Here is a 72,089-nt window from a genome sequence, read left to right as displayed (position 1 = left end):
GCATATGGTAAAAGGAAGCAGTAACAATTCATTTCAAACAGTGTCATCGTGATAATTCAATTAGTTCTTTTAATTAGTTTTAAATGGGTTACATTTATGTCACAGCGACGCTGGGATCCCGGCATCTGAAAATCCCAATGGTTGGCATGGTGACCAACAGGGACTATTCCCAGACTTGGCTATCCACGACACCCATAGAGTGGGACCACAACCTGAGGCGAGCGCAGCGAGCCTGTAAGGGGCTTTGTTCCGCTCGCCCCCTGCTGGCAATCCGACAGCCAGGATCCCGCTGGCGGTATTGTAACCGTTGTTCTCCTGATCACTGGTCACACATACCCAATGCGTTTTAAATACGTAGGCACAGAAGACACAAAGGCTAAGAGTAGAAGTGATGATCATTATAAGAGTCTCTTGCAAGGAGAGTCAGATTAATCATGGCAGAACTATACTGTAAGTGTACTTCAGATAGTGAAATGTATTATATTGCATATCTGCAGTTGGTAACAATATCATTGTTATTCATAATCATGTGACTTTCATCCTCAAATTTGCACATCTTATCAGCTATTTTACAAAGGAGAATTATTGTGAATTAATAATATATTTACCTAGATTTTAATGGTGCCCTATGGGAGATTTAGGGCAGGAAGCTGCAGAAGTGCAGGGGTAGTGGCACCCTAAATCATGTTATTATGCTGCTTGCGACATGGCCCATGATGAGGCAATCCACAAGTTTTATCTGGGTCCCAACTATCAATTCAATGGAAAAGTGGACAGGATACTGGTTGTCTCCCCCAAATTGAGGAGTTTCCATGGACGTTCCAGAAGAGTAGTCAAGTATATAAGTAATAATATGCTAAATAGCTTTCACTTTTAAAAATGAATAGTACTGTAGCTCTCTGCTTCCCCCCTGTGTGTCTCTCTCTCTCTCTCTCTCTCTCTCTCCCTCTGTGCTAGTTGTTGGCAGAGTGCTGCGGTGTTGGATAGGGATGTTAGTCCACACAGCGGCACTTAACCAGGATGATTGGTTTATTATTCAGATATCAGCGATAACAGCTTGTAGTATATAGAAGATGTTCTGCAGCAGCTGGAACTCACAGTATACATGTCAAGCAGTACAGCAGTAACACAGCGTCTCAGTACACACAGGATACAGCTGCATACACACAGGGTGCGGCTGCGGGGTAGACAAGGTCACACACTGAGGAGAGCAGAAGCTGCACGTCAGTCACAGTTGTCTCTCCCAAGAAGAACTCTCTCAGACTGTGCGCTAAGCACCTCCTCCTGCACTGAGCTGACACTAGGAGGGAAAACACTAGTGAAGCAGTGCTGGGAACTGAGACAGACCACAGAGTGATCTCTTGTCTAACAGCCCCCTCGCTCAAGGCTGGCTCCGGTTACATACATTTGCATAACACTTTAACAAAAACATTTCTCACTAAAGTTTTCCTGTAACCGAAAACACATTAATAAGCAAACAGTAAAACAAATCAACATTTCTCAAAAGTATTTCAGTCCACATTTTGTCATGAACATATTCAGCAAGTGTGATGACAGTCCCTTTGTCAACATATTAGCAGCATTGCTCTCGCTTGCTATGTAATCCATAATGACAGACTTATTTTCCACTAACTCATGGATAAAGTGATGTCTAATGGCAATTTGTTTGGACCGTCCATAATTGCTCCCTTGTTATCACACGCAATGTTGATAGTCTCACTGTGGTAAAGAAGGCTAAGCTCACATATACTCTCCTTCATCCATATAGCTTCTTTTGCAATTTCTGTAAGTATCATGTACTCTGCCTCAGTGGTGCATAGAGCAACAGTGGGTTGCTTTCTGCTCGCCCAGCTGACGGCTGCGCCTGCCAAAACAAGTATTCTGTATAGGAACGACGGTCATCCTCATCTGATTCCCAATCGGCATCACAGAAAACTTCCAAAGTCGTACCTTTAATGAACTTGCACCTTTTAATTACCTTAAAGTTCTTTTGACTGCAATACAGTATTGCCTCCTAGGGTTAATTGCAAATTGGCTTGCCCGGCTCACTGCATGTGTGATGTTGGGGTGAGTCCCAATACTTGCATACATTAAGCTACCAACAGCATTTTGATAAGGAACCTCTCTCATTTCCTTTATCTCCTCCTGGCTGGTTGGTGACATGGCCTTTACCATCTTTATGCTTTTGTCAATAGGAGTGCTCACTGGTTTTGCATCAGACATTCCATACTTGCGAAGTGTTGCTTCAATATATGTCTGTTGATCAATTGTAACAGTTCCATCTTTCTGGTTTTGTATAATCCGCATGCCTAACAAATGATTTGCAGGGCCTAAATCCTTCAGCTTGAATCTTTGTTTCAGCTGCTGTTTTACATCAGTAATGTGCTCTTCTTGTTCTGCAAGCAATAGGTCATACAGATACACAACTATGATGAATCGCTTTTCTTTTTTAGTTTTGTGATATTATTATTTATTTATTAACTGTTTCTTATATAGCACAGCAAATTCCATTGTGCTTTACAATTGGAAATAACAATGATATAACAAAACTGGGTTCTAACAAACAGTCATAGAGGTAGGAAGGCCCTGCTCACAAGCTTACAATCTATAGGGAAACAGGCATGGGGAGGTGAGTTTTCAGGGAACGTTTGAAGGTTTGGAGACTAGAAGAGAGTCTTATTGTGCATGGTAGGGCATTCCACAGAGTGGGTGCAGCCCGAAGAAAGTCCTGCAATCGTGAGTGGGAGCAAGTAATGAGTGTGGATGAGAGATGCAGATCTTGTGAAGAGCGAACAGATCGGGTTGAAAGATATTTTGAGATAAGCGAAGTGATGTACGTTGGTGTAGTTTGGATAATGACCTTGTGTGTGTGAGTAAAAGTATTTTATATTGAATACAGTAGAATACAGGTAACCAATGGAGGGACTGACAGAGTGGATCTGCAGACGATGAACATCTAGTGTGGAAGATTAGCCTCACAGCTGCATTCAGAATGGATTGTAGTGATAAGAGTCTCGTTTTGGGAAGACCAGTTAGGAGACTATTGCAATAATCAATGCGGGAGAGCATGGATTATAGTTTTAGCAGTGTCTTGTGTAACGTATGGTTGTCTTTTGGATATGTTTTTAGATACATGTAACATGATTTTGAGACAGACTGAATGTGGGGAACAAATGACAGATCAGTGTCAAGGATGACACTTAGGCAGCAAGCTTTTGGGGTAGGGTTGAGTGTCGAGTTTTCAACAGTGATAGAGATATTAGGTTGGTACCTACTATTGGCCGGTGGAAATATAATTAACTCTATTTTTTATATATTAAGTTTGAGGTTCGAGATGTCATCCAAGATGAAATGGCAGAAAGGCATTCAGTGACACAGCCCAGTACAGATAGAGACAAATCAGGGGAGGATAGGTAGATTTGAGTATCATCTGCATACAGATGATACTGAAATCCAAAAGAGCTGATTAGGTTACCAAGAGATGAGGTATAGATCAGTGACGTGTGGTGGGGTGAGGCAGGTGAGGCAGAGCCTTTCCTGTCATACTTACGTTTGTATCAGAGTTTTGATTGTATAAAGTATATGAAAAATATGAAGAATATGTTTGAAATATCTTCTTTGCATTATTCTAATCATTGTTATAGCCAAAACTCTGGAGTAAAAAGTTTATGGCAGGGGAGGCAGTGCCTCACCTGTGTATCTTTTCTGCCCATGTATGATCAAAACTCACCAAATTTCCAAGAGTTTATACTGCTGCACCTGTGTATAATGCCCAGATGTACCCTTTGGCTCATATTTTGTGTGTAAATTTGGCTCTGGTGCTAGCTAGTGCCTATTTAGCCTTTTAGCTCACCGCACGTCCCTGGTATAGATTGAGAAAAGCAGAGGACTTAAGGCTGAGACTTGCAGTACTCCAACTGAAAGAGGTAGCGAAGAGGAGGTAGATTCAGAGAAGCGAACACTGAAGGAACAATTAAATAGGTAGAAATGGAACCAAGAAAGAGCTGTGTCTTTAAGACCTAGGGATTGTAGTGTTTGTATGAGAAGAGTGGTCAACAGTGTCAAAGGCAGCAGATAGATCTAGAAGAATAAGAAGTGAGTAATGGCCTTTAGACTTCGTAGTGACCAATTCATTAGCCACTTTAGTCATTGCTGTGTCTGTGGAGTGTTGGGAATGGAAGCCTGACTGAAGTGGGTCCAATAAGTTGTGTGAGTTAAGAAAGTGTGTGAGTCGAGTGTAGGCAAGTCTCTCAAGTAGCTTAGAGAGACAAGGGAGCTGAGAGATAAGGTGGTAGTTTGTGAGAGAGTTAGGGTCAGAATTGTTTTTTCAAAATGGGAGTAATCACTGCATGCTTGAACAATGAAGAAAAATACCAGTAGAGATAGAGAGATTACAGATGTTAGTTAAGGTAGGGATGAGGACCGGAGACGGAGCTTTACTTATTTGTGAGGGTAAAGAATCAAGGGGAGAGGTAGAGAAGCAGGATGAGAAGAGTGTTGATACTTCATCTTCACTTGTGGGATCAAATGAGGAGAGATAGCCAGAGGGTTCAGGTAAAGAACTGAGCAGGTCACTGGCTGACAAAGAGCATACAATTTCATCTCGGATCTTAACAATCTTCTCCTTGAAGTAGGAAGCGAGATCTTGTGCCTTGATAGTGGCTGGTGGGGTAGGTGTGGGAGGATTCAGAAGTTATTTAAATGTATTAAAGAGTGTTATAGATGGGTTAATTCGAGGAGACCCAGATGGGTGGATTCCCAGAAAAGTACTTCAACAAATAACTTGAATATATAAATATGAATTTATTGTATACTTAGCTAAGGTTATTGATCAATTCAGCAGATGTTGGCTACAGCAATCACATCAGCATACTCAGGAGCCTCACCCTCTTCGTCTAGAGGCTGAGTTACATTCAGATCATCCTGGCACTTCTGCAGTCAATGTTCATCCTGGCTGTCTAGGCAGCTTTAATATTGAAAATTTCTATCTTATTTAGGCTGGAGAACTCCTGAGTAAGCTTATTTCATATGTACAAATTTCATATTATGAAATATACATTAATGCTAAGAAACAGTAGGGGGCACTGTTGCCTCAATTTTGAGTGTTAGAAATAACATAATATATACATCAATTAACATGTATTATATAGATTAACACACTAGGTGAAACGCCATTGTCTCCAAATGAAGATGCAAACATTCCAATGTAGACACATGTCCAACTCCAAACACTTGTCTTGTTTTGGTCTCATCTAACCAGACAATGGACATTGGCCCTCATTCCGAGTTGTTCGCTCGTTCTTTTTCATCGCATCGCAGTGAAAATCCGCTTAGTACGCATGCGCAAAGTTCGCACTGCGACTGCGCCAAGTAACTTTACTATGAAGAAAGTATTTTTACTCACGGCTTTTTCTTCGCTCCGGCGAACGTAATGTGATTGACAGGAAATGGGTGTTACTGGGCGGAAACACGGCGTTTTAGGGGCGTGTGGCTGAAAACGCTACCGTTTCCGGAAAAAACGCAGGAGTGGCTGGAGAAACGGTGGAAGTGCCTGGGCGAACGCTGGGTGTGTTTGTGACGTCAACCAGGAACGACAAGCACTGAACTGATCGCACAGGCAGAGTAAGTCTGGAGCTACTCTGAAACTGCGAAGTAGTTTGTAATAGCAATATTGCGAATACATCGGTCGCAATTTTAAGAAGCTAAGATTCACTCCCAGTAGGTGGCGGCTTAGCGTGAGCAACTCTGCTAAATTCGCCTTGCGACCGACCAACTCGGAATGAGGGCCATTGCCCTTACTTGTAAAATATACCCCTGTTAGGAATACTGACACACACAGAACATATCAGTTTGTAATAAATATATATATCCCTTGTATTATATATATATATATATATATATATATATATATATTTATTTATTTCCCACCCTTCTTGTCCTATTAGAAACACCATATTATTTTCAGAACAAACACCAACCACCTTTCTAAAGACATAAAATAAAGCACTATAATAATCAAATGATGTTAAAAACATGAATTGTATATAGTCTGTATGCAACCTGACATGTAATGGGTAACTTGTACTATCTTCAGTATGTTTACTCATTCTGTTCTTTGTATTTGGTGCTAAAAAAAAACAACACATGAGAGCATGGGATTGATAATAGCGAAACTTATATTTTTGTATCACTCCTTACAAAGAGTCATTTGGGGTTAGAGGCTTGAGCAGAGATGAGTGTTTGGAAATATGTTTGTTTAGCAGTGTCCAGGGCATTTTGATAAGAGTGGTAGACAGTCTTATATGTGAGGAAGTCGCTTGAAATACAAGATTTATGCCACTGACATTCAAGTTTACGTGTGAGTTTTTGTAGATGTCTTGTTAATTTAGAGTGCCATGGTTGACATCTAGGCCTACGTGGAGTGTGATGGGTAGCTGGAGCCACTTCATCAAGGGATATTTCTAGAGTCTGGTTCAGGTGTGATACAGCCATCTCAGGAGAGGTGAATGCAGAAATAGGTGAAAGCAGTTGTTGGAATGGGGTGGAATGTTCTTGAAGATTAATTGTGTTAATATTTCTGCGGTTTTGAGGTGGATCAGAGGACTTCAGCAACACAGAGTTTGAATTAATGGAGGAGAGCATGCAATTGATAAGGTTGTGATCTGAGAGGGGGAAAGGAGTGTTAGTGAGTTCAGAAACAGAGCATAGTCTAGGTGAATACTAGATTAAGGCAGTGGCCCTCCTGATAAGTAGAGTAGTCAGTCCATTGGGAAGAGAGGAGGTTAGAGAGAGTAGTTGAGCAGCAGATTTTGGACAATCAGTAGCAATAATGAAATCACCCATGATGATGGTGGACATGTCAGATGATAGGAAGTGAGGGAGCCAAGTAGAAAAATCTTCCAGAAATTTTTGGGATGCCCATGTGGGCGATAGATAACTGCAAAATGCAGAGAGAAAGGAGAGTAAACCCTGATGGAATGTACTTCAAATTATGTAAATGTGAGTGATGGAACCTGTGGTAGAACAGTGTATGCGAAAGATTGGAAAAGTAATAATCCAACCCCACCTCCTTTAGTGTTACCAGGCCTGGAGGTGTGTGTGAAGTGGAGACCACCATGTGACAGTGCTGCAGGGAAGGCCGTGTCTGATTGTGTGAGCCATGTTTCTGTTATAGCCAGCAGATTTAAGTTGTTAGATATGAAGAGGTCATGGATGGATGTTAATTTGTTACAAACAGAGCATGCATTCCATAAGGCAAATTTTAGTGATCTGGAGGGTGGTGGAAGACGTGATGTTTATGAGGTTAGCTGGATTTCTTTGTTGCTGTGAATCAGGTGAATGTAAGCGATGCAAGTGGTTGGGTCCTGGATTTGGTGAAATGTCACCTGCAATCAGAAGCAGAAAAGAGAGATAAATGTGAGTGTCAGAGGTTTGTGAACGTTTTTTATGGTGAGAGGTTGTAGATGTTATTTTCAATGAATATAGGGAAGTAAAAAGCTCATGAGTGTTAAGAGGGGAGTGAATAATTGAGGGGGCAATATGTACAGAGGGGTGAGTTGCTGGGAGACTGAATGATGTAATTGCCTTTATGAATACTCCATGAAGTGCAATGCAGAAAATCTTAACCCTTTTAAACAACCCTTCTAAGACAACCCTGTTCAGCCAGGCTGTGCAGCCTAGCATCTTTCCTTAAGAATGGTAAGTATCCATGTGTGTCTGATAATTGCAATCAAGGCCTAATACCCCACTCCCAGTTATAGAGCATGCAATAAAACTCAACTAAAACAAACACTAAGATAGGAGTTTACCAACTTTTTAAAAGATGAAGTAAAGTATCATCCTAGAATACAATATAACTTATGATATAAAAATTGACAGTGTAGATGACCTAATATAATAAAATATCACTGCAGCATGTATTTTTTAAGTAGACCCAAACTGCAAATGATGAGTGTAGATTACCTAATATAATAAAATATCATGGCAGCATGTATTTTCTAAGCAGACACAAACTGAAAATGATGAGTGTAGATTATCTAATATAATAAAATATCACTGCAGCATGTATTTTCTAAGCAGACCCAAACTGCAAATGATGAGTGTAGATTACCTGCAAAGAAAGCAGAGCAATTGTCACATTCCAGCAAAGCCCTTAAATATATGGTGCAGATACAGCCACTATGTAAGTCCTGGGTTAGTCTATATCATAATATTTTCTTAACCCTTTTAAACAACTCTTCTAAGACAACCCTTTTCAGCCTAGCATATAAGCAGTGATCAGTCCCTGACCTAACAAAGTTCACCTCTAGCAGCACAGCATCCAGCTTTACATACCAACAACTACCACTTTGCTTTAGGCCGTACAACGATTTTCTTGTCATAATGTTCAGGTGGTTCCATATAAATCTCCTCAATTAAATCTCCATTTAGAAGCAAAGTCTAACTGGCATAACAATAAATCATGAAGTGTAGCAATGGCAATAACTAACCTCAAGGTGCTGTACCTTGTGACAGGAGAAAAGCTCTCTGTAGTCTATCCTGGATTTTTGTGTGTATCCTTTAGCACCAAGGCAGGCTTTATAATGAGCAATAATTCCATCTGCATTCAGCTTTTTGCAAAAGACCCACTTGTTCTTGATTGTCTTATGGTTATTCGACCTGTCAACTACAGTCCATATACTGTTATTATCCAGTGCTGACATTTCTGTACTATTGCTATCTTCCATTCTTTCCAGTTGCTACTTGATTTTGCTTCCTGTATATTTTGGGGTTCACAGTAAGCTATGTTTGCACATTCCTCACTGTTTCTTTTGGATGGAACACCTTTATTTCTTCTCATGGAACTTCTATTTCCTTATTGGGTATCCGCATTAACACTTTCAGGTTCAGACTCGCTTTCTGCTGCCTGTACATCCAGTGATACATATTGTTGCTGTGATTCTTGTTCCACTGTTCCAATGATTGGTGCTGTCTCATGGAACACCACATCTCTAGACTTTAGAAGACGTTTGTTTGTAATGTCCCAAAGCCTGCATCCTTTGCTTTCTTCACAGTATGCTAGCATAATACATTCCACTGACTTTGGATCTAATTTCCGTCTTTTCTCCTTAGGTATATGTACATAAGCTTTACAGCCGAAGACACAGAGATGATTGAGAGCGGGCTTATTCCTGGACCACGCCTCCAGTGGCGATTTACCTTTTACAACTACTGTGGGCGCACAGTTTTTAATATATACTGCAGTAGACACTGCTCCCGCCCAAAAGCTTTTCTCCAGGCCTGCGTCACTCAACATAGTCTGTGATTTCTCAACAATTGTACGATTTGCACGCTCAGTCACACTGTTTTGTTCTGTCATGTAAGCAATTGTTAGTTGATGCTATTGTTATGATTCCAGCACTCTGGTCAGAGGAGATCTTATGGCAAGGACCGGAGCACTGGAACGGAATGCTGGGGAAGGAAGCAGGACAGGAAAATAGCCCCTGGCGCCCTAACTCTGTTGTCTCACCCGTGTTGTCAGAACTCCTCTGCGAGACTATGGTTTCTTGAGCCCTTGGCAGCCGCGTTTGAAGGGCGGATTATGTCTGCCCAACTTCGATGCCCCCCCGGTCTTAATGAGAGACAAAGGGAAACCCGAGACAGGGTGATAACAAGAGGCCCTCTAACTAAGCAACCAGGCCAGGGGCTAAGCAAACTCAAAACTATAATATGTGCGGAGAAACCGCCAGGGAAAAGGACAACCAAAATATCCACTTGTCCAATTCTCCTACCCGGCACCGCCGAGTACCAGAGAGGACTTGTGGAAGCAAAACCCTCCGCAAATGCTCCAAACACAAAATATAAAAGGTAAAGCGGCTGAGCCGCAACACACGGCAGAGCCGCAACTCACGAACACCACTGGATATAAAACGGTGATCAGTCAGGACTCCGGGGAACCAAACGACCTCTTGGGATGAGATGACAACTCCCGAATACCGGACTTCTGAGGACTGGAATGACCGGATACAGCAGGACTGGAAACAGACTCTCAGCAAACAAAGGCAGCATGCAGGAAGCTATTACCGGCGTCTGTGAGAAGCCCTGGGAGTGTATTTAACAAGGAGTCCTCCAATCAGCTGCTAAAGGCTGATTAGAATAAATGCCGTGCAGCTGCCTTGCTGCACGGCCAGAGAGCAGGTGAATATCTAATTTCTTAAAGCCTAGCAACGGGGAACGCGGTCCGCCAGTGGCGTGCCCGTTGCTAGGGTCCGTGCGGCTCAGCGCGCCCGGCGTCTAGCGTTGCTAGGGAGCCGGCGGCTGTACGTGCATGGCGTCTCTAGTTGTTAGGCGCCGGGCCGCGCAGACCATCAAGCGGACCCCGGCGCCTAACAGCTATATGCCATATTTTTTCAGGAATGTGCTAAAACTCTGTTGTCATACTCTCCACCATTGTCAGATCGCAAGACTTTTAATTTCAGACCCGTCTGAGTCTCCAACAGGTTCTTGTATTCCACAATTTTATTGACAACTTCACTTTTAGATTTCATGAAATACACGTGTCATCCTTGTGGCATCATCAATAAATGTTATAAAATACCTGTAGCCACTCATTGATTCCATCTCCATCGGACCACATACATCAGTATGCACTAGGGCTAGTGATAGTTCCACTTTACTAGATAACTTAGGAAATGGGGTGCGAGTCTACTTTCCTTTTATACAACTCTCACACACAAGTCTCCCAGTATTACTCAAAGTGATTCCAGTTGCCATTCCATCGAGTAGTTTCTGGATATCATCATATCCCAGATGACCTAGGTGCCTGTGCCACAGCTCCATTGACTGGTTTGAATCAGAGGCCGCCATTGCAGAACACTGCTCAGTGTCTAGGACATACAGTTGGTTGCACTGGGTTACTGAAGCAATTACAGTCCCTTTCTCATTTTTTCACCATAGATTTATCCTTTGCAAACTGGACTCTGTAACCCTTTTTCTCCAGGACGCTTATAACAATGAGATTGATTCCCAATTCTGGCACAAACAAGATGTCTTGGATGTCTGTAATAACTGTTTCACCTTTAATTCTTAGACACACTGTAATTGTCCCAAATTTTGAAGCAGTAAGGACTTTGTTTCCAATCCCTTTTACTGTAATGGGTTCACATGCTGTCAGTGAATTGAACCATTCCTGATTGTAACTGAAATGCCTAGTGGCTCCTGAGTCCATGTACCTGCAATCCTTCTTGTGACTATATGCTATATTCAATGATTACTTATTTGGTTTGTCATGCTTCTTCTGCGTACCACTGCAATTTCTCAGTCTGCAATCTGAGGCCTTGTGCCCCACCTTGTGACATATAAAGCACTTGAACCTGAACTTTCTGGACTTATTACCTTTTGTGAATAAGGCAGAACCCTCAGCATGTGTCTCGACAGGAATACGTTCTTGGAACTGCAGCAGCTTGGCTCTTACAATTTCTGTTGGCAGCTTGGTATCGTTAGACTCCAAAGCTACTGCCAGGAAATCGAATTCTGGTGTCCGATTTTGTAACATCGCCATCGCCCCTTCCTCGTCATTCAACTGTGCCCCCACAGATGCCAACTGCTGAGCTATTGACAGTATTTTATCAATATAATCGTTCATGTCTTTACAGGCACTTAACTTTGTCCCGTACAGCATACGCCTCAAGTTTATTCTTCTCATCAGACCTTTGTCCTCATACATTTGCAGAGCTGCCCACATGTCTTTGGCTGACACTTTCCCACTGATAATGGAGTAGACGTGTTGTTCCAAGGCCAAGCCTATTGTCACAATGGCTCTATCCACTTCAACTGGGCTTGGGTCTGCTCCTGGCTCAATTGTGACTTTCCACAACTTATGCCGCTTAAGCTGCATACACATGGAGAATTTTCACGTTGTGTAAATCTCTGAGCCTTTTAGCTTTACAAAGTTCATGCTGTTCCCTGTACTGTACATTCTTCTCTATATTTAATAAAAGTACTACTTCTTTAATCAGCTGCACTTTTATTTGTTATGTACTACTGTTTTAGAATGCCTTTCTGACTTGGGGTCCTGGGCCCATAACCTGTTGGCAGAATGTTGCGGTATCAGATAGGGATGTTAGTCCACACAACGGCACTTAACCAGGATGGACAAAAAGTCCATTGAGTTCAACCTGTATTATATAATTTATATGCTGTAACCTTGGATATTTCTATCAGTTATGAATTTATCTAAACCATTTTTAAACTTATTTAGTGAGTCCACCATTACTACCTCCTCTGGTAGACAATTCCAAATCCTTACTGCTCTTACCGTGAAGAACTCCATTGTGTATGATTTTTTTCCCTTCTAACCTCAGGGGGTGTCCTCGTGTCCTGTTTAGCATTTTTTGATAAACAGATCGTCTGATAAGTCCTTGTATTGTCCCTTAATGTATTTATAAATATTAATAATGTCCCCTATCAGCTGCCACTTTTCCAGTGTAAACATATCTGACCTTGTATGTCTTTCCTCATAATTCAGTGCCTCTAACCCCTTAACAAGTTTGGTGGCTCGCCTCCGAACCCTTTCGAGTTCCAAGATATCTTTTTTATAGTGCGGTGCCCAGAACTGTACACAATATTCCAGGTGCGGCCGTACCAATGATTTATACAGTGGCAGGATTACACTCTCATTCCTTGTCTCCATTCCCCATTTTATGCATGCTAACACCTTATTTGCTTTTGTTGCTGCATTTTGACATTGCGTACTGCTACTATTATCCATGAGCACACCCAAATCCTTTTCAAATACCATTATCCCTACATTTTCCCCATTTAATTTATAGGCTGCCTGATTGTTCTGAGTCCCAAAGTGCATAACTTTACATTTTTTGATATTGAACCTCATTCTCCATTTGTCTGCCCAGACCTCCAGACTGGATAAATCATTTCGTAGAGACTCAACATCCATATCTGAATTAATTACTTGACATAGTTTAGTATCGTCTGCGAAAATTGACTCTATGCTTTCTAGGCCCACTCCTAGGTCATTAATGAATATGTTAAACAGCAATGGCCCGAGTACTGAATCCTGCGGTATTGCAGTGAGTACTGAGGCCCATTCAGAGCACATCCCATTAATCACCACTCGCTGTTTTCTGTTGTACAGCCAATTACTTACCCAAGTACAAATAGTGTTTCCAACGCCAAGCTCTCTCAATTTGAAGATTAGTCTCTTATGTGGGACTTTGTCAAAGGCCTTAGCAAAGTCCAAAAAGACCACATCCACTGCTTTACCCTAATCAATATTATCACTCACTTTCTCGTAGAAGCTTATTAAGTTAGTTTGACATGACTTGTCCTACACAAAACCATGTTGGTTCCTATTAATAACCTTGGAGGTATCTTAGTAGTCTAGTATACTATCCCTTAATATACCTTCCAGTATTTTCCCCACTACAGATGTCAAACTTACTGGTCTATAGTTGCCGGGAGGAGTTTTAATTCCCTTTTCTCTAACGTCCTAGTGGATGCTGGGGACTCCGAAAGGACCATGGGGGATAGCGGCTCCGCAGGAGACTGGGCACAAAGTAAAAGCTTTAGGACTAGCTGGTGTGCACTGGCTCCTCCCCCTATGACCCTCCTCCAAGCCTCAGTTAAGATTTTGTGCCCGAACGAGAAGGGTGCAATCTAGGTGGCTCTCCTGAGCTGCTTAGAGTAAAAGTTTAAATAGGTTTTTTTATTTTCAGTGAGACCTGCTGGCAACAGGCTCACTGCATCGAGGGACTAAGGGGAGAAGAAGCAAACTCACCTGCGTGCAGAGTGGATTGGGCTTCTTAGGCTACTGGACATTAGCTCCAGAGGGACGATCACAGGCCCAGCCATGGATGGGTCCCGGAGCCGCACCGCCGGCCCCCTTACAGAGCCAGAAGAGTGAAGAGGTCCGGAAAATCGGCGGCAGAAGACGATCCTGTCTTCAATAAGGTAGCGCACAGCACCGCAGCTGTGCGCCATTTCTCTCAGCACACTTCACACTCCGGTCACTGAGGGTGCAGGGCGCTGGGGGGGGGCGCCCTGGGACGCAATGTAAATACCTTAAATGGCTAAAAATACATCACATATAGCTCCTGGGCTATATGGATGTATTTAACCCCTGCCAGTTTTCCACAAAAAAGCGGGAGAAAGGCCGCCGAAAAAGGGGCGGAGCCTATCTCCTCAGCACACAAGCGCCATTTTTTCCTCACAGCTCTGTTGGAGGAAGGCTCCCTGACTCTCCCCTGCAGTCCTGCACAACAGAAACAGGGTAAAACAAGAGAGGGGGGGCACTAAATTGGCATATTAATATATACAGCAGCTATATTAGGGAAAAACACTTATATAAGGTTATCCCTGTATATATATAGCGCTCTGGTGTGTGCTGGCAAACTCTCCCTCTGTCTCCCCAAAGGGCTAGTGGGGTCCTGTCCTCTATCAGAGCATTCCCTGTGTGTGTGCTGTGTGTCGGTACGCTGTCTCGACATGTATGAGGAGGAAAATGGTGTGGAGGCGGAGCAATTGCCTGTGTTAGTGATGTCACCCCCTAGGGAGTCGACACCTGACTGGATGGTCTTATGGAAAGAATTACGTGATAGTGTCGGCACTTTACAAAAGACTGTTGACGACATGAGACAGCCGGCAAATCAGTTAATACCTGTACAGGCGTCTCAAACACCGTCAGGGGCTATAAAACGCCCGTTACCTCAGGTCGATACAGACACTGACACGGACACTGACTCCAGTGTCGACGGTGAGGAAACAAACGTATTTTCCAGTAGGGCCACACGTTACATGATCACGGCAATGAAGGAGGTTTTGAACATTTCTGATACTACAAGTACCACAAAAAAGGGTATTATGTGGGGTGTGAAAAAACTACCCGTAGTTTTTCCTGAATCAGATGAATTAAATGAGGTGTGTGATGAAGCGTGGGTTTCCCCCGATAAAAAACTGCTCATTTCTAAAAAATTATTGGCATTATACCCTTTCCCACCAGAGGTTAGGGCGCGTTGGGAAACACCCCCTAGCGTAGATAAGGCGCTCACACGCTTATCAAAACAAGTGGCGTTACCGTCCCCTGATACGGCCGCCCTCAAGGAACCAGCTGATAGGAAGCTGGAAAATATCCTTAATAGTATATACACACATACTGGTATTATACTGCGACCAGCAATCGCCTCAGCCTGGATGTGCAGTGCTGGGGTGGCTTGGTCGGATTCCCTGACGGAAAATATTGATACCCTGGACAGGGACAATATATTATTGACTATAGAGCATTTAAAGGATGCATTTCTATATATGCGAGATGCACAGAGGGATATTTGCACTCTGGCATCAAGAGTAAGTGCGATGTCCATTTCTGCCAGAAGAGGATTATGGACGCGACAGTGGTCAGGGGATGCGGATTCCAAACGGCATATGGAAGTATTGCCGTATAAAGGGGAGGAGTTATTTGGGGTCTATCGGACCTGGTGGCCACGGCAACGGCTGGAAAATCCACCTTTTTACCCCAAGTCACCTCGCAGCAGAAAAAGATACCGTCTTTTCAGGCTCAGTCCTTTCGTCCCCATAAGGGCAAGCGGGCAAAAGGCCACTCATATCTGCCCCGGGGCAGAGGAAGGGGAAAAAGACTGCAGCAAACAGCCTCTTCCCACGAACAGAAGCCCTCCCCCGCTTCTGCCAAGTCCTCAGCATGACGCTGGGGCCTTACAAGCGGACTCAGGCACGGTGGGGGCCCGTCTCAAGAATTTCAGCGCGCAGTGGGCACACTCGCAAGTGGACCCCTGGATCCTGCAGGTAGTATCTCAGGGTTACAAATTGGAATTCGAGACGTCTCCCCCTCGCCGGTTCCTGAAGTCTGCTTTACCAACGTCTCCCCCCGACAGGGAGGCGGTATTGGAAGCCATTCACAAGCTGTAATCCCAGCAGGTGATAATCAAGGTACCCCTCCTACAACAGGGAAAGGGGTATTATTCCACGCTGTTTGTGGTACCGAAGCCGGATGGCTCGGTGAGACCCATTTTAAATCTGAAATCCTTGAACACTTACATAAAAAGGTTCAAGTTCAAGATGGAGTCACTCAGAGCAGTGATAGCGAACCTGGAAGAAGGGGACTATATGGTGTCTCTGGACATCAAGGATGCTTACCTCCATGTCCCAATTTGCCCTTCTCACCAAGGGTACCTCAGGTTTGTGGTACAGAACTGTCACTATCAGTTTCAGACGCTGCCGTTTGGATTGTCCACGGCACCCCGGGTCTTTACCAAGGTAATGGCCGAAATGATGATTCTTCTTCGAAGAAAAGGCGTCTTAATTATCCCTTACTTGGACGATCTCCTGATAAGGGCAAGGTCCAGAGAACAGTTAGAGGTCGGAGTAGCACTATCTCAAGTAGTACTACGACAGCACGGATGGATTCTAAATATTCCAAAATCACAGCTGATTCCGACGACACGTCTGCTGTTCCTAGGGATGATTCTGGACACAGTACAGAAAAAGGTGTTTCTCCCAGAGGAGAAAGCCAAGGAGTTATCCGACCTAGTCAGGAACCTCCTAAGACCAGGCCAAGTGTCAGTACATCAATGCACAAGGGTCCTGGGAAAGATGGTGGCTTCTTACGAAGCGATTCCATTCGGCAGATTCCACACAAGAACTTTTCAGTGGGATCTGCTGGACAAATGGTCCGGATCGCATCTTCAAATGCATCAGCGGATAACCCTGTCTCCAAGGACAAGGGTGTCTCTCCTGTGGTGGTTACAGAGTGCTCATCTCCTAGAGGGCCGCAGATTCGGCATTCAGGATTGGGTCCTGGTGACCACGGATGCCAGCCTGAGAGGCTGGGGAGCAGTCACACAGGGAAGAAATTTCCAGGGCTTGTAGTCAAGCATGGAAACGTCACTTCACATAAATATCCTGGAACTAAGGGCCATTTACAATGCCCTAAGTCAGGCAAGACCTCTGCTTCAGGGTCAGCCGGTGTTGATCCAGTCGGACAACATCACGGCAGTCGCCCACGTAAACAGACAGGGCGGCACAAGAAGCAGGAGGGCAATGATGGAAGTGGCAAGGATTCTTCGCTGGGCGGAGAATCATGTGATAGCACTGTCAGCAGTGTTCATTCCAGGAGTGGACAACTGGGAAGCAGACTTCCTCAGCAGACACGATCTTCACCCGGGGGAGTGGGGACTTCACCCAGAAGTCTTCCACATGATTGTGAACCGTTGGGAAAAACCAAAGGTGGACATGATGGCGTCCCGCCTCAACAAAAAACTGGACAGATATTGCGCCAGGTCAAGGGACCCTCAGGCAATAGCTGTGGACGCTCTGGACGCTCTGGTAACACCGTGGGTGTACCAGTCAGTGTATGTGTTCCCTCCTCTTCCTCTCATACCAAAAGTACTGAGAATCATAAGAAGGGGAGGAGTAAAGACTATACTCGTGGCTCCGGATTGGCCAAGAAGGACTTGGTACCCGGAAATTCAAGAGATGCTCACGGAAGACCCGTGGCCTCTACCTCTAAGAAAGGACCTGCTCCAGCAGGGACCATGTCTGTTCCAAGACTTACCGTGGCTGCGTTTGACGGCATGGCGGTTGAACGCCGGATCCTGAAGGAAAAAGGCATTCCGGATGAAGTCATCCCTACCCTGATCAAAGCCAGGAAGGATGTAACCATACAACATTATCACCGTATTTGGCGTAAATATGTTGCGTGGTGCGAGGTCAGGAAGGCCCCTACAGAGGAATTTCAACTGGGTCGTTTCCTGCATTTCCTGCAAACAGGACTGTCTATGGGCCTCAAATTAGGGTCCATTAAGGTTCAAATTTCGGCCCTGTCAATATTCTTCCAAAAAGAACTGGCTTCTGTTCCTGAAGTTCAGACGTTTGTCAAGGGAGTACTGCATATACAGCCTCCTTTTGTGCCTCCAGTGGCACCTTGGGATCTCAATGTAGTTTTGGGATTCCTAAAATCACATTGGTTTGAACCACTCACCACTGTGGACTTAAAATATCTCACATGGAAAGTGGTAATGCTGTTAGCCCTGGCTTCAGCCAGGCGTGTCTCAGAATTGGCGGCTTTATCCTATAAAAGCCCTTACCTAATTTTTCATACGGACAGGGCAGAATTGAGGACTCGTCCTCTATTTCTTCCTAAGGTGGTTTCAGCATTTCACTTAAACCAGCCTATTGTGGTGCCTGCGGCTACTAGGGACTTGGAGGATTCCCAGTTGCTGGACGTAGTCAGGGCCCTGAAAATATATGTTTCCAGGACGGCTGGAGTCAGAAAATCTGATTCGCTGTTTATCCTGTATGCACCCAGCAAGCTGGGTGCTCCTGCTTCTAAGCAGACGATTGCTCGTTGGATTTGTAGTACAATTCAGCTTGCACATTCTGTGGCAGGCCTGCCACAGCCAAAATCTGTAAAAGCCCATTCCACACGGAAAGTGGGCTCATCTTGGGCGGCTGCCCGAGGGGTCTCGGCTTTACAACTTTGCCGAGCAGCTACTTGGTCAGGGGCAAACACGTTTGCTAAATTCTACAAATTTGATACCCTGGCTAAGGAGGACCTGGAGTTCTCTCATTCGGTGCTGCAGAGTCATCCGCACTCTCCCGCCCGTTTGGGAGCTTTGGTATAATCCCCATGGTCCTTTCGGAGTCCCCAGCATCCACTAGGACGTTAGAGAAAATAAGAATTTACTTACCGATAATTCTATTTCTCATAGTCCGTAGTGGATGCTGGGCGCCCATCCCAAGTGCGGATTGTCTGCATTACTTGTACATAGTTATTGTTACAAAAATCGGGTTATTGTTGTTGTGAGCCATCTTTTCAGAGGCTCCTTCTGTTATCATGCTGTTAACTGGGTTCAGATCACAAGTTGTACGGTGTGATTGGTGTGGCTGGTATGAGTCTTACCCGGGATTCAAAATCCTTCCTTATTGTGTACGCTCGTCCGGGCACAGTATCCTAACTGAGGCTTGGAGGAGGGTCATAGGGGGAGGAGCCAGTGCACACCAGCTAGTCCTAAAGCTTTTACTTTGTGCCCAGTCTCCTGCGGAGCCGCTATCCCCCATGGTCCTTTCGGAGTCCCCAGCATCCACTACGGACTATGAGAAATAGAATTATCGGTAAGTAAATTCTTATTTTTAAATATTGGAACTACCTCTGCTATACGCCAGTCCTTCAGAATCATTCCTGATGTAATTGACTCTCTGAAAATCAAATGTAGGGGCCTCGATAGCTCTGAGTTAAGTTCCTTAAGAACCCTGGGGTGTAGTCCATCCAGCCCAGGAGATTTATTTATCTTAATTTAACTTAGTCTCTACCGGACTACTTCCTCATTTAACCAAGTACTTAGCAACAGGTCATTTTTATCGCTTATGTTGTGCACTTCTTCCGTCAACTGGCCCTCTCTCGTGAATACTGATGAAAATAATTTATTCAATAAATCTGCTTTTTCCCTATCATCATTAATCAAGACATTCAACTCACCCTTTAGTGGTCCAATAATCTCCTTTTTTAACCTTTTACAGTTTATATACTTAAAGAACTTTTTGGGGTTTGTTTTACTGTCCTTTGCGATTTGTTTTTCATTTTCTATTTTGGCTGCCCTGATTTAATATTTGCATTTTTTGTTACATTCCCTGTAAAACTGGAATGATTCTGCCTTCTCATCAGAGTTAAATGCTTTGAAATCTCGCCTTTTTTTATCCATTTTCTTCATGACCTTCTTATTAAGCCACATCGGTTTGGATTTACTACTCCTGTTTTTGTTAACTTTGGGAATGAACAAATAAGTGTACTTATTGAGCTCAGTTGTAAAAACATCCCACATTTCAGCAGTACTCCTACCATGAAAAACAATTTCCCAATTAATGTCCTTCATTGCTTGTTTCAGCAAGTTGAAATTAGCATATCTAAAGTTAAAAGTCTTAATTAGACCCTTATAGTGTTGTTTTTGGAAGCTCATATCAAATGTGATCCTATTATGATCAATATTTCCCAAGGTCTCCCCTACTTTAGCATTTGATATTATCTCCGTATTATTAGTTAGTACTAGGTCCAGTATAATCCTATGTCTAGTTGATTCCTCGATTGCCTGGGACAAGTAATGATCTCTTAGCATGTTTAAGAACCTGTTTCCCCTATCTGTATTTACTGTTTCGGTGTTCCAATGTATGTCTGGGTAATTAAAGTCCCCTTTGATAATGACTTCCCCATTCCTGCAGATTTTTCAATTTGCTGCCAGAGTTCTAATTCGTCAGACACACTAATATCTGGCGGTTTGAAGCATGTCCCTATTAAAAGCTTTTTTGTATCTTTACCCCCACTCAAAATCTCAACCCATAATGACTCCACGTTATCTCCAGTCCCCTCGTAAATGACCCCCTTTACATAAGGTTTTAAGAATGGCTTAACATAAAGACAAACACCCCCTCCTTTTTTATTAATCCTATCTATCCTGAAGAGGGTGTACCCCTCCATGTTTGCTGCCGAGTCATGGGAATTGTCCCACCATGTCTCTGTAATGCCTATGATATCATATATTGTTTCTAATTCCCCCATTTTACTTGTTAGGATTCTTGCATTTGCAAGCATACACTTAAGTTTAGTACTTCCCTGAACTGCAAGTTTAGTTGTAGACGTTTCCTTAGGAAGTTGAGTTTTCCTTAATTTACCATTGCTGACTATTTTTCTCCTTCCCCCCTCTCCACCCCATTATACTTTATATAGCCCTCTTTTCTACTCTCTCTAGTAGTCTCACTAATTCTTTCTTGTCCCTCCCCCCAAGCACCTAGGTTAAAAACTCCTCCAACCTTCTAACCATCCTTCCCCCCAGCACTGCTGCCCCATCCTCATTCAGGTGCAATCCATCGTGACATAAAAGATGGCGCCTGACTGAGAAGTCTTTCCAGTGTTCCAAGAACACAAACCCCTCTTTCCTTCACCAGTCTCTAAGCCACAAGTTAACATCTTGTAGTATATAGAAGATGTTCTGCAGCAGCTGGAACTCACAGTATACATGTGAAGCAGTACAGCTGTAACACAGCATCTCAGTACACACAGGATGCAGCTGCATACACACAGGGTGCGGCTGCGGGGTAGACAAGTTCACACACTGATGAGAGCAGAAGCTGCATGTCAGTGCAGTTGTCTTTCCCAGGAAGAACTCTCTGACTGTGCACTAAGCAACTCCTCCTGCACTGAGCTGACACTAGGAGGGAAAACACTAGCGCAGGGAAGCTGCCTGTAGTGCTGGGAACAGAGACAGACCACAGAGTGATCCACTGTCTAACACTAGCCTACTGTTAGTATGTATGCCTCTGCCCCCCCAACATGTACCTCTGACCCCATCCCAATGTGTGCCACAACCCTGTGCCCCATTTATACCTGGTCCCCAATCAGTGTCTCTGCCCCTGTTCCTACATAATGTGTGCCTCTGCCCAGTCTCAGACTGGGCTATGAAAGGTCCACCAGGGAATGCAGTGATAGAGACCCAAGCTTAAGGGGTATGGTCATCCAACAGAGGGGGTGTGGCCAGCCAACAGAGGGACTTTGCCAACCATTAGAGAAGACATGCAAAGAACAGTCTAAAACAAACAAAAACTGCTGAAAGCGCCTCGTAATAAGTTATTCTATAAAGAATTCCCCAATTTCAATGTGCTGCTGTGTAGGCACTGTGTATTTGCCTAATTGAAGGAAAATAAATTGAAAAAAGAACTCAGCTGCGCAATGAAATTGGAAACATGAACAAAAGCTGACGTATGCTGAGATAAATTATAAAGAAGAATTTAATATGACAATGAAGGAAATTACATACAATAAAACATATATAGTCTGGACATTAAACCTTATAGGGAAAATAATACCCTGTACTGGATATCAGATAAAACAAGCACTTGTGATGTGAGTGGTAACAATATGCAACATTTGTATACAACAAGTGGAAACAGTATTGTATCCTGGATATGAATGAATTGTTAGAATGTGGAGTAATTCATAAGTTTTAGACTGGTAACTGCAGTCCCATGAATGTATTAATGGAGCTCCGGTATGTAGAAATAATCCGATGTCAGATGAAGTCAAAATTACCTCTCCCGTGGGCTGGTTTCTAACCGAGCGTCCTCGGTTTGATTAAAGGCCTTTGAGAAAGTCACGTGGAGCGTGACGAAACCAGTTATAACTCCTCAATTCTTTTTTACCTACTGAACTTCTACACTCTCCCTAACAAGCATTTTGCACGACAAGCACTTTCATCTATATTTATAGACCGATATTGGCCTTGCAGCCCCTGCAGCGGCTTATATTCTCTGCACGCCGCAGCTGACATCGAGGCCCGCCGAGCGGCATTGGTAACTCAGTCTCCACAAAGTCTCCTTTATACCTCCAGCAGCGTCTCCGTGTAGGACTCCGCCCAGTGCAAGCTTTGCACTCTCCCTCCCAGTGACAGCTACGTGGTGGGCAACGCAGGATAATCAAACCGAGGACGCTCGGTTAGAAACCAGCCCACGGGAGAGGTAATTTTGACTTCATCTGACATTGGAGTATTTCTACATACAGGAGCTCCATTAATACATTCATGGGACTGCAGTTACCAGTCTAAAACTTATGAATTACTCCACATTCTAACAATTCATTCATATCCAGGATACGATACTGTTTCCACTTGTTGTATACAAATGTTGCATATTGTTACCACTCACATCACAAGTGCTTGTTTTATCTGATATCCAGTACAGGGTATTTTACTATTTTCCCTATAAGGTTTAATGTCCAGACTATATGGTTTATTGTATGTAATTTCCTTCATTGTCATATTAAATTCTTCTTTATAATTTATCTCAGCATACGTCAGCTTTTGTTCATGTTTCCAATTTCATTGCGCAGCTGAGTTCTTTTTTCAATTTATGCAAAGAACAGCGTCCACTCCAGGGACAGTGGCAGTTGGGGAGTTTGACTGGGGAGATACACGTGTCAAACCATAATGCATGGGTCCTAAGGTGAGCTCAGGAAGGACGGAAACCACCCTTTATAAAGGAGGGGACAGGTGTGTGTTAGGACCACCAAATTTGTTTGTCAGGAAGGCTAATCTTGGTGTAGTTGGTGGAGTTCATCCATGATCATGCTCCAAAAAGTTACTATCCCCTAGAGGAGGTGGTAGGTCACACCAGGGATTTCCCCTGTACACCAGTGGGACAGTCCAACCCTGACTCTGCCCCACCTCCCAATGTGTTCCTCTGCTCCCCCTTCCCATGTGTGCCTCTACCCTAGCTCCCCATTTGTGCCTCAACTACACTGTCCCCATGTCTTCCTCTACCCTAGCTCCCCATTTGTGCCTTAGCTACACTGTCCCCATGTGTGACTGTCCATGTGTGACTCTATCCGCCCCCACTCCCCATGTATTTTTTTTGCAGACCCTATGCTGAAAAGGCTTGGGTGGGCTCATACAGAGTTGAACATCCGTCCATGTGATTAATACCATATAGTTGTGCTTTGCTTATATGCACATATGTACTTCTATAAGCTAATTCTGAATCATTGAGCATAGCATATGGGAGTAGAAACAATGGGGTAGATGTATTAAAATACATGCTTCAGCAGTTATGTGTAAGAACATGCTTCACCTATCGGCAGCATGTATTAATAAATGTTCCCGAAGAGGGAGAGTGTTTTCTTAAAGTAGGTTTTTTCGATATCAATAGATCATCCCTCTTTCTGTTCCTAACCTCTTCTAAAGCTGAATCCACTAATAATTTGGGGTAGCCCCTACTAAGAAAGGCATCTGACATGGTCTTAGCCTGTATATTAAAGGAGGTGAGGTCAGAACAATTCCTACGGAGTCTGAGCAATTGGCTCTTAGGAATGCTCTTCTTCCAGGGCATGTGGTGACTACTTTTAAAATGAAGATATGCATCAGTCCCCACCTCCTTCACATAATTCGCATCCCACAGTCACGTGATTGGCCGTGTGGCGGTCACGTGACAGTGTATGGTCTGGTGAGAACGTCCTCGTTTCCGGCCCCGTGACCAGTCACAAGGCGGTCATGTGACCAGTAGTTAGTGCTTGTGGGTAACCGCTCCCTTATCCACACAAGATAGCGGAACTAGTATGCGCTCCACGGAGCGGAAACGAGAGGAAAATATGAACCCGGAAATGGTTATTGTTTATTCGGGATCCAGTCGGAATCTACATTTTTCTATATCACATTTATGTATAAATTAAAGACCTATACAAATATATATTAACACGGGTAGGTACACAGAAAATTGTGGCTATTAGCTGAATATGCTAACGTGCTATCGGTGTCACAAGGTAGACTGACCCGGAAGTAGTCAGAATGTGATTCTATTAAATCTCTTAAAGTAGGTTCTTTTTCTACTGTATGAATTGAATAATAGAATTTTACGACCTGAGTCTGTCCTAGGATTATATATATCATATGATTAAATTGAAATCGAATTGTTTTGCATAATATTTGAATGTATTGGAAGGATTGAGTGAACAGCTGTAGATTGTTTTTTGATTAGTAAAGGTATAAATATCTGACCAGCTCAGTTACACAAATATCCTTTGACAAAGCTGCAATACCTGCAGCGAAACGCGTCAGGAACTTTTCTGGGTCAATATTCAACTCTTCTACACTGCCTGTATACATCCGGACCAAAACTGGACTTTGATCTAAGCAGGAAAATCGTGGTGACTAAAGTTTTGGAGTGTGCCAATTTTCCATCCCTAAGAGGAGGACACCGCAATTTAATGAGGACCCCACTAATGGACACTTGAATTGCATCAAAGATATCCAAGGGACTTCACCTCTAGCGGTTCTGGTAACGTTGTTTGGCGAGACTGCGCTGTCAGTCCACTTCTATACCATCCACCCATCTGCATATCCAGTTTATTTCATAGGAATGGATCATAACATTTTAGACAGCTATATTCAGACCCTAATTTTTTAATTCATATGACATATGAGCTTGGTATCTATGTTTTTAATGTGGTATAATTGAGTATTATATTAAATTTGAAATTTTTATCACTCAATCCTTCATTTGTGTTAATAGTACATTAGCGCTGCTATTTTTTGTTTCTTTTTCTTCATTATTGTGTGGGTGTGACTACCCCATTTGTTGTAGCAGCAGCATTAGAGTCGCAACATCGCCAGCGCCCGATCATTTACCTTTGGTACAGTGATTGTGTACACTGCTTCCTCTGCCGTCCCTTATCTGTCTCCTCATGCTGCAGCGTGCAGGCCGACGGACTCCAAAATACAGTAGGTGTCAGCATGTATGCCCCCCTCCTAGCTAAAGTCCCCTTACCCCCAGTGCATGCATTATTTTGGCTCATACCGTGTACTGTAATGTGAATTTCGGCTCATATCGTGTGCTATAATGTGAATTTTGGCTCATTCTGTGTGCTATAATGTGAATTTTGGCTCATTCTGTGTGCTGTAATGTGAATTTCGGCTCATACAGTGTGGTATAATGTGAATTTCGGCTCATTCAGTGTGCTATAATATGAATTTGGGCTCATACAGTGTGCTATAATGTGAATTTCGGCTCATTCTGTGTGCTATAATGTGAATTTCGGCTCATTCAGTGTGCTATAATGTGAATTTGGGCTCATACAGTGTGCTATAATGTGAATTTCGGCTCATTATGTGTGCTATAATGTGAATTTCGGCTCATTCAGTGTGCTACAATGTGAATTTCGGCTCATACAGTGTGCTATAATGTGAATTTCGGCTCATACAGTGTGGTATAATGTGAATTTCGGCTCATACAGTGTGCTATAACGTGAATTTTGGCTCATACAGTGTGCTATAAAGTGAATTTTCGGCTCATATCGTGTGCTATAATGTGAATTTTGGTTCATTCTGTGTGCTATAATGTGCATTTCGGCTCATTCTGTGTGCTATAATGTGAATTTCAGCTCATACCGTGTGGTATAATGTGAATTTCGGCTCATTCTTTGTGCTATAATGTGAATTTCAGCTCATTCTGTGTGCTATGAAGGAATGGCGATTCGCCAGTCTGTATCACCAGTGCACAGGGTTCTCTCCACTAACTGGCAACATTTTATTCGTAATGCCAACAATAGGAAATTTTAGAAGCGAACGGGAAGGGCATTTTTAAGTGGGAGGAGCTATGATTAGGGGGAGGAGTCATAATTCTTAAACCGTCCCCCGTAAAAGTTAAGTCTAGATCCGCCACTGATGTGCATGTATATATTGTGTTTACACCTTGACCATTAATGCCTGCCTAACATTATTCTGACAGAATAGGACAAGAAACAAACTATCCCAGTTTTATGCTGGCATCAATGTATAAGAGCTGCGTTTATTCTCGTAATTTTGAGTGAATATACTAAATTTTGCATTTGCAGCTATACATGCAATGGGAGTGAGCTAGATTTGCAATGGGGTTGTATATTTGCAGATGAGATTGCGGGTTTGGCTAGAGGTCTTTGCAGATTTGCAGTTGCGATCGCAATCAGTGTGCGTTCATTCGCAAGTGCAGATTGTGCAGAATGAAAGCCTTTGTTGTATATGTAATATATGACCATTCCTGATACTGTGCAATATTATTTCTGAGGTGGAGAGACGGTGTTAATATCTACCATAACAAGCCACACATTGGATTGGGACACCTAAAGAGAAATATAACGGGTCCAAACACCTACTGAATCAATACACCATAGCAGAGCTGGATTAAGGCTTGTGGGGGCCATGGGGAAACAAAGTTGTGGGGGCACCCACTAATCACACACACAGGGGCACACAGCACCCTACACACCCACAGTGGGGGCACACAGCACCCTACACACCCACACACACAGCAGGGGCACACAGCCTCCCCACAGCAGGGGAACAGCTCTTGCGCCGTGAACATGGGGTGCGTCACCGCAGAGGGAGGAGGATGACAGGGCAGTAACTGCGGAGAGGAGGTGAGGGCTGCGGCTTAATTACATCCATGGGCTGGAGTAGGAGGGAGGGCCGGGGAGGCCAGGTCTCTCCAGCAGGTGGCCGGACAGTGCTGAATTGTTGATCCTCAGGTGAAGCAGGGTGGAGGGGTTACATAGTTACATAGTTAGTGAGGTTAAACAGAGGCAAAATGCCCATCGGGTTCAACCTGTATTCTGTGTTAAGCTGTGCATATTATAATGCACCTGCTGAGGTAATGGTTTAGTACCATTTGACAACTATGGTTCTTACCACTCCCACATATTTAAAGTCAATATGTTAAATGCTATAGCCCTGGATACTTTTTCCAGTTAGAAATTTGTCCAGTCCGTTTTTAAATGCATTTACAGAGTCCTAAATTATTACCTTCTCCGGCAGGGAGTTCCAAATCTTTATTGTCATTACCGTGAAGAACCCTTTCATACGTTGTATACGGAATTTTCTCTCCTCTAGCCTCAGCGAGTGCCCACGTGTCCTATTCAATGTTCTTTTAATAATCAAATCCCCTGCTAACTTCTTCTAATGACCCTTTACATATTTGAAGATATTAATAATGTCTCCTCTCAGTCACCTCTTTTCTAGTGTATACATATTTAACCTGGTAAGCCTTTCATCGTACTCCAGTGTCTCTTACCCTTTAATCACTTTAGTAGCTCGCCTTTGAACTCTTTCGAGGTCCCCGATATCTTTTTATAATATGGTGCCCAGAACTGAACACAATATTCCAGGTGCGGACGTACCAATGATTTGTACAGCGGCAGGATTACATCCTCGTCCCTTGTTTCAATGCCCGTTTTATGCACACAAGCACTTTAGTTGCATTCTTTTCTGCATTTTTACATTGTATACTGTTATTAAGCCTATTATCTATGAGCACCCCCAAATCTTTTTCCACCACAGTTACCCCTATATTTTCCCCATTTAGAGTGTAGGATGCAAGTGTGTTTTTTGTCCCAAAATGCATAATTTTGCACTTTTCTATATTGAACTTCATTCTCCATTTAGACGCCCAGGTTTCAAGTTTAAATAAGTAATTCTGTAGAGACTCCACATTGCTTTCTGAATTAATTACCTTACACAGTTTAGTATCATCTGCAAAGATTGACACTGTGCTTTCCAGGCCTATTCCTAAATCATTGATAAATATATTGAACAGTAGCGGGCCAAGTGCGGACCCTTGCGGTATTCCGCTGACTACTGGTGCCCAGCTGGAGAACATCCCATTGACCACTACTCGTTGTACTCTGTTAGCCAGCCAATTACTTATCCAGGTACAAATAGTATTTCCTAGGCCAAGTGTCCTTAATTTGATGATCAGTCTCCTGTGAGGCACTGTATCGAAGGCTTTTGCAAAATCGAAATAGACCACATCCACTGCTTTTCCCTGGTCAAGATTCTCGCTCACTTCCTCGTAGAAGCTAATTAAGTTAGTTTGACATGATCTGTCCCTTACAAACCCAGGCTGACTTTTGCTAATAATCTTAGTAGCCTGCAGATAATCCTCTATGCTATCTCTCAAAATTCCTTCCAATATTTTACCCACTATAGAGGATAAACTAACTGGTCTGTAGTTACCAGCAGGGCTTAAAGTGGTTCTGGAGAGGTGGTGGAACTAATTTACCCCATCACCTACACCCCCATCCTCACAATAAGTGGAACTAGGGCCAGTGCTACTGTTTTTTCCCCCTCCCCCTGCAAACTATAAATTAGTGCCCTCCTTCCCATACTTTATAAAGGTACATTGATCTCACATAATGCCCACAATAGTAGTACCTCTTACACATAATGACCACAGTAGTGCAGCTTATACACATAATGCCCACAGTAGTGTTCCTTATACACATCTCTGCCTCTGTCACTCAAGCAGCTCCATGCCCTGTATCCCTCCAGCAGCTTCCCCACCTCTCTTGTCCCTAGTTTCCCCTCTCATTTTGTCTTCTAGGTGCACAGAGCCTGCTCCTCTTCGTGGGTCTTCACTTCAGCAGCAGTGGCAGCATGACATCACATACGCTGTGATGGAAAGGGAAGCACTGGGACCTGAGGAGGGGATGAATGCTGTCCAACAGACACAGCGGGTGTGAGTACCAGAAGAGGTGGGCTATAAATGGAGAACCATGGGTTCACAAGGACCTGAGGAAGAGGGAGATGGCTGCAGCTCGTCAGTAACACTAGTGCCGCCTGCATCATCTATTGATGTAGGTGATGGGGCAGGCTTTTCTGTTGGAGTTACTGTGCAAGGTAAGGAGGTGGTGGAACTAGTTCCCCCTACCATTATAGGTGGTGGAACTCAGTTCCACCTCGTTCCCCCCCACTTTAACCCCTGGTTACCAGGATTATCTTTAGTTCCCTTTTTAAATAAAGTCACTACCTCAGCTATGCTTGATAGAGGATGAGTCGCAGGAGTAGTGTGTCTGCTAGGCTCTGAAGCATGCTGTTTTATTGTCTCTCCCCAATTGTGACTGCAGGGTAAGACCGATACCCCTGCGCAGCTGCACTCAGTGCCAGGAGAACTGGTGCTGGGTGCAGTGACCCGGAGAGACCTGGGAAGATGGCCCCTGTAACCCCTCCTATAATCCAGCCTCGCACAATTGGAATGTAATATATAATGTGTATAAACAAGCCTATAGTTTTTCCTGACCAGATTTGACTTTATTACAACTACTATCTATTGATAGACTATATAGACTATATAGGCTATTGATGAACAAGGAACCACTTTACCCCAACTGACTTCGGTGATCACAATCAGCAAATAAGATTATCATCAGCGATACAAAATATGCCTCAGCAGACCTTTGGCCAACACTTTATATGTATAAACTATGGGCGGAATTCAAGTGTTATCGCCCCCGATCTCAAATCAAAAGTGACAGGAGATGGCAGGGGGCAATATACAAATATCCCCTATTTTCGTGCTGATCTCGCCCATTGAAGTCGGCTAAATCCGACTAAACTATTGGGCACGACACGAAAAGTCCCCAAACGGGTCACTTTTCACGCATTTCAGCTCGCCACCCCCGGGGGTAATGAGCTGAAATGCTGATGTCACGCCCGTCAGCAGCAACATTTGAAAATCTGCCGGCGGGCACAGTCGCGGGCGGGAGGGGGTGAGGAAACATTTTAATTCCACCCTACAGTATATACCTAGTCCAGGATTGGTCATAACTATCAATACACCATTGGCATAGCTAAGGATGAGGATACCATCAACTACACTTAGAATTATATAGTTCTTCAGAGTGCTCTCTACATCTATAGTTATTTATGCATTTAGGGGATAGGGACACCCCTTCTCATAAATGTAGCTGCTAGGGGTACCATCAGGAGTGTATCTAGCACCACTGCCAAAGTAGGGGGCAATATTTTAATAGGGAAGGCGTGAGTGTTGAAAAAAGGATGTGGTCTTGTGGGCAAAGCATGTAGCACCACACTAGTACCCCAATCCAAAATATTCCACACAGTAGTGCCCCTTCCTCACATTACACTGCACAGTAGTGTCCCTTACATTACATTGCATAATAGTGCCTCTTACATTACACTGCATAGTAGTGTCTCCTATTCACATTAAGCCGCATACAAGTGCCGCTTACATTACATTGCATAGTAGTGCCCCTTATTCACATTGCCCCGCATAGCATTGTCCCTTACTCACATTAAACTGCATAGTAGTGTCCCTTATTCACATTACACTGAAAAGTAGTGTCCCTTAATCACATTACAACACAGTAGTGTCCCTAACATTACATTGCATAGTAGTGTCCCTTACTCACATTACACCACATTGTAGTGTCCCTTTCTCACATTACACTGCATAATAGTGTCCCTTATTCATATTGGACTGTACAGTAGTGTCCATTATTCATATTACACCACACAGTAGTGTCCCTTGGTGGGTGATTCAGACCTGATCGCTGGGCTGCTAACTTTGCTGTCCGGCGTTCGGATAGTCGCTGCCCCAGGGGAAGTGTAAATTCGCATTGCAAGTGTGCGATTGCATGTGTCAAAGTCTAAAATATTACATACACACCACATGTAAACCCCAAACAGAGTGGACTCTGTTTGTGCGCGTTTCTGCCATGCGTACGCATACACGCACGCTACGTACACTGGTTCATGAGCCTTGCATATTGGCGTGTGGTATGAGTATATACGGTAGCATACGCATTCGCACAGAAAAGCCACAAAGACATATTCAGTATTCTATTCATGCAGTGCATAATTTACACATAGTCTCCATACACTTTGCCAGCAAGTTACATACACTCAAAAGGTAGAACAACAGAGTTATTCAGCTTTACAGGATGTGAGGGGACAGAGCAAGGTTAGGACTTAGTGTTTGGTATCCAGATGTGCAGTATTTTGTGATACACATTCCGGTTGCTATTGGTTGTTGATCGCATGTCTCTGAGTGTAGATATACGCAGAAATATAATATTAGCAAACTGTTATGATACTGTACTCAGGATATTCGGCGGGAACCCAGTGGCGAACACCTGCAAGCACACCTGGACCAAGCATCGCCCATTCATTCAAACCAACCTATGACTCCTCATGTACTGTAAATGACCTGCCCCTTGACCTATGGAAGAAGAGCTTACATTTCCCATTGTATTGTATTTGGACTCATTGTATAAAAGAGAGGTCTCCTGATCCAGTCTTCAGTCCCTATTTCTCTGAGGTCATCTTGCCAAGACTGACTGAGACCTGGATCCAGAAGCGCTCGCGAACAAACGTATGTACTATTGGTTGTAGCTCTTCTCTGTAATATTGTTGTATCTTTTATCTGTATCTTTTGAGTAAATACTGTTGATGCGCTGGACCACAACATTACATTTAAACTACTGGTGTCGCATTCCATTCTTGTTTGTGGATAAGGTGTATTCAGCCACACGAGTCGCTACATTGTGCACATAACGTGTCTGCGTGTTGTCAAAGTCAGAAAAATATCACGCTGCACATTGCCATATATGCACCTCATGCGTGTGCCCGCTGTACGTGCATGAGCCCTCCCGTGCGTGCATATACTCGCAGTCGCGTGCACTCGCAGGCGCACGGTATGTGCATTTACGGTAGAGTTTGTGTGCATCTAGCGGGCGACTCAATCGTTACATATTTTAGTATATAATGCAGTGGTTCCCAAACTTTTATGAGTCATGGCACCCTGGAGTGTCAGATTTTTTTTTCACGGCACCCCTAGGCCACAAGTTTCTTATTGAGAAATTTAGAAAAAAATATTAGATTAAGTAAATTATTTTTATATGTCATCCTTAGGGTCAGTTGTGTGGTGAGGGACAAGATTTGCTTCTGTATGTCCACATATTATTTAATTGGCAGCCACCAGCACTGGTTTTGCCTATTAAATTGACAATAAATAGTTTGAATTGGTCCTTGACAACCAACCTGAGGCACCGCTGCAAGTGCCTCGCGGCACCCCAGGGTGCCACGGCACACAGTTTGGGAACCACTGATATAATGTATTTTGTAGATTATGGTCCCTTTGATAGAATCTGAAAGTTTAGTTAATGTAGCATGTTCAGAGACAAAGAGATCCCTCTTTGTTTGATACGAAGGGTCAGACAGGGGTTACACAGTGGTGTTTAGTATCCATCGGAAGGGTATATAATTAGCAATATTCCGGTGTTGGTTAGAAACGGATTAATCGCTCGTGCGTATAGTTATGACTATAAGAAGTTTATGGACATTCACTATATTTGCAGTTTATTACCCATGCGGCGGGAAACCCAGTTTCCCTCCCACCTGAGCAGTTTGAAATAGTCACAGCCCACCTGTATGAACCAACCTATGACCTTTTGTTATAATACGGAGACGGATTCCTGTGTCCAATGAACAATAAGAATGAAGGGACCATTGTACTGTACTGTGTGTAAGTGTATATAAAGACAAGCCGACCTGGGCCAGCCCCACTCTACTCTTGTCAACGGTTCTCATCACTGATAATCGGGAGCTGGATATCCAGGAAGGCGCTTGCGATTGTTTCCCCTTGTGCGTAAGTTCTCTGCAGCCATTTTACCTCCTATTAATGTTGTAAGCCATTCTCTCTCTCTTTCCCCTTAAATGTAATTGTGTCACTATTGTATTTTAACGTGTAGTAATTCTGTTAGGTGTTTATGTTAGTTTGGTAGTGTATAAATTGTACTGTGTATTCTTTTGCAATTGAACGTTCATTCTCTCCCTTAAAAGGTGTTAGAACCTTAGACCGGTATTTGAGTGTTTATTATATTGCTAAGTGTTCTCAGAGCGTCACGGACGCTCATACAGCTTTTAAACTAACAAGGTTACACTGCGTTACATTTACACCTTATCACTGCACAAAGGTTTACAGTATAAGTACATTACTTATGGTATAGTTATTAAGGTTTAATTCTGTGAGCGTCAGCGCCGCTTGTGATCTCCTCGTGGTCTCGAGCGTCCGCTACGCTGGTAGCGTATCATTACGGTAGTCGGCAGCCTATAGCGTGCTTGCCTCTACGCATTAAGCCGTGAGCGAACGTGCTGCTCGTGCGTCTCGTCCACGGCTAAGCGTCCGCTACGCTAAGTGCGTACCCTTACGGTACCAAATACTCCAATAGCGTACTGAGTCTCTTAACCTTTTAGAGTGTTTAATATAGGATAAATCAGTGGGCTTTATCAATTGGGGGCTCGGCCGCTCTTCACATATCTGCACTAGGTAACTTTAGCAGACATTATCGGTCAGCAAAGGGCGGGAAGGTGGTATCCCTCGCAGTGCTGACCAGATAAGCGTCTGCTTCGCTTAGTAAGGAGTGCTGAGGGAATCCGGAACCGGAAGGTAGGAACAGTACGTTATTGTTTTTTTAAAACTGTTTAGTTTCTGTTTTACGTACGTACGCATAAGCACACACACCTGTATTTCTTGCTTAGTAGTATTTGTCCGTATCTCATTCTCCTGATTGCCACATACTAGTGATAACGTGCTGAGAGATTTGTTGTTATTAATAGTTAAAAGATAAAAAGTAATATTTAAGGGAATAATTGTAAAGGCACGCACACAGTCTCGCCTAGAAATACAAGGGAGATTTGGGTGGTGTTCAGTGAATGATTACAGTTAAAAATCATTTACATTGATAAACGTGTAGTTGTGTTACTGTGGACGTACTTGGTTTGTGTACACGTGTCCTTACAAGGGCGGGGCGTACGCGACGCAAGGGTCGACGCACGGAGCGTATATTACGCAACGGAGCGTACGGATACGCCCACATAATACAAACCGCACGATAGTATTGTTTTTAGTAGGCGATAAGGAAGTAACGCGATAATAACGCAAATCTATCTCAAATCCAAAAGTTAAAGTTAAAAGAAAAAAAAACCTTCTCTGTTGCAATTCTTCTGGGTTAGGCTAATACCGAATGAAAGGAATTCTGTACAGAAATAAGAGTGTTCGAATGTAAGAGTGTGTATATATAAGATTTCTCTTTTTTTACGGACGTGGGAACCATAGGCCATTAGAAAGAGGTACACCAGCGAGAGTGATAGCGTGGGGTTGCTTGGGAGGCGTCCCTTGTTAGTCTCGACATATTATGAGCAGTAGAGTCTGCTGTACATAACAGACCAGGAGGTCAAGGACCAGGAGGTTCAGGTACAGCAGACTAGAAGTAGAGAGCACAACCGAAGAGGATTGGTGCGAGACCCATATAGGCCAACAAAGCTCATTGCTGAAGGAATTCGCAGCCGAAATTTTCGATTCCACTGATCGGAACGCACATAAGATTAGTTGCTTGTGTGCAGATACGATTGTACCGCATGTGATTGTGTGCATTAGCGTGTCTTGAATATTCATAAGAACGCTACTTGCACATTGTTAACGTGATTTGAGTAATTTTTTTATTTTAAGGGAAGTAGCCTGATCACTCAGGGACATTCCAACGACTGATACTTGCTGGGGAGGGTAACATACTCCCACACGCCCGAGCAAGTAGACGTTCATAGGGGCCCTAGGTTGGGTACGGAACCTCTGGGAACTTTGGTCGCCGTATTGGCCAGCGTGGGCGGAGTTAAGTGGGCGGACCTCGAGGCAAAACCCCCACCGCAGCCTTACCCCGGGCATCTTGGTTTTTGTAAGGGTTGCCGAAGACCCTGATTTGAAGTCAGAGGTAGTGAAAGCAGCACCTGCAAAGATGGGGGCCAGTTGTTCAGGTAAGGGGCGATCAACCGAGGTTCAGGTTGATTTGGTAAACCGACCAATCGGGTCGGCAAGGTATATCATGTGTGAGAAATATGGTCATCACACAGAAATGTTGTGCAATGAATGGGAAAGGATGACTGTGCATGACGGGGAGAAGTTTCCCCGGGTAGGTACTTTTAACCCAGAAGTGTTACAGAATGTAAAGAGAAGAGTTTGCCTGATTAAATCTTCAAAAAGGCGTATTAGACATTATGACTATTTAAAATTGTGGCAACAGGAAAGTGAAATGCAAAGAAATTTAACTTACATATCTGGCCCTCATCTTGGGAAGAGAGACATGGCAATGGAGAGGATTATGGCTGCAGAGAATGGCACGATGGTGTACGATAAAAATGCACTTAGTAACTGTATTAAGACTGAAAGTAACAAATGTAATAAAGTTTATAAAAATGAAAGTGTCAAAATTACAAATGTTAACCTGTGCAAGTTGCACCCCATGTTAAACTCCCCTCAGGATTACCAGCGAGAAAGTGAAACCAGCACGATGTCGGCACCGTTTCCAGTAGCCATCCTACAAGACATCCAGGTGGACGCGACCAAATCGGTAAAGGCAATAATCAAACCCCCTAACGGAGGGTCAGGTGAGGTCGTGTCCACAGGTACGTACGGTGTTATATATCACGCACAAACAAATGTACCTCATAAAGAAGAACCAACACAAGATGATGTAATTGAACTTAGCCCTGTCAGGGTGATCACAGTCCCCAATGGAGAGACTGACGCTCAGGGAATCATTCCCGCCAGGGACAGTGCAATGCGCCGTCCCTGGTCCCGGACAGAATTGAGATCAATCATGTCTGAATTCCCTGATCCTAGGGAAGATCTAGCTTCATGTCAGAGATTTATTAAAGAACTAGGAAACTCCACAGAACCCACCAACAAAGATTGGCGGACAGTGCTGAGGGCATGTTTGCCCTCCAGTGTTGACCCTGCGAAATTTATTGCTGATTGTAAATTAGACACAGAGGTACCTTGTACGGAGGAACACAATCAGGAATGTATTAAGCAGATCAACCGACAGTTGGAAGTATATTTCCCATCCATTGTGGAATGGGAAGAAATCTTCTCCATAAGACAAAGAGAGGGGGAAATCACTTCTAATTACTTTCATCGGGCACTGCAGGAAATGGCTAGATACACTGGTATAGAAGATATTAAGACAAATGTACACTACAGGAAAGTAGCAGTTTATGTGTTAATAAATGGTTTAAAGAAAGTATTAAGAACGAATATACAAGCCTCTCTACCTAACTGGAGAGATATCTCAGTGGCCGATTTGAAAGAGTCCGCTATTAATCATGACCGGAACATCAAAAGCAAGCCACAAACCCCTGTGAATAGGTCAAAAGTAAGAAGGTGTTACAACTGCTTAAGGGAAGGTCATGTTGCACGAGATTGTAGGTCTAAAAACACACACAAGGTATATACACCCCCTAGACAACGACATGACCATAATAGTCAAAGAACCAGGGAAGCACAGGGAGAGCGGTTGATGGTGATGAGCATCCAAGCAGTAGAGGAGGCATCAAATCAACCAAAACCCCAGGCCGCTGGCACATGGAGGAAGCCAAGGGTATGTTATCTTTGTAAAAGAGAAGGGCATTATGCCAACAACTGTAACAACCCACATAAAATCAGACCCCCTAGACAGAAACACGAACAGAGTAATGACACACCAAATTATAATCAGGGATCATATAGGAAGAATTTTGGGCCACACCCATGATATGTAGTCAGGAAAGGTGATCATTAGGACTGATGGTAAGCCTGAGGTTATTGTTAATAAATTGGGAGGTCATTCCTTGAAGACACAGGAATGACCGGGTAAAATTTGTAATGTATCTGTAAAATGTTTTTTTTCTTCCCCATCTCTGACGGTCATCGGCAGGACTCAAACATTACATAGCTACTTGGTCTTTGCAGAAGTCTACCAAACCCCAGCATGACCTACCCGCATCAATGTATCCTGGCCAGATACAAAGGGTGGAGTATGGAAATGCTGGTGGGAGGGACTGCGCAAGGATACCATTGGACATGTAGATGTGACAGCCTGATGGTGAACGGAAAATCTGACAATGTTTTTTTTTCTCTCCTGAAAAAAATGTTTGAAAAATGTTTTTTTTCTGTTGTTTATTGTTGATTTATGTGACGCATATATATATGAACGGTTCTCTCTCTTGTTGTTTTTTTTTCTCTCTCTCTCTTCTTTCTCATGTTCTCATACTTTACAGATGGTATGTCACACATCAGTTGGATAAATGGTAATGCAAGATTTATTCTCCTTACAGAAAGAGCACTGAGCTAGAAGGAATATTGTATCACCAGAATGATTAGAAGACTGAGAGACAGCATCTTTGAGATGACAGCAGAACAAGAAGAACAACAAGACTAGAGAACTAATTATCGTAACAAGTTTCTCTCCCCCTCAAACTGTTTTTCTGTACCCCCATTACAAATTTCTCCTTTTCTCCTCCTGTAAGATGGACTTGCCCCACGAGACTGTGATATGGATTTTCCTGTTGACCATGATGTTGACCAGAGCAGTCTGTTTCGGTGAGAGTACCAGTGAGGTCGAGAAAGGATCCAGAATGGGTTTCTGATGACTGAGACGGAGGTGTAAATTTCCAATAACAACACAATCACCGAGCAAAGGCGAGTACCGGAAAACGATCTAGCAGCCATGTTATTTGTAAACATTGTAAAGGATTGTTAGCTAAAGAGAATTGCATCTGTAGGCATTGTGATAACTTAGTTGAGGATGGGTGCATCAAGAAATGTCAGTCCAGTTTTAACATTAACATGGACCGGCATCCATTGGGTGACTATCACTCATTAGTGGGTAAGGTGTTAAACCAAACAGACTGTTGGGTATGCTCTCAAGTACCTCAAGGTCACAGCAAGTCAGGACTAGTACCATTTCCTTTAACGATAGGGGAGGTACTTGAGTTAAGTGGTGGGAGGCCGGTGGACAAGAGGTTTAACATCTCTAGTCCTCCTAGTTTGAAGCTCCACCAATACCATGTGGATAGGTCCTTAGTGTGTTTTAACATTTCCAATCCCCGAAAGCCGGGAAATTGGGAAGTGTCATGGAATAACAAAACCATGACCTTTTCATATAGAGCCGATAGAATGCCTACAGATACAGAGCTTATACGCCACATAGCCGATAGTGGAAAATATTTCCGATGTAGGTATACCCTAGGAAGTAGGACCATGAGAGTTGGAGAGGTGTCACCAGGATACTGTGCACATGTCATGCAACCGGATGCGTGTGCTAGACAGATGGGAGAATTAGGGTTAGGAGGGTTCACGTGAAAGATGTGTAACATGGTTCTAACATATTCAGTCCCATATGTTCTCCCCGATGATGCATATTTCATATGCGGGAGAAAGGCGTATAAGTGGCTTGCCCCAAACTCAGAGGGATTGTGTTATATTGGAAAAGTATTGCCTGGGGTAGTGACTGTGTCCCACACTAAAGTGAAAGATATTCACCGCAGTGCCCAGGCTCCTTGTGCTCGCACTCATTGCGAGCACGTCGTTAAGCGGCACCTGATGGAGGGAGCGGAGCATCCGGCTTCTGACCTGGTCCATGGGTCCACCGGGATTCAGTTCCTAGTCGCGTTGGATGTCACTCGTACCGCCAGAGGAGTGATGAATTATAGATATATATCTGCGCTTGCAAATTTATTAGACAATATCACTGAAATGTATGATGACACATTCAGGTATACTGGGAGAGAGTTACAAGCCTACAAAACAGAACTGGTTCAGCATAGGATGATTCTCAATTATCTCACGGCTGTGACAGGCGGGTATTGTGTTACCCTAGCGACTCAGTATGGAATAAAGTGCTGCACATATATTACAAACAGCACTGAGGACCCAGCCGAGGTCATAGACCAAAAGATGGATGACATTTTGCAATTAAAATGGGAGTTCCGAAGGAAACACAATCTCACCCTTACTGCTGTGGGTAATGAGCTGACCGGTTGGGTGTCATGGTTGAACCCACGAAATTGGTTCTCTGGTTTAAGAGAATGGGCTCAAGGAATTATAATGGATGTAGGTAAATTTCTTTTGTGTATTCTGGGTGTCATCATATTGGTCGGTCTGATATTTAGATGCGTTCGGGTTTTAACAAAGTGTAAACGTAGCGCCCGAGTGATGAGTTTAAGAAGTGAAGATACTGTAATAACAACGACTGATTTGATTTACGACCCAACCATTGAGACAATGTTGTGATGAAAATGTGATTCCACGGTCCGTTTCTTTCACCCGTTTCTCCTTTGTTTACCTCCAAGGTAAAAAGACATCCGCTTGGAAGAAGAATTTGACAACCTTTTACACAGACCACTGATGGACAATGCCATAGACCCCCAATATCCCTAGCGATTTTAAAATTTTACGATAGCCCAACACTTTTGTAAGTCTATGGACATTGAGAAAGCTTTTTGCTCAAGCAATTATAGCAAAAGCATCGGGAGACTACAGTCAACATGTACATCAAGACAAGACACCAGACAAGACTTCAATCAACAAATGTATATTAAACTCACATAGTTTATGACTGCATTTACCATAATTGCTCCTTATCTTCATCTCTACAACCTTCAGGTAATGACACACATAGTCGATAGGGAATATAGGCACAGATATCAGCACTCACATATCCCCCCCATTCATGTATCATCAACTAAAATGTGCTCCCCCATTTTGTTGCAACCAAAAGCCGAAAAGAGCTCGGTAAAGTTTGACAGCCCATCCACAGACCCGTACCACGGGATAAGAAGGAATTCAAATGTATACTTCGCAATACCTCGAAGCTTGATTTAAAACACGTACGGCACGATGATACATGACCCCTCAAACATGGACTCATACATACATACTTCTACTATCTCACTAGGTCATACCTTTTTCCCACCTTCTTCTCTTCTCCCTTACCCAATCATAGAAATGTATTATACATGACATATATTTTTCTCTTTTTGAACTGTTTTAGGAAGTGGCAGTTATTGGTGACTGCCAAAGGGTGGACTGTCAAAGTCAGAAAAATATCACGCTGCACATTGCCATATATGCACCTCATGCGTGTGCCCGCTGCACGTGCATGAGCCCTCCCGTGCATGCATATACTCGCAGTCGCGTGCACTCGCAGGCGCACGGTATGTGCATTTATGGTAGAGTTTGTGTGCGTCTAGCGGGCGACTCAATCGTTACATATTTTAGTATATAATGTATTTTGTAGATTATGGTCCCTTTGATAGAATCTGAAAGTTTAGTTAATGTAGCATTTCAGAGACAAAGAGATCCCTCTTTGTTTGATACGAAGGGTCAGACAGGGGTTACACAGTGGTGTTTAGTATCCATCGGAAGGGTATATAATTAGCAATATTCCGGTGTTGGTTAGAAACGGATTAATCGCTCGTGCGTATAGTTATGACTATAAGAAGTTTATGGACATTTACTATATTTGCAGTTTATTACCCATGCGGCGGGAAACCTGAGTTCCCCTCCCACCTGAGCAGTTTGAAATAGTCACAGCCCACCTGTATGAACCAACCTATGACCTTTTGTTATAATGCGGAGACGGATTCCTGTGTCCAATGAACAATAAGAATGTAGGGACCATTGTACTGTACTGTGTGTAAGTGTATATAAAGACAAGCCGACCTGGGCCAGCCCCACTCTACTCTCCTCAACGGTTCTCATCACTGATAATCGGGAGCTGGATATCCAGGAAGGAGCTTGCGATTGTTTCCCCTTGTGCGTAAGTTCTCTGCAGCCATTTTACCTCCTATTAATGTTGTAAGCCATTCTCTCTCTCTTTCCCCTTAAATGTAATTGTGTCACTATTGTATTTTAACGTGTAGTAATTCTGTTAGGTGTTTATGTTAGTTTGGTAGTGTATAAATTGTACTGTGTATTCTTTTGCAATTGAACGTTCATTCTCTCCCTTAAAAGGTGTTAGAACCTTAGACCGGTATTTGAGTGTTTATTATATTGCTAAGTGTTCTCAGAGCGTCACGGACGCTCATACAGCTTTTAAACTAACAAGGTTACACTGCGCTACATTTACACCTTATCACTGCACAAAGGTTTACAGTATAAGTACATTACTTATGGTATAGTTATTAAGGTTTAATTCTGTGAGCGTCAGCGCCGCTTGTGATCTCCTCGTGGTCTCTAGCGTCCGCTACGCTGGTAGCGTATTATTACGGTAGTCGGCAGCCTATAGCGTGCTTGCCTCTACGCATTAAGCCGTGAGCGAACGTGCTGCTCGTGCGTCTCGTCCACGGCTAAGCGTCCGCTACGCTAAGTGCGTACCCTTACGGTACCACATACTCCAATAGCGTACTGAGTCTCTTAACCTTTTAGAGTGTTTAATATAGGATAAATCAGTGGGCTTTATCAGTGTATACGCAACTTAAATACATACTTTGGCGGGTGTACGCATATGTTTGTGGCCACAGCGGCTATAACCCTAGTGTAATAAGGTATTGCTTTTCCCTATAAGTTAAACAAACTTCACACATGTGTATGCCGAGCTGCAAAAATCCACTGTGTGCAGTCTCTGCACAGCCCAGGACTTACACCTACACTGCGATCAGAAGAGGCTGAGTGAGGCCGGAGCTAAAATCAGACACCCGCCCCGAAAACGCTTTGGCACGTCTGCATTTTTCCGAACACTCAGTAAACGGTCAGTTGCCACCCACGAATGGCCTCTTCCTGTCAATCACCTTGTGAGTGCACCATCCTGTCGCTGACCGGCGATGCCCTTTATTGTTGTCCGACGCGCGTGAGCATTTCATATTCATGCGCAGTTATGACCTGATCGCCCACTGTGTGAAAACGCATAGCAGCGAACACGTCTGAACCAGGCCCCTTATTCATATTACACCACATTGTAGTGTCACTTACTCACATTACACCGGATAGTAGTGTCTGTTATTCTACACATGCACACAGCGTCTATTCACTCGGAGAGAAGGACGGGGAGTATGGCCAGCAGCTCACAGAGTGCTGGGGAAGCCCCCCACAGTGCCAAAAATGCAGTGACGTGTGGTGGGGTGAGGCAGATGAGGCAGAGCCTTTCCTGCCATACTAATGTGTAAACCTGAGGTTTGACTATACTGTATAAAGTATATGAAGAATACAAAGAATATATCAGAAATATCTTGTTTGCATTATTCTAATCATTGTTACAGTCAAAACTTTGGAGTAAAAAGTCTGGAAGGGGAGGCAGTGCCTATCTTTTCCGCACATCCCTGATCAAAACTCACCAAATTTCCAGCAGTACATACTACTGCACCTGTGTATAATGCCCACATGAATCATTTGTCTCATATATTGTGTGTAAATCTGGCTCTGGTACTAGCCAGTGCCTCCTGAGCCATTTTCCTCACTGCATCTCCCTGCAAAAATGGGAGTGTGGCTCATGGTCGTGGCACTTCCTGCAAGGCCCATCCGCTAGCCAGGAGGCCATGCTCCCTATTCCATTCTAGCCAAAGTTGATAGGTATAGAGTTAGTGTGGTTAACCTTAGAATCAATATAAGATGAGCTCTTTCGTGATCTTAGGGGTCATTCCGGCCCGATCGCTCGCTGCAGTTTGTCGCAGTGCAGCGATCGGGTCGGAACTGCGCATGCGCCGGCGCCGCAGTGCGCCAGCGCATGGCAGCTTTCGTTACCTAGCGATCGCCTTTGAGACAGAGGCGGTCGCTAGGCGGGAGGGGGCTGAACGGCGGCGTTAAGCCGCCGTTTAGTGGGAGCGTCCGGCCAACGCAGGCGTGGCCGGACCGTTGGGGGTGTGGGCCGCAGCGGCTGCGTGATGTCTCACACAGCCGCTGCGGCCAGCGGGAGTGACGAGCAACTCCCGGCCAGCCGCAGGAGCTGCGCTGGCCGGGATTTACTCCTCCAATACAACGGCATCGCCTCTGTGCGATGCTTTTGTATTTGTGCGGGGGGGCCGGCACTGACATGCGGGGCGGGCTTGCCCTGTGCTGGGCGTCCCCCCGCATGTCTGAGTTTTCGATCGTAGATGTGCTAAATTTATCACAGCTACGATAAACTCGGAATGACCCCGTTAGTGTCAAAGTTTGTGGGGTCCGTCTGTGACTTTAGTGTGACTGTTTCAAGTACATCAAGTGTCAGCAAAAGTCTGACAAGAAATAAACATGAGGTGCAGATAAGATGTAGGATTCTGGGAGCATTGTAAGGTTTTCAGCCTTGAAAAGTGATAAAGTGGAGAAAGATAAGTACCAGCCAATCAACTTCTAACTGCCATGTTGCAGGTTGTGTTTGAAAATTGAAAGTTAGGAACTGGTGGTTGGTAGTTTATCACTCTCAACTTTATCACTTTTCAAGACTAGGCCCCCATTTATGAACGATGCATAACCCCTTTAGCACTCGCTAAAGGGTTTATGTCTTCCTTACACTATTCATCAAACAGCGATAAACTAAGTTTACCACTGTTTGCCCCTGTACTGCTCTTGCCAGCTATAGCTGGTGAGAGTGGTACAGTCCCCATTGTCTGCAATCTGTCATTGTTGGATGTGTATAGGTTGCATGTCGGTGTCATGGACTGCGCTGGAAGACAAAGTTCCACTTTCATCAGCAGCCACGTACCGTTGGACATTTGCTGTAATATCTGATGGCACGGCCGATATCCAGTTGATGGTACGACTTTTTGCGCACAGTGACGGATTAGAGCCACAGCAGGTGGGCGTCTCAATAGGAAACCCACCAGATGCGGTATTATCATACAGTAGCTCGCAGCCGTTACTACATTTCCATCCATCTCTGAATCAGGCCCATAGTCCTCAGAACCGCATAGATGAACACTACAAATCATGACATGTTTATTAAATTAAATAGAAAATATGAATTGAAAGTGAAAATTGAGCCTACATACAGGATACTATTGTACTGCGCATTGGTCAGTATCAGTCAATCAGTTATTAATATTAAAACCTGGGACTGTTTCATAGAAATTAGCAAAAGCTAGCATTGGCTATGATGAAGGTTACATAGGAATTGCACGGCAATATACAGTACTCAGCTGGGCTTGCACATGGCTGCAGTTTGCTGTGGCTGAGCAGTGAGCATGAGCAGCCTCAGTGACTGGGAATGAAAGAGTTACCTCCCGGGAAGCCCCGCCCCCTCCCCTGTGCACACGGAAGTGCTGGCTCAGAGACTCTCCTGCAGCTGCTAATGGTGTGCGGGGTGCCCATACAGTGTGTGTGTTTTGTGTACTGTAGTGTGTTTCTCCGTGAGTATACCATCAGTGTGTAGCTGCAGCTTGCTGTGTAGGAAGCGTGCTGATTTTCTTGGAACTTAAGTGTATACCATTTCTTAAGTGTGCCCGAGCATTGTGCTACCCTGGTAGGGTTAGTTGCTGCTAGAGGTGTGTAACAGTCACGTACACCCTGTGGCATGATTACAGATTGCTGTGTGTTATAAAGTACTCTAATATGTGGCTGGTTTGAGTGTATCTGTTACAGACGCCATAGGGAAGTGTGTATCAGTACGTACACGTCACATAGGCAGCTGTGTGTCACTATTTGTTATATAGGGTTATCCCTGTGTGCCCATACTGTACCGCTCTGTGTGATGTTTGCCACTGCTTCCCTGTTGTGTTTGCTGTTGTGTGGAGCTAGTTTGGGTTCACAGTGGCTCTCTGATGAAACACAGGTCTCTGACTTGATACCCAAGTCACTATGGGCAGAGCAGCTTTCTCTGTCACTGCTATCACAATATTCCTTGGCACCTGATCTACTGGACCCTACCAGTTGTCTCCCGCTTTTACACGAGTTTGCTAACAATAGCGCTGACCTCAGCAACTGCTTGGCGAGCAAGGCTTGGCCTGTGCGCCTGTGCCAGCACTGCTACAAGGAATATTTCCAGCTCAAAGTCACCATGAACAAGATTGGAAACCCTTTACAGGTGTGTTGAAAGTGGCAGTGGTTTTTGGGGAGCAAAATTATTTTTCTAAAAGCATTTTGTGTCTTTTAACTACAGGTCATAGTTAAAAAAATTATATTATGCCTCATGACTATCTCCCACTGAACCGAATTTTCCACATTGTTTAAATTACATTGTGTAAATGTGTATCTTGACATTGTGAACATTATTGTGAAAAACAGGCAGAACCCACCCAAGACCGCTTCTGTCATTTTATCTTTAATTGGGGCTACTCTTAAGGGGCATACACACGGTGTGATATAACTACCAATATGGACTATATAGTCCATATCGGTAGTAAATGTGTGTATACCGCTTGCAAAGCCGCTGCACAGTCCCGCGGGGTCGGCATCGCAAGGAAAAATAGATTGTGCAGACAGGTCATTTTTGACTAGAAAGTGTACAATCTAGTTTCTAGTATAGTCAAAATTGTATATAGTAAAAATTTATACATAGCCAAAATCGCCCTGTGTGTACAGTCAATATCAGTGGTTGTGGGCTCCAGGGAGTTCAAAGGAAATCGCCAAGGACAAATTCGGTATTTAGCCATAATTGCACCTTGTAGGCAGGCCCCTTTAGAAATAATCTAATGGGCCCTACACACTGGCAGATAATACTGAAAGATATGAATCGATCTCGTTCATTAATGAACGAGATACCGTTCATATCTTTCAGTGTGGAGGCACCAGCGATGAACGATCCTCGTTCATCGCTGGTGCCCCGTCGCTTGTGCATGCAGGCCAATATGGACGAGATCGTCCATATTTGCCAGCACTGCTATGGAGCCGGGGGAAGCTCAGCGGCGGATCTATCAGTGTGTAGGGCCCATAAGATCTTGATGAGTCTTTCATTTTAATAGGACATAGTGACTGTAAGCTGTGGACCACCATTAATATAGTAACTCTTGTATATGATGGAAACCTGACCCTTTTTTTTGCCTTTGATTTTGTCATATACTTGTCACCACAACCAAAAAATTAAAAAATATATTTTAATAATTCTGCCCAACATTTTAAATGAAAGGCTCTCTTTCTATAATTCAAATTAAACTCTTAAGCTGTGTACACACCAGTGACATGCGGTGAGGTGAGGCAGAGCCTTTCCTGTCATACTAACGTATACGCCAGAGTTTTGACTGTGTAAAGTAAATAAAAAAGACAAAGAATATATTAGAAATATCTTTTTTGTATTGTTCTAATCATTTTTATAGTCAAAACTCTGGAGTAAAAAGTCTATGACAGGTGAGACAGTTCCTCCCCTGCCTATCTTTTCTGCACATCTCTGATCAAAGCTCCCCAAATTTCCAGCAGTATATACTGATGCACCTGTCGTATAATGCCCACATGTACCCTTGGGCTCATATATTGTGTGTAAATCTGGCTCTGGTACTAGCCAGTGCCTCCTGAGCCATTTACCTCACCACACATTCCTGGTACACACTACGCAATATTTCAAACAATATCGCTCATTTTAACCCTTTTGAGCGATATCGTTTGTAATATCGCCCACTGTGTATGCACTGTTTCGTTAACGAGGCGGGGTCCAGCTGGTTGTTAACAATATTGTTGTCGTCTGTGCATGCAGCTCAATTTTGGCTAGGTCGCCCAAAACTGCATGTTAGGGCTGGCGGCGGAGTGACGTCTCTGAACGATGTCGGTCAGTTTGTACGCACTATATCGGCCGCCCCGGAGGGTAGGGAAAACACTAGACTATATCTCTCATGGAGCATATCGTTTACTGTGTACCCGGCATAAGATCTGATATGCTCAGCCTTATTCCCAGACAACTGCATATACATTTGGAAGTTACTTCTGAATTATGACATTGCAGCCATTTAAAAACGTTCACTTCCCTAAGAGCTCCCATTTCTGACATTTGAATGCTGGTTGATTTTATATTCAGTTGCACCATTCTAAGTTTCCCAAATCAGCCTAAAGCTGCTTTTTCCTGGAACATGCTTTCAGTGAATAAACACAACAGAGGAAGATGAGTAATGAAATGAGCTATTTATGTTTTGCAATTTTCCAGTGCATCATATGGCGAATTGCTGTCTTCCCCTATAGCATGTGACTGCAGAGTGCCTCCTCTAAAATTAAAGTATACTTTAGTTTTTTCATATACTACCTTTTCAGTATGTCATCTGTCTAATTGAATAAATATACTTGGCTATCGGTAAATATATTTTATATACAGGGTGATTCAAAAGTCGCAGTACACCATTTTGTTTCAAAAACTGTGCTGGAAATGGGAAAACTGAATACTCCAGTAAGATATGGGTGAGGTGGGCTATCTTTTAGGGTATGTACCGAACATGGGCGCCATCTTGAAATCGCCCATCTTGAATCTAAGCCAGTTTTCCCATTTTCTACACAGTTATTGAAACAAAAGGGTGTACAGCGACTTTAACATGTAGTCTTGATGTACTGCCTTCTTATGTAACGTTGCCTCTTTTGATTTTTGGTTTTATCTGTCACTTTATATAATCTGCAGAACAGCACAATCAGCTGTACAACAATACTACTGCAGTCTGATCGGGTGCAGGTCATAGTCACCCTTAATGATTTCTTTGATGAGTTGTGGATCAATTCCAAGTGTGCAAGTGAGTATTGCCTGTAATATTCTACTGATGTTTTGTGTGGGATTTAAAGATGTCCTCAACTTCTGGGTCACTCCTCCTCATTGTTGGAAATAAGGCCACTCCTCTGCAGCCTCCTATGCTACCTGAATCCAAATACCAGATTGCACTGCAGCCTTGTGTGTGTGTGTGTGTGTGTGTGTGTGTGTGTGTGTGTGTGTGTTGTGTAGAACTTTGTGAGTATATAAGCACATATGTTTTTTCCCTGTACCTATACCATATAATCTTAGTATTTAACTGGTCTTCATTTTCCCAAGATTGCTTACAGAAAAACAGCTCAGACATACTAAACAGCACCACCCAATTTATGAATTTATTTGATGGCTTGATCCAGTGCTTTAACAGAACAAGACAGGTAATCTTTTAAGTTTGTCATTATGAAAATATATTCAGAATGTTGTGGTTTAAGAATAACACAAAAGATGCTCAGGATTTGTAGGGTTTTTATATTAAGATAACATTATATTTATCTATTAAACACTGCTACATTGTTTTCTTGTACACACAAACCGATCTGTTGTTTAATTTCAGGTACCTCAATTCTCCATAAAGCCAGACAATTTTTCCAGAGTGTGCCAAACTTGCAATGACAGCTATCGCAATCTGAGTGACTTATACACTACGTTAGAGCACACAAATGCTCTGTGCATCGACTTAGAAGATGCTGTAAGTTTGTTTATGGTTATTTCTATTTTCTACTAGTGTGTAAATAAATGAATTAAATATATATATATATAATTTATTTATTAGAGAGAGAGAGATATAGCTATAGATAGCTAGATATATAGAGATAGATATATAAACTTTTTTTATGCGTGGTTTTAGATTAGTCTGGTGCCACAATACTTAGGGTGGTATTCAAATGATATATATCACGCCCAACTCATTTCTAAAGTGATCCTCATTATTGCGCACATCATGCCCATAGTAATTTAGCTGCATAAAGGGTTTGGGCGCCTCACTACCCTAGGGTAGCGAGCTTAAATGCTGATACCATGCCCATCAGCAGAAACATAACGGGTGTGGAAGGGGCAGAAATAATGAATACCGCCCTAGAGTGCATAGCCTATTGGCATGTGATATGTGTTACATTAATGGGGTGGAGTATGACATCAAATTGTGTCATGGGCATGTCTCAAAGGCCAAAAATAACAGGAAAAATGTATCGGGCTGACTGTACTGAGCTTGTTTGAAGCCTGCATGGAGGTATGACCTTAAGCTGTTTATTATATTTTCTCTAACGTCCTAGAGGATGCTGGGGACTCCGTAAGGACCATGGGGAGAGACGGGCTCCGCAGGAGACATGGGCATTTTAAGAAAGAATTTAGTTCCTGGTGTGCACTGGCTCCTCCCTCTCTGCCCCTCCTCCAGACCTCAGTTTGATTCTGTGCCCAGAGGAGCTGGGTGCTTTTCAGTGAGCTCTCCTGAGTTTGCTGATAGAAAGTTTTTTGTTAGGTTTTTTATTTTCAGGGAGCTCTGCTGGCAACAGACTCCCTGCATCGTGGGACTGAGGGGAGAGAAGCAGCCCTACTCTCTGTAGCTAGGTCCTGCTTCTTAGGCTACTGGACACCATTAGCTCCAGAGGGATCGGTACGCAGGATCTCACCCTCGCCATCCGTCCCAGAGCCGCGCCGCCGTCCCCCTCGCAGAGCCGGAAGACTGAAGCCGGGTGAGTATGAGAAGCAAGAAGACTTCACAGGCAGCAGAAGACTTTGTGATCTTCACTGGAGGTAACACACAGCACTGCAGCTGTGCGCCATTGCTCCACACACCTACACATACTCCGGTCACTGTAAGGGTGCAGGGCGCAGGGGGGGGGCCCCCTGGGCAGCATTTGGGACCTCATTCTGGCAAATGAACACATATATACAGCTGGGCACTGTATATATGTAGGAGCCCCCGCCAAAGAAATAAAATTTAAGCGGGCCAGAAGCCTGCCGCTGAGGGGGCGGGGCTTCTCCCTCAGCACTCACCAGCGCCATTTTTTTCTCCACAGCACACTGAGAGGAAGCTCCCCAGGCTCTCCCCTGCTGATACACGGTAGAAGAGGGTTGAAAAGAGAGGGGGGCACATAATTAGGCGCAAAAAAGTATATAAACAGCAGCTACTGGGTTAACATGAAGTTACTGTGTTATTCCTGGGTTATATAGCGCTGGGGTGTGTGCTGGCATACTCTCTCTCTGTCTCTCCAAAGGGCTTTATGGGGGAACTGTCTTCAGAAAGGACATTCCCTGTGTGTGTGGTGTGTCGGTACGCTTGTGTCGACATGTCTGATGTGGAAGTCTATGTGGGAGAGGAGCGGGAGCAAATGAATGTGGTGTCTCCGCCGACACCTGATTGGATGGATATGTGGAAGGTTTTAAATGATAATGTAAATTCCTTGCATAAAAGATTAGACAAGGCTGATGCATTGGGACAGGCAGGGTCTCACCACGTGCCTGATCCTATGTCGCAGGGACCGTCGGGGTCTCATAAGCGCCCACTATCCCAAATTGTTGACACAGATACCCACATGGATTCTGACTCCAGTGTCGATTACGATGATGCACGTTGCAGCCAAAGTTGGCTAAATCACTCCGATATATGATTATAGCAATTAAGGAAGTTTTGCACATCACAGAGGAAACCCCTGTCCCTGACACAAGGGTTTATATGTATAAGGGAAAGAAACCTGAGGTAACTTTTCCCCCCTCACACGAACTGTATGAGTTATGTGAAAAAGCTTGGGAATCTCCAGATAAAAAAACTGCAGATTTCCAAACGGATTCTTATGGCGTATCCTTTACCGCCAACGGACAGGTTACGATGGGAATCCTCCTCTAGGGTGGACAAAGCTTTAACACGCTTATCCAAAAAGGTAGCCCTGCCGTCCCAGGATACGGCTACCCTCAAGGATGCTGCTGATCGCAAACAGGAGGGTACCCTGAAGTCCATTTATACACGTTCAGGTACCTTGCTCAGACCGGCAATCGCGTTGGCCTGGGTCTGTAGTGCAGTAGCGGCATGGACTGATACCTTATCAGAGGAGTTTGATACCCTAGATAGGGATACTGTTTTATTGACCCTGGGGCATATTAAAGACGCTGTCCTTTATATGAGAGATGCTCAAAGAGACATTAGTCTGCTGGGTTCTAGAATAAACGCTATGTCGATTTCTGCCAGAAGGGTCCTGTGGACTCGGCAATGGACAGGTGATGCCGACTCTAAACGACATATGGAGGTTTTACCTTACAGGGGTGAGGAATTGTTCGGTGAAGGTCTCTCGGACCTGGTCTCCACAGCTACGGCTGGAAAGTCAAATTTTTTGCCTTATGTTCCCTCACAGCCTAAGAGAGCACCGCATTATCAAATGCAGTCCTTTCGTTCACAAAGAAACAAGGAAGTCCGAGGTGCGTCCTTTCTTGCCAGAGGGAGGGGCAGAGGAAAGAAGCTGCACAATACAGCTAGTTCCCAGGAACAGAAGTCCTCCCCGGCCTCTGCAAAATCCACCGCATGACGCTGGGGCTCCACTGGCGGAGTCGGGGCGCGTCTTCGGAATTTCAGCCACATGTGGGTTCACTCCCAGGTGGATACCTGGGCAATAGAAATTGTGTCTCAGGGTTACAAGCTGGAATTCGCAGAGGTGCCTCCTCGCCGGTTTTTCAAATCGGCCCTACCGTCTTCCCCCCTAGAGAGGGAGATAGTGTTAAATGCAATACAAAAATTGTATCTTCAGCAGGTGGTGGTCGAGGTTCCCCTCCTTCAACAGGGATGGGGTTATTATTCGACCATGTTTGTGGTTCCGAACCGTTCCGGACGGTTCGGTCAGACCCATATTGAATTTAAAATCTCTGAACCTATACTTGAAGTGGTTCAAGTTCAAGATGGAATCGCTAAGAGCGGTCATCGCCAGCCTGGAAGGGGGGGATTTTATGGTGTCACTGGACATAAAGGATGCGTACCTTCATGTCCCCATTTATCCACCTCATCAGGCGTACCTAAGATTTGCGGTACAGGACTGTCATTACCAATTTCAGACGTTGCCGTTTGGTCTCTCAACGGCTCCGAGGATTTTCACCAAGGTAATGGCGGAAATGATGGTGCTCCTGCGCAAGCAGGGTGTCACAATTATCCCGTACTTGGACGATCTCCTCATAAAAGCGAGATCAAGAGAGCAGTTGCTGAACAGCCTATCTCTTTCACTGAAAGTGTTACAACAACACGGCTGGATTCTCAATATCCCAAAGTCGCAGTTGGTTCCTACGACTCGTCTGTCTTTCTTGGGCATGATTCTGGACACGACCCAGAAAAGGGTTTATCTTCCGATAGAAAAAGCCCAGGAACTTATGACTCTGGTCAGGAACCTTTTGAAATCAAGACAGGTGTCCGTGCATCATTGCACTCGAGTCCTGGGAAAGATGGTGGCCTCATACGAGGCCATTCCCTTTGGCAGGTTCCATGCGAGGACTTTCCAATGGGATCTGTTGGACAAGTGGTCCGGATCACATCTACAGATGCATCGGTTGATCACCCTGTCCCCCAGGGCCAGGGTGTCGCTCCTGTGGTGGCTGCAGAGTGCTCACCTTCTCGAGGGCCGCAGATTCGGCATTCAGGATTGGATCCTGGTGACCACGGACGCAAGCCTCCGAGGTTGGGGAGCAGTCACACAGGGAAGAAATGTCCAGGGTCTTTGGTCAAGTCAAGAGACTTGTCTGCACATCAACATCCTGGAACTAAGGGCCATATACAATGCCCTACGTCAAGCGTAGGCCTTACTTCGCGACCATCCAGTTCTGATCCAGTCAGACAACATCACCGCAGTGGCTCATGTAAACCGCCAAGGCGGCACAAGAAGTAGAGCGGCAATGGCGGAAGCTACCAGGATTCTTCGCTGGGCGGAGAATCATGTAAGCGCACTGTCAGCAGTGTTCATTCCGGGAGTGGACAACTGGGAAGCAGACTTCCTCAGCAGACACGACCTACACCCGGGAGAGTGGGGACTTCATCCAGAAGTCTTCGCACAGATTGTGAGTCGGTGGGAACTGCCACAGATAGACATGATGGCGTCCCGCCTCAACAAAAAGCTACAGAGGTATTGCGCCAGGTCCAGAAACCCTCAGGCAGTAGCGGTAGACACCCTTGTGACACCGTGGGTGTTCCGGTCCGTCTATGTATTTCCTCCTCTTCCTCTCATACCCAAGGTGTTGAGAATAGTAAGAAGAAAAGGAGTGAGAACAATCCTCGTTGTTCCAGATTGGCCACGACGGACCTGGTATCCAGATCTGCAGGAAATGCTCACGGAAGATCCGTGGCCTCTTCCTCTAAGGCAGGACCTGTTGCAACAGGGACCCTGTCTGTTCCAAGACTTACCGCGGCTGCGTTTGACGGCATGGCGGTTGAACGCCGGATCCTAGCGGAAAAAGGTATTCCGGTTGAGGTTATCCCTACGCTGATAAAGGCTAGGAAGGAAGTAACAGCAAAACATTATCACCATATATGGCGAAGATATGTTTCTTGGTGCGAGGCCAGGAATGCTCCTACGGAAGAATTCCATCTGGGCCGTTTCCTTCACTTCCTACAAACTGGAGTGGATTTGGGCCTTAAATTAGGCTCCATTAAGGTCCAGATTTCGGCCCTATCCATTTTCTTTAAAAAAAAATTGGCTTCTCTCCCAGAAGTTCAGACTTTTGTTAAGGGAGTACTGCATATTCAGCCTTCGTTTGTGCCTCCGGTGGCGCCTTGGGACCTTAATGTGTCTTGGACTTCCTAAAGTCACACTGGTTTGAACCACTGTAAACGGTGGAGTTGAAATATCTCACTTGGAAGGTGGTCATGTTATTAGCCCTAGCTTCGGCTAGGCGAGTGTCGTAATTAGCGGCTTTATCACATAAAAGCCCCTATCTGGTTTTCCATATGGATAGAGCGGAATTGCGGACACGTCCTCAGTTCCTGCCAAAAGTGGTTTCATCCTTTCATATGAACCAACCTATTGTGGTGCCTGTGGCTACACGGGACTTAGAGGATTCCGAGTCCCTTGATGTGGTCAGGGCTTTGAAGATTTATGTAGCCAGGACGGCTAGAGTCCGAAAAACAGAAGCGCTGTTTGTTCTGTATGCAGCCAACAAGCTTGGCGGCCCTGCTTCAAAGCAGACTCTTGCTCGCTGGATCTGTAACACGATTCAGCAAGCGCATTCTATGGCTGGTTTGCCGTTACCAAAATCGGTCAAGTCCCATTCCACTAGGAAAGTGGGCTCTTCTTGGGCGGCTGCCCGAGGGGTCTCGGCACTACAGCTGTGTCGAGCTGCTACTTGGTCGGGTACAAACACCTTTGCAAAATTCTATAAGTCTGATACCCTGGCTGAGGGGGACCTCATGTTTGCTCAATCGGTGCTGCAGAGTCATCCGCACTCTCCCGCCCGTTTGAGAGCTTTGGTATAATCCCCATGGTCCTTACGGAGTCCCCAGCATCCTCTAGGACGTTAGAGAAAATAAGATTTTACTTGCTGGTAAATCTATTTCTCGTAGTCCGTAGAGGATGCTGGGCGCCCGTCCCAAGTGCGGACTTCTTCTGCAATACTTGTATATAGTTATTGCTTCAATAAGGGTTTCGTTATTGTTGCATCGGGCGTGAACTGATGCTATGTTATTGTCATACTGTTTACTGGATTGTTATCACAAGTTTTACGGTGTGATTGGTGTGGCTGGTATGAATCTTGCCCTTGGATTAACAAAAATCCTTTCCTCGTACTGTCCATCTCCTCTGTGCACAGTTCTCTAACTGAGGTCTGGAGGAGGGGCAGAGAGGGAGGAGCCAGTGCACACCAGGAACTAAATTCTTTCTTAAAGTGCCCATGTCTCCTGCGGAGACCGTCTCTCCCCATGGTCCTTACGGAGTCCCCAGCTTCCTCTACGGACTACGAGAAAAAGATTTACCGGTAAGTAAAATCTTATTTTCTCTTACATCCTAGAGGATGCTGGGGTCCATATTAGTGCCATGGGGTATAGACACTTTAAGAGTTTAACAGTGTGGGCTGGATCCTTCCTCTTTGCCCCTCCTACCAGACTCCATTTAGAAAATGTGCCCGGAGGAGCCGGGCACAACTAGGGGCGCTCTAAAGAGCTTTCTTAGTCGAGGGACTGGGGGGGGGGGGGGGAGCAGTGTCCGCCCTGCGGGGTCTGAGCCACTGTCTCCGCTGACTGGACACTGAGCTCCAGAGGGGATAGATAGCTCCCCGCCGCAGGGAAACGCCCACCCCAGCAGCATGCTGCCACTCCCTTGCAGAGCTGAAGTTTGTGGCGAGTGAGTCACCGACCCCCCTAGCAAGATGGGGCCCGGTGTGAAGATGGCAGCTACAGGGTAGGAGCACAGTACTAACTGCGCTCCGGGGGCTCAGCGGTACTTGGTGCGGCACTGTGAGGGGCACCCTGAGCCGGTGCCTTAACCCTACACTGACCAGAAAGCCTGTCGGGGTCTGCGGATCTCAGCCAGCACAAAATCCTCAGGCCAGTATAATCTTGGAAGAGCGGGAAGACCGTGCCTTTAAGGGGACGGGGCTTCTCCACAGAGCGGACCCAGCAGCGTTCAGCGCCATTTTCCTGCCTGCAGACACGCTGCCAGTGGAAGAGCAGTCCCTCCAGAGCACCTCCAGCTATCTGTACGGTACCAGCGGGTTGTAGAAGGGAGGGGAGGCTGTGTAAAGACTGTGTCACCTATTAAGGGACACAGTCAGCGCTGGTTAAGGGTCTCCCTATACCTATAATAGCGCTGTGTGTGGGTTGACTCCAAACTCTGTGTCTCTCTGCCATTCTTGGGGGGGAAACTCTGTCTGCCCTGTACCCTGTGTGTATGTGGGGTGTACAAGCAAACATGTCTAGAGACTCTGTCTCATATGCTGCAGAGGATTTATCTTCTCAGGAAGATCCCATGTAATCAGGATTGCACTGTTGTAGCGCAGATCCTAGCTAGAGAACCGGAGTGGTTAGCCTCTCTTAGGGGGGCTATTTCTCAGATTTCCGAAAGGGTTGCAAGCATGCCACTCAGGCATTGCAATCCTCTATGGCAGTGTGGTCTGATACTGCTCCCTCGGGGCCCCTCTCACATACGTGCTCTTGCCCAAATTATGCAGGATGACGGGATGTAAGAGAAAATATAATAAACAGCTTAAGGTCATACCTCCATGCAGGCTTCAAACAAGCTCAGTACAGTCAGCCCGGATGACACGGATACCGATTCTGACACAGCAGACGGTGATGGGGATATGTTGAGGGGGACGGCATCACTTGCTAAGGGGGGTGCAGTTGATGCTTGAGGCCATGCGGGATGTGTTGCATATTTCTGACACACCTCCTGAGCAGGTTGAGGAGGCGTTTTTCACAGACAGTAAGAAAGCCTCTCTCACCTTCCCGGCATCTAAGGAATTTAATTGCTATATTTGAAAAAACCTGGGAAAACCCGGAGAAAAAATTCCAGATCCCTAAAAGGGTTCTGGTTGCTTTTCCCTTCCCGGAAGACGATAGAAAAAAATGGGAGTCCCCGCCTATAGTTGACGCTTCTGTCTCCAGGCTGTCCAAACAGGTGGTCTTACCAGTCCCGGGGTCTACCGCGTTGAAAGACCCGGCAGATCGCAAAGTGGATGCTACGCTCAAATCCATATACACTGCTTCAGGGGCTATACTGCGGCCTACTATTGCCTGTGCATGGATTTCTAAAGCTATAGCAAAGTGGTCAATCACTCTGCAGGAGGACTTGACTACGATGGATAAAGGTGACGTTGATTTATTTTTACGTAACATACAGGATTCTGCAGGGTTCCTGGTAGAATCCATGAAGGATCTGGGTTCCATGGCTGCGGGGATCTCCTCCATGTCCGTCTCTGCTCACAGGGGTCTCTGGCTGCGCCAATGGTCTGCGGACACGGAATCCAGGAAAAGTGTGGAGAGCCTACCCTATACAGGTCAGGCTCTGTTTGGGAAGGCTTTAATGCTTTATATACACTCCATCGTTACATAACCTTGTCATTCAATCAATTTAAAAAGTGTGCCCCAGAGAGACATATCAAACAGCTCTTTTCTTTTGCCTCTTTGCAAAACCACCCGTATTAGCTCTGTTTGGGAAGGCGCCTGATGCGTGGATTGCCACGGCTACCGCGGTTAAGTCTCCTTTTCTCCCCTCAGCTGCACCGGCTACGAAGAAGCCTTTTACTCCCAACACGTCACAGTCCTTTCGGCCCACTAGGCCTAGAAAGAACAAGCCCTCTCACACCTCCTTTAGAGGTGGTCGTGCCAAATCTAAAAAGCCTGCTCCCGCAGTTTCCCAGGACCAGAAGCCTGCTTCTGGTACGTCAAAGTCCTCAGCATGACGGTGGACCGCACAGCCTGGAGGTAGGTCAGGTGGGAGCAAGACTCCGGCATTTCAGCCACATCTGGGTGTCGTCTGGCCTGGACCCCTGGATACAGGATATTGTGTCCTGGTGGTACAGGCTGGAGTTTCAAACTCTCCCACCTCACCTTCTTCAAATCAGGCTTGCCGGCTTCGCCGGCAGACAGAGCTATTCTGCTGGACGCTATCCGAAAATTTATAGTGTCCGAGGTCATTGTTCCAGTTCCACCTCATCAGTTGAACAAAGGTTACTAATCAAACCTTTTTGTGGTACCGAAGCTGGATGGTTTCGGTAAGAACAATTCTGAACTTGAAATCTTTGAACCCTTATCTCAGGGACTTCAAATTCAAGATGGAGTCTCTGGGAGTAGTTATCTCAGGACTGACGGAGTGGGAGTTCCTGGTGTCCCTGGACATCAAGGATGCATACCTCCACATTCCCATTTGGTCGCCGCATCAGGCCTATCTCCGGTTTGCACTGTTAGACCACTATCAGTTTCAGGCACTGCCGTTCGGTCTCTCCACGGCACCGAGGTCTTCACCAAGGTGATGGCAGAGATGATGGTTCTCCTCCACAAGCAGGGGGTGAACATAATTCCAAATCTGGACGATCTGCTGATCAAGGCATCGTCCAGGGAGAAGTTGTTAAGATCCATTGCTCTCACGACGCATCTGCTCAGGGAGCACGGTTGGATCCTGAACCTTCCAAAGTCTCATCTGGAGCCGACAAGGAGGCTGTCTTTCCTGGGGATGATCCTCGACACGGAGGTGCAGAGGGTGTTTCTACCGGTAGAGAAAGCGTTGGTGATTCAAACTATGGTCCGGGATGTCTTGAAGCCTGCCCGGGTATCTGTTCATCAGTGCATCCGCCTTCTGGGGAAGATGGTTGCCTCCTACGAGGCTCTGTAGTACGGAAGGTTTCATGCTCGATCCTTTCAACTGGATCTCTTGGACCAGTGGTCGGGATCTCACCTACACATGCACCAGAGGATACGTCGGTCACCGAAAGCCAGGATTTCGCTCCTCTGGTGGCTACAACTACTTCACCTTCTCGAGGGTCGCAGATTCGGAGTTCAGGACTGGATCTTTCTAACCACGGATGCAAGTCTAAGAGGTTGGGGAGCAGTCGCTCAAGGAGAGACCTTCCAAAGAAGGTGGTCAAGTCAGGAGTCCCTTCCGATAAACATCCTGGAGCTAAGAGCCGTATACAACGGCCTTCTTCAAGCAGCACACCTTCTACAGGATCGGGCTGTTCAGGTTCAGTCGGACAACGTGACCACAGTGGTTTACATAAACCTACAAGGCGGAACGAAGAGCAGGGCTGCAATGTCAGAGGTGTCAAGAATCCTCCTCCTGGGCAGAAAGGCACGCTGTAGCGATGTCAGCAATCTTCATTCCGGGAGTAGACAACTGGGAAGCGGACTTCCTCAGCAGACACGATCTCCATCCAGGAGAGTGGGGCCTCCACCCGGAGGTGTTCGAGGAGGTAACCGGTTGGTGGGGGGTTCCTCACATAAACATGATGGCCTCCCGCCTCAACAAGAAGCTGCGGAGGTACTGTTCCAGGTCGAGAGACCCACAGGCAGTGGCGGTGGACGCACTAGAAACACCGTGGGTGTTCACGTCAGTGTATGTGTTCCCTCCACTTCCTATAATTCCAAAAGTTCTGCAACTTGTAAAAAGAACAAAGGCTCTGGCAATCCTCATTGCTCCAGACTGGACAAGGAGGGCTTGGTACGCGGATCTGCTGGATCTACTGCTGGAACATCCAAGGCCTCTGCCTCTTCGGGAGGATCTTCTACAGCAGGGGCCGTTCGCTTATCAAGACTTACCACGGCTACGTTTGACGACATGGCGGTTGAGCTCCAGATCTTAGCTCGGAAGGGTATTCCAAGCGAGGTTATTCGTACCCTGATACAGGCTAGGAAGGGGGTAACATCTAAACATTGCCATTGAATTTGGAAAGAATGTGTCTTGGTGTGAATCCAATAAATTTCTTGTGGTGGAGTTTCAACTTGGACGGTTTCTCCTTTTCCTGCAAGCAGGTGTGGATATGGGCCTGAGATTGGGCTCCATCAAGGTCCAGATCTCCGCTTTATCCATTTTCTTCCAGAAACAATTGGCTGTCCTCCCTGAGGTTAAGACCTTTTTGAAAGGGGTTCTGCACATCCAGCCTCCCTTTGTGTCGCCAACGACACCCTGGGATCTTGATGTGGTGTTGCAGTTCCTGCAATCGGATTGGTTTGAGCCTCTACAAGAGGCTGAAATCAAGTTTCTCACATGGAAGGCGGTCACTTTGTTGGCCTTAGCTTCTGCTCGACGAGTGTCGGAATTGGGGGCTTTGTCCTGTAAAAGTCCCTATCTGGTCTTATGGTAAAAGTCCCTATCTGGTTCTTTACTGTTTCAGTACTGTTTCAGCTGTTGCTGAGTTTATCCGGCATGTTGGCCATATTTGCCTTGTTGTGTGAGCTGGTATGAATCTCGCCACTATCTGTGTATTTCCTTCTCTCAAACTATGTCGTCTCCTCGGGCACAGTTTCTAGACTGAGTCTGGTAGGAGGGGCATAGAGGGAGGAGCCAGCCCACACTGTTAAACTCTTAAAGTGCCAATGGCTCCTGGTGGACCTGTCTATACCCCATGGTACTAATATGGACTACGAGAAAAGGATTTACCCGTAGGTAATTAAAATCCTATTTTTTCCCCTGTATTGAACATTTGTAGTCCCTATGGATGTTTTGGTATTACTTTTTGTAGTATACTTTGCGCATTTAATTAAAAAGTTCTAACCATTACAAATGTAGATTTGTAAGATGTTACATTGTATTCTAGTTTACATGGGTGATGTTCTAGTCTGCTCCTTTTTTGTTTCCCCAAAGGACCACAGACACAGTATAAATAACCTTACCTGGAAGTAACGCAGAGATTAATGATCCATATCCATACTGTTGCAATATATTCAGATTTGTTTTGTATTGAAGATTTTCAGATTCATTCTAGCAAAATTTCCTAAATATCTGAGCAAGCCATTCATTCTGTGTTGTTGTTACAGATGAACAGCACTCGCAGACTTTGGAGCAAAACTTTCAATTGTACATTACCCTGTACTGACACTGTGCCAGTCATTGCAGTTTCAGCATTCATCTTATTTCTGCCTGTAGTCTTCTATCTCAGCAGCTTTCTTCACTCTGAACAAAAGAAGCGCAAACTCATAATACGTAAGTTTTTACCACAAGTACCAACCAATTTTACATTTTATCTCTAATTACAAAATTATATTTTGTTGTATATGGTGACAGATCTTTTCGAAGTTCTTTTTGTGATCAGATTGATTTCTAACCTTCATCTTGCAGCATGTTCCTTACAGGCTTATGTCCTACACACGTGAGATTATTAGATCAGTAACTGGAAAAATGTTCACTGAAGCTTAAGTAAACATGTTTGACCCTGAAGACTCATGATGGCCTCTGTAACAACACGGCACTTAATGGCCAAGTTATTTTGTTTAACACACAGGGGGTATGCAATTAGGTCCGTTTATTTTGCCTAGGTGAAAAAACTGGACTGCTATTTTTAGGGCGAATGGGGATTCACCCTATTCAATAGTAGGGCCGTTTTCTCACCTAGGCGAATCCACTTGTTTTGTTACTCGCGCCGGCAAAAATGTAGGCCTATTTTGAGGCATTTTTTGCCAGTGCCTTTTCACTAAAAATAAAGGTGAAAGGGCATTGGCGAAAATGCTTTAAAACAGGCGAAAACAGGCCACAATTGAATAGGCAGGGGGACGAACATATATAAAAAATCGAAAAAGATGAAACAAGCGCCTCATGGTGTGGTAACTTCCAATTATTTCTTAATGACACGCACAACACTCATATATATTCCTCGTACCAGATGGTAGGTTTAGTCGAGCATATCAAGATTTTGCAGTCTCTAAGTTTTCCAGACCATCAGATCAGGTAATTAATCTAGCACAGGCCTGGCCAACCTGTGGCTCTCCAGCTGTTGTAAAACTACAAGTCCCATCATGCTTTGCCACAGTTTTTCTATTAGGGAATGCTAAAACTCTGGCAGGGCATGCTGGGATGTGTAGTTTCACAACATCTGGAGAGCCACAGGTTGGCCAGGCCTGATCTAGCATATCGCCATCATGGGCCTCGTCCTCTCATAGGCATCCACCATACATGAGATCTGTAGTACGATAGACTTGATGCAAATAACAGGAAGGAGTGTCTTCTGCATAAGTACAATCTTAGTGGCTTTTCTCTGATAGCTGTAGAAGTGGCTAATTTCTGATGCAAACAGACAATCCAACAAGTATACCAGATAGTAGGTGAAGCGCAGCCCCGTTCTCTAGTCAGTGACTGCTCAGGAAAAAATGAGCCTGCAGAGCAACTCGACTGTGTGTATGTATGTGTGTGTGTGTATATATATATATATATATATATATATATATATATATATATATATATATATATATATATATATATATATATATACAAAACAAGAGAATGACAGCGGCACTCCGTTGAAATAAATCAGAAAATCTGATTTATTTCAACGGAGTGCCGCTGTCATTCTCTTGTTTTGTTTTGTGGATCATTCACTGCGGAGGGCACCCGGTTTTATCACAGCGTATTGGGAGTGCCGGGCATTACAATATTATATATATATATATATATATATATATATATATATATATATATATATATATATATATATATATATTAGTAAATTTATTTTACATGCCACTTTTTTACAGTAGGACGCAAGGCAGTTCTACGTGTGCTATATATTTACTTTTACATGCTCAGAATCTCCGATGCACTATCGAGAACATCCCACGAGTGCAGTTCTTTCAGGCATAAGATGTTTATGATGTAGAGCATTTGATTTCATGAACTTGTTGTACTTATTGGCAATTTACTAGTCAAGTGTGACAGCAGTTTATACATTATCTTCACATTATCTCCTTCTAACTCTTGTTAAAAATGCCATGTTTTACCAGCTCCTATAAGGGTATGGGCAAGATACTCAGCAGCTAAGTCTTGCCATAGAGGGAAGGTGGCATGCTGGCTGTGCCAGCACTCCTCCCTACATAGAGGGAATCTGATGCCTAGACAATGACTTGTGATTTTGTGAGCTTACTTAAACATTAAAATAAAATTCTGTTTAACATTTTAGCTCCCCTGGATAAGCTACTGTTTTTATTTACACCATTATTATGTGAATGCAAATATATTTTAGTCATTCTATTTATAATTTATTGTTCTTTTATGTATCATTTGCATTGATTTTTTTTTTTTTCTTGTCTATTTTTCGTTGCTGGGTTCATGTTTAGTCTAATAGTATTTTGTTTCTTTACCCCTCCAGAAATAATAATAATAATTATTAATCTTGCTTTTCAGCTAAGAGATTAAAATCAAAGGCCAGTGTGGCAAACATACAAGATAAGACTAACTGAAGGTCACAGTATGAACTACAGTGCTTGCACAGGAATACACTGCATATTGCTGGGTATGGACACATTCTATGCAAGAGCACATGGTTATTTGGTTCCTCATGTCACGAGTCTTAAGCACACAATGGACCTTTTATTACTGAAGGAAGATGACTGACTACAACTCTATGTATACTGGCCCTCTCATCACATTATTTGTACAGGAATTCTACCAATATGTATTTACTAGTGCATTTGTTTGCACCATTTCTTTAGTAAGTTTTGGATAAGTTTTTTTTTTTTGTCCCCCCCCCTATATAATTCTAGTTCTTACATTTTCCTTAACGCCATCATAGACCCTTGTAAAGCTATAGAAATTTGTTACAAATTGTTATTTTCCTTGAGATTACAACAATTGGCGTACATATATAAGTGATGGTAAAACTGTTTTTAAAAACTGATCCTGCATTACATAATGAGCATATTTGTCCACAAATTCTCTATATTGGAGAAATCCTAGGTGCTCTATGCAAATATTGTGCATTTACGAAGTTACATTCCTAGACTTGTGTGTCTACACTCACAGGAGCTGGTAGAGGTGGCAGTTTATTTGTACCTCGCTGACAGGGATTTTTAACTCAATGCAGTGTTTCTGTTGATTGTGCCAGTGAGATCATTCCAAGAGATGAAGGCATTGTGTTGACATCCATTGTGCTCCAATTTCAGCTCCCCTGGATTAGCTAGGCTGCTGCCTGCCATGCAGACTCTGAAAGCATTACCTTGATTTGGTGAATCATATGATTGAGAGCTGTTCAAAGCAATCTTTCATTTATGCTAATAAAAGCTGGTTTATATCTGCCAAGTTACAGAATGACAGCTTTGATTCTGTAATCAGTGGCTTTTTGAGTACATTCATGCTAAGTAGGGCTGAAAGTCATTACTACAGTATTGGGCAGTTAAGAGCTTTACCAGTGAAGCGGCTTTAATTTACTTTCCTGGCTTTATAGCCAATTAAAATCATTCTAACAAACACCTTAGGTTTTTCATATGTTACTGAAACAAATTTTTCCTGTTTTTTTTTATTTATTTTTTCTTCTGCTAAATGTATAAATATTAAAATGACTACTGAGCACGTACAATAGAGCTGGAGAAGATTTGCTAGACAATGGTAGATATGTAGAGAATAATTCATAATGAAAAAATTTACTTAAAAAGCTCATATAATCTTGAATATTCAGTTATGCTAGTTATTTCATAGTCCGTTACAGTAATTGCTGATAAGCTCATGCCATGTTCTAGTCTATGCATTTGGCAGAGCAGCCCGTAATACGCAAAGTAATGTGATGTTTCTAGTAATAGTTATGGGATATTCTCCCTTCCCCTGTGTACTTGTACATTTTTGAAGCTTTAGTATAGGGAGTGCTGATTGAGCCCATTGATTGAAGGGCAATAAGGATAGATTTGGCTTTCAGTTAACCACTTAGTTAACTACTTAGGTCATAAAACTTGGAATCTTTATTGTTCGCAATTTATATCAGTTATACAATGGTACATTTGTATAGTTTATTATGGACAGACTTATGTTTGTAATATGTCCTCATGTTTTCTGATGCTGAAAGATGAAAAACAATAGTAATAATAAAAAATATCTGCATTTAGTAGTAGCAACGTGGCTGTGTCGTATATATGCTGCATGCTCCATTTGCTTGATGTGGTGTCAATTAGCTGTGGTAATTTACCGCAGGTACATTTAATTGTCCCAGTGCCAGCCATCATCTGGGATTTTTTTTCACCTGCCAGATGCAGGCGGAAGAAAAAATTATAAGCAGTCCTAATTCAGACCCGCTGTGAAAACACATAGGTTTTGGAATTTATCCTGGATTATATGTGTTTACGTCAGAATATGAAAACATATTTGGGAGAAAACAACGGGTGTTAATTGAGTTGCCCAATACTGACCATAGTGTAAAAAAGGTGTTACACACACATGTGGCGCTCAAAGGACAAATTATTCCACCAGAAATAGTACTGAAATAATAATCACCCTAGCGATTCCAGATGATATTGATCTACCGTTTCTGTATAAAATCTAGAAAGTATTGACCACCTCCACACAATGGTTATTGGCGGTTGGACACAAAGACAAAAAGAAGATATATAGTGCAGTAATCCTTTTTTTCAAGTGATGGATTTAATAAACTGATGCACTTACAAACACACGAATATATATCCGCATTTCACAGATGATTCCACTGGTATGCAGGCCAACACAAGATGATAATTTTCAGGTGAGTCTTGGCATGAAAAATGCTTAGATCTGTAAGATAGAATGTGCTTGCCTCCACAATGTATGTATAGGAGTGCAAGCACATAAATCGCAGAGAATATAGTGCAGTGATTCTTTGTAAAAAACACAAATTTAATAAAAGATGCACTTACAAACATAAAAGATTGAATAGCATGGTACAACAATCCAAATGAAGGTACAGCAGCTCAGTAAACCGCAAACAAACCCACGGGTCCCAAAAGGAGATCTCTGGATCCGGATGCAGGAGATCAAAAGAGCGGTTGCCATGGAGCTGCCAGGTTCCTTTATGAGCAGAAGTTTGGAAGAACAAGCACTTAACGCGTTTCTGACTTAAAAGTCCTTCGTCAGAAGTGTAGCATGTTCCTCCCTGTGATCCTATTTATGTCTCCCAAAATCAACACAGCTGTGTGTGATGATTGCTGCTTCTTGGCGTTCATGCCGTTCTGCGTATGCGCAGTCTTTCCGGAAACCGGGGATGCGTTCCATTCCAACCCGGAAGTGAGTCACATGCGTTCCAAAGACCGGAAGTTCATGTAAAAAAATAGCGCTTGTCCCAATATCATCTCAAAGCGGCACATATACATGAATGCCCATAGATAAAATGTTCAAGTCCATCATACAAATAAAAAAACAAAAATACATATTAAAACAGTACATACATAACATTAATATGTTATGTTTAAAGTGCAGAAGCGGAAATGTGCAAAGTGATGGAAAAAAGGGGATAGGGGAATTATACAATAAATGAGAATAAATGTTCTCAATTGAGAAAACATTTAAGTTCAAAGTCACCTTTGAGACCCTTGGGCACAAGGGTACTCAAACGGTGAATCCATCTCATCTCTGCCCTTGAAAGTCTCTCCTCTAAATCCCTATTACGCCATGAGGGTAATAATAACTGTATTCCGACAAAATTCTTTATGCAACATTCTTTAGAATGATGGGATTTTTTAAAATGAGCAGATACAGTATGAGTGTCTAGGCCCTTACGTATATTATATACATGTTCGGCCATTCTAACTTTGAGGCATCTGGTAGTTTTCCCCACATAGAATAGACCACATGTACACTCCAAAATGTATATTACATATTTTGAGTGACAAGTGATGAATTCTCTAATGGGGTGTACCTGATTATTGACAGTAAAGTCCACCTGCTTACATTTATATTTGGCAGTCTTACACATTAGACAGGTTCCACATTTATGTCAAAGTCGAAAAATATCGTAATGCATATGCCTTGTACTAACCCCATGCACATGCCCGCTGCTCGTGCACTCAGTCCGCCGTGCGTGCACATATCCGCAATTTGCGTAGGATCGCTCCGGCGATCATGCGCGTGATATGGGTATTTACGGCGGAGTTTGTGAGCGCGTAGAGGGTTATTAGAACATTACATATTTAACCCAAATAGTGTACATTTTAGATATAACTCCCTTGCACCACATCAGCGAGTATTAATAGTTTCAACAGTTCCAGGACTAAGATTCGCCTTTGCATGATAGGAAGGGTCAAATAAAGGTTGGAAGGTGATGTCTAGTATCCAGCTGTAGGGTATTTTGAGGGTAACATTCCGGTGTTGGTTAGAGAAAGATCGCATGTTCCAGCGTATAGTTATGTGCAGAAGTAGAATATAGATATTAACTGTATTTACTGTATATTATGTATGCGGCGGGAATCCAGAGGATACCACCCACCAGAGCAGTTGGGGAAAGACATCGCCCACCTTTTCAAATCAACCTATGACCTCACCTGTAATGAAAAGACACATCTCTGTGTCCAATGGACAATGAGATTACAGTGACCATTTTATTGTGTATGTATGTTGTGTATAAAAAGCCCATTGTTGCCTGGCCGGTCAGAAGACTCTGAATTCTTTCTATCTGACTAGCGGAGGACCGGCCGGGTTGCGCTTGCGAACATTCTCACGTGTGTACATTCTCTGTAGCCATTATTCTGTTTAGATTTATCTTGTTAGCCTGTAGTGTATGATTTGTACTGTTTTACCTTTTGAAATAATCCACGGTGGCCTTAGAACCCTGTGGTTTCAACTACAAATCGGTGTTGTGTCTTCACTTTCCTGCAAGGGTTTTAAAGTGTATTCATCTGTATAAGGTGTATAGGTATTGATAAAGGTGTACGCACTGCGAGTACTTTATACCGTCAGCGCTACTTAAGGTTTAAGGTATAACATCGTTGCAGTACTTTGCTGCTAAAGGTTTAAAGTGTAATCATATCATTGCATTGTATCATTAACAAGGTTTAAAGGTTATCAATTGTGTGTACGTGCGCTGTGTGTACTCTGTACACTCAGTGCAGCGTGTGTACGCCAAGTACGTACCACGTGCAGGACTCTGTACGCAAATAGCGTACAAAGTGCGTAGCACGTGTATTCAGTCTAGCGGCCATAGCGGCTCCACGGTAAAAGTGTATCTAGAGGTATATCTTTACGGTCTAAGATAATATCGACATTATCAATTGGGAGCTCGTCCGGTTCTTCCTCATACCCGCAGCCTAGCAGGTTTTACGCAGACTTTATCTATCAGCAAAGGGCGGAAAGGTATCCCCCGTAAGCCTTCTCTTGGTCGGTGGATACACAAGTGCTGATTAGATAAGCGTCTGCCCTGCATGGTTTGTAGGGATGCTGGAGGGATCCGTAAGGTAAGAACGCAAAAGCTATTTTTAAAATCTGTGAAATTTCTGTTTTGGCGCCAAATGCGCACACAACACACGTATACACCTGTATTTTGTACTTTGCATATCTGCTCGCATTATTGCCGTGAGCATTGATTACTAGATTCATTTTGACCTGTACTGAGAAAATTTGTTGCTATTTAGTTAAAATATAGAGTTAATAGTTAAGGAAGTAAGTGTAAGACGCACACACAGCCTGGCCTAGTTGTAAAGGTTTATACAGTAGAAACTGTGTGTTGTGTTAAGTAAGTGATTATATTTTAAATATCGCTTACATTTATAGAAGTGTGGGATTTGTAGTACTGCGGACGCACGCCCTTTGTACACGTGTCTCGGACAAAGTACGGAACTGCGTACGCAACGTAAAGGCATACACACGTGGCGTGTTTACGCAACGTGCGTAAAAGTATGACCGCTAAATACAAATCACACAATAGCATTGTTTTAGTTTAGGCGCGAGACGGTAGCCACGCGATAATAGCACAAATTGATCAGTTTCCAATATTTAGTTTAAAAACCTTGTTTACTGTATTACCTCTGGAACTAAGGCTGTTTTATCTGAATGAAAGTTAATTTTCTGTACAGAAAAAACCAAAGTGTATATGAGTGAACGAGCGTGAGTGTGCAAACAATAAAGGTTTTGTGGACCCAGGGAATTCGGGATCCCGTAGGAGACCACACCAGGTGAGTGGACACTTGGTGGCGTGAGAGTGGCTTGCTCACGTTAACATTGATTAAGGTACAAAGGAGCAAAGTAGTAGATAACAGCAGACCAAGAGGTCAGCGAAGTCAGAAAACCGCTGACAAAGTCAAGAGAAGCTCTGAGTACCGCAGACCAAAGGTCAGCGAGGTTTTTGTGTAGAGAGCGCAGCCCAGGTGGTTGGCGTAGAACCCATATAGGCCCATTCAGATACGCTCTGGCTGAGGTTTCGCAGCCTGAAAAACGATTCCATTGGTCGCACGGCGGATAAGTAACAGTTACCTATACGCTGGGCGATTGGACCGCGCGTTCGTGGGTGCAAAACTTAGCTCATCGTGATACCCTTTTAGCTTTGCATAAAATCGCGGGATCATAAGCGCTAGGTGTAGCATACGCAACGTGATTTGTGTAACATTTTTTTTATTTTAAGGGAGTTTCTCTGGTCACTCAGGAAATCTCCAACGACCAATATTTACTGGGAAGGGTAAGTCACTCCCACACATTTCCAGTAAATAGAGGTTACACAGGGGCCCTAGGTTGGGTACGTACCGGCGCTGACAACATTGTTTAGGTGTATTGGCCAACGTGGGCGTGAGTGGGTGAGAGCACTCATTGAACTTTCACCGTTGCCTTATTTTGAGTATTTTGTTTTTTTGTAGGAATTAGCTGAGAAGGCAATACCTGCAAAAGATGGGGGCCAGTTGCTCAAGTAAGGGACGATCAACCAGGGTTCAGGTTGATATTCCGCGGCCCAAGGGGTCGGCGAGGTACATAATGTGTGAGAAATATGGATCACACGCAGAGGTTTTATGCAATGAATGGGAACGTATGACTGCGGAAGATAGGGAACCATTCCCTAAAGTAGGCAGTTTTAATCCAGAGGTGTTGCAGAATTTAAGGATTAGGATATGTCTGTTAAAATCCCTAAAAGAAAGGATCAGACACTCAAACTGTTTACATTTATGGCAACGAGAGAGTGATATGCAAAGGGAACTAGCTCACGCAGCCGGTTCCAACCCTAGCAGGAAACTGATTGCAACTGCACCACCACCACCGTATATTACAGGGGAGAAAGTGGCTACAGACAATGGCATACTAATATATGATAAGAGTGAACTTGATAAATGTATTAATGCTAACCCGTGCAAGTTGTATCCCATCTTAAACTTCCCTCAGGACAGCGAGCAAGAAGATGAGCCCAGCACGATATCGGCACTCTCTCTAGCAGCCACCATACAAGACACGCAAGTGGGCACGGCCCAACCAGTAAGAACAGTAGCAAAGGCCCCTAGCGGAGGGACAGGTGAGGTCGTGTCCACAGGTAAGTACGGTACAGTACATTATGCAGAGACAATTGCACCTCACATTGTAGAAGCAACCCAGAATGATGTAATTGAACTAAATCCTGTCAGGGTGATCGCAGTCCCCAATGGGAAGACTGACGCCCAGGGAATCACTCCCGTCAGGAACATTGCTATGCATTGTCCTTGGTCCCGGACAAAATTGAGGACAATTATGTCTGAATTTCCCGATCCCAGAAAGGATCTAGCCGCATGTCAGAGGTTTATTAGAGAATTCGGTAACGCCACTGAACCCACAAACAAAGATTGGCGGACAGTGCTACGGGCATGTTTGCCCTCCAATATTGACCCTGTGAAATTCATTGCTGATTGTAAATTAGACGCAGAAGTACCTCTCACTGATGAGTACACTCAGGAGAATGTACGACAGATCAATCTGCAGTTAGGAGTATATTTCCCTACTGTTGTCAAGTGGAATAAAATCTTTTCCATAAGACAAAAAGAAGGTGAAACTGCACCTGAATATTTCCATCAAGCACTGCAGGAAATGGCTAGATACACTGGGGTCGAGGACATTAAGGAAAATGTACATCATAGAGAGGTAGCTGTGTCCGTATTAATGGACGGCTTGAAAGAAACGTTGAGAACAAGGGTACAAATCACTCAACCTAACTGGAGAGGTATCTCGGTGGCTGCATTAAGAGAGTCCGCTATCGAGTACGATCGGAACATCATTAAGCACAGGGGGATAAGCTGATGACCGTAAGTATCAAAGCCCTGACAACGAAGCCACATCAGCCAAAACCCCAGACCCCTGATGGTAAGTCGTATGTAGTAAAATGTTATAATTGCCAGAGGGAAGGACATTACGCACGGAACTGTAATTATAAAAGCAACGTATATCGACCCCCTAGACCAGAACATGACTCACAGCATAACACACGTAATTGGGATCAGGGATCGCATAGGAGGAATTATGAGCCACACGCAGGAGAAAGAAGGAGGTACCCACCTAGGAGGGACTGGCAGACCTCTGGAAATTCTCAGCTACTCCCCTCACATATTGTAGCTGCCAGCGCGATGCGGGAGGGTCACAACATACAATAGGGGTTAGGCCACACCTGTAGTTTGCAGCCAGTGAAGTTAATTGCTAGCCTTGGAAATGAACCCGAGGTTACAGTTGATGTAGCTGGTAGATCACTACCTTTCCTTGTAGATACAGGGGCGGCCAGGTCAGTGTTAAATTCAACTGTAGGTATGAAAACCACGGGAAAAACAATTTCAGCAATGGGGGTAACAGTGCAACACTACCCTTTAAGTAAACCAGCAGAGATTACAATAGGGCCTTTGCAGACCAAGCACTCCTTTTTGCTAGCTGCATTGGCTCCGACTAATCTACTTGGGAGAGATTTATTGTGTAAGATGAGGTGTGTCATATATTGTACTCCTGAGGGTGTCTTCTTAGATATACCCGAGAATCACGTTCAGGAAGTGCAGGATATGTTAGACACCCCACAAAGGTTAATGTCACACTCTGCTGTTATAGACAAGTGTCCATCCAAGGTAGAGGAAATTATATCACGAATACCGGGATCCATCTGGACCAAAGCTGGACAAGACACTGGATTGATGGCAAATGTAGCTCCTGTAGTAGTGCAAGTAAAAGATGGTAGGATAGCTCCAAAAATCCCACAATATCCTCTGAAGCCAGAGGTGGAATTAGGAGTGTACCCAGTCATAGAGCGCTTGCTACAACAGAGCATCCTAGTTAGGACGTCCAGCACTGCCAATAGTCCCATCTTCCCTGTGAAAAAGAGTGGGGGAAGGGGTTACAGGCTAGAGCAGGATCTAAGGGGGATAAACAAGGTAGTTGAGAGCCAATTCCCCGTAGTGCCAAATCCAGCTGTCATCCTCATGCAAATTCCCCCTACTGCAAAATTTTTCACTGTCATTGACCTCTGTTCTGCCTTCTTTTCGGTCCCTCTGCACCCTGACAGCTAATATTTGTTTGCATTTACATACAGGGGAGTATAGTACACCTGGACTCGCCTACCCCAAGGCTTCATTGACAGCCCAAGTATTTTCTCCCAGGCTTTGCGTGACTGTTTACAATCCTTTCAACCTGAGAGCGGATCAGTATTAATACAGTATGTAGATGACTTACTGCTTTGCTCAGATTCACTCGAAGCATCCTTGAAAGACACGAAACAGCTTCTGTTTCATCTTTCTAATACGGGACACAAGGTTTCAAAGGATAAGTTACAGTTGTGCCAGACCAAGGTAAAATATTTGGGACATTGCTTGACACAAGGACTTAGACATCTCACCGCTGATAGAATACAGGCGATTCACGACATGACTCTGCCACAAACCCAGCAGCAAATCCGCACTTTCCTTGGAATGTGTGGGTACTGCGTAAACTGGATACCAGGGTTCTCCATACTGGCTTTACCTTTGCAGGAAATGGTCTCCTCGAACAAACATCGGATCTCTCACACAGATGAGTCCGAACTGGCA

The 72,089-nt window shown here is 44.1% G+C and overlaps 1 protein-coding gene across 1 annotated transcript; it reads left to right on the top strand.

The window, feature by feature from the left end:
- The first annotated feature begins 44,326 nt into the window (after window positions 1-44,326).
- On the top strand, window positions 44,327-64,234 carry OSTM1 (osteoclastogenesis associated transmembrane protein 1). Its single transcript, XM_063917074.1, has 6 exons — window positions 44,327-45,121; window positions 47,630-47,738; window positions 48,032-48,129; window positions 48,306-48,440; window positions 60,183-60,348; window positions 62,539-64,234. Exons 1-6 carry the CDS (start codon window positions 44,789-44,791, stop codon window positions 62,592-62,594), a joined length of 897 nt encoding a protein of 298 aa, XP_063773144.1. The 5' UTR covers window positions 44,327-44,788; the 3' UTR covers window positions 62,595-64,234.
- The last annotated feature ends 7,855 nt before the right edge of the window (window positions 64,235-72,089 follow it).

Source organism: Pseudophryne corroboree, chromosome 4 (genome assembly GCF_028390025.1).
Source record: "Pseudophryne corroboree isolate aPseCor3 chromosome 4, aPseCor3.hap2, whole genome shotgun sequence".
Lineage (NCBI taxonomy): Eukaryota > Metazoa > Chordata > Amphibia > Anura > Myobatrachidae > Pseudophryne > Pseudophryne corroboree.
Note: the sequence above shows the minus strand (reverse complement) of the source record. Positions and strands in the feature narration are given on the sequence as shown.

Coding starts and splice junctions, on each gene's coding strand:
- OSTM1 (XM_063917074.1), top strand. CDS start 44,789: ATGTTTGCCACTGCTTCCCTGTTGTGTTTGCTGTTGTGTGGAGCTAGT. Junction 45,122..47,629: donor AGATTGGAAACCCTTTACAG/GTGTGTTGAAAG, acceptor TATAATCTGCAG/AACAGCACAATCAGCTGTAC. Junction 60,349..62,538: donor GAAGCGCAAACTCATAATAC/GTAAGTTTTTAC, acceptor CTTGCTTTTCAG/CTAAGAGATTAAAATCAAAG.